Raw genomic sequence first — 59,490 nt, 5'->3', positions numbered from 1 at the left:
TTTATTTATTTATCGTTCTTTAAAATAATGTTTCTGGGCCTGGAAAGATGGCTCCGAGGTTGCAGAGTTAGTTTGCTAACACAGCATCCATGTCAGGGGGCTCACGAAAGCTCCAGGGTCTCTCGCGCTCACGTGTACGTGTGCATACACATAATTAAAAATAATTTTTAAAAACTTAATGGCATTTCCCTTTAGAAAATTTCCCTGATAGAAAAGACAGCACAGCTCTTTCATAGTTTGCACAGTCCTAGGCACACAGTATCACAACACAGACCTGAGCCAGGAAAGGTGCCTAGAGAGAAATGAATGCTTTGATTGAAAGCAACAGAAATTACTCAGCCAGACTCACAGCCTTGGGGAGATGGTAAAGATGTTCAGGACTTAGCGCCGAGAAGCGCGTGCTTACTATGAGGGAGGCGTTTGGACTGAGCCCCAGCACCGTCGGGAGAAAGGGGGCGTGACGTTTTGAACAAAGATGCCGTTTCAAAACTTCCAGTTACTATTCTCCACAGGCAACGGAAATTCCTAGAAGATAAGCAGGAGCAGCCGCGGAGGGCGCTATAGACACAGCCAGGAGCCGCGGGAATGTGGCCTGGCTTTGACTGACGTTTTGCACTAAAATGGCAAAGAATGCAGGAGGACACGCCAGCGGCGACGCTCTTCGGTGTCTGTGTGAAGTAACTGCGCTAATTTCAAACGATAGGACGGGGCGATGGACACCTGTGGATATCTATTATCATCTGCCTGTCTGTCTTTGTGTATTAATCACCTGTCTATCACTCGTTTATTAAGTATCTGTCAATCACTTACCATTTGTCTATTATTCACTGGCTAATCATCTATCAATAGATTTGGTCATTCATCTACCATCTATTTTCTGTTTGTCTATCACGTGTCTGTTAATAAGCTGTCTATCTACCACTATTCTATCGTCTGTTTATCATCAATACTCTTATTTTCAGAGACAAAAAGAATGTGACAAAATATTGACCAGCGTTGACTCTGAGTAAAGAGAATATCAGTGTTGGCAGAGCCGATTGAGTTATTTCTTTTTCTTTCTTCTTTCTTTCTTTCTTTCTTTCTTTCTTTCTTTCTTTCTTTCTTTCTTTCTTTCTTTCTTTCTTTCTTTCTTTCTTTCTTTCTTTCTTTCTTTCTAATGAGAAAGGCAGCGCTCCCTTCCTTCGAAGCTGCAGTGAGGCCCCCTGGACAGGTTCTGAGCAGGAGCCAGGGCACAGGGAGTGCTGCTTTGTTTGGGTGGTTCTGAAAATAGTGTACTTCAGCGTCACCGTCTGGCTGGCGGCGTTCACAACTGTTTCTCCGTTAAAACAGAAAGTACCGAATTCGATCTCACTTTTATTTTTTAAGTACTCAGTGTGATTTTCTTTAAATAATGGAACCGAAAAAAAAAAAAAAGTAAAATGTGTACTTCCCTGACCGGGAATCGAACCCGGGCCGCGGCGGTGAGAGCGCCGAATCCTAACCACTAGACCACCAGGGAAGAGATACGAAAAGTGCTTTCGAGACAGAAGACTAGATGACTATAACGGTAACAGGCAACTGTACTTTGGTTGTAAATTAGCGACTAAGCGATCTGGCGACCCACCGCCAGGGACAGCGCAACAAAGACGCCAGCTGTGAGGAATCTGGCGGGGGAGGATTAGGTTCCTGAGAGGAGGAAAGTAAAAAAAACAAAAAACAAAAAAAAAACCCACGCAAAATAGGATGTGTCAGAAGTGGGATTCGAACCCACGCCTCCATTCGGAGACCAGAACACCCATTGGGGAAGACTTAGCACCTTGAGTCTGGCGCCTTAGACCACTCGGCCATCCTGACACCCGGTGGCTCTCCTCTTCCTGCTGCTCCTGGAGGTTGTATGGCAGCCGCCTCACAAGGTCCCTCCCCTGCGTCGGAGAGGCTGCGGGCTCCACGCCCCACTGGGCGGAGATTCGAGGCCGGTGCCATTCAGTGAACTCAGAACGGCGCTGGCTGGGGTAGGCGGGCGACGCTGAAGCAGCGGAGGGTCGCACTGTCAACCTTGTTCCCTTGCGAAGAGCCGGGGAAAAGGCTGGGAGTTCTGCATTTCCCGCTTCCGAGCGACCTGGGTTGCTCCAGCAGCGGCGACAGGACTCCGAGTGCCTTTAGCCTCCAAAGGGAAAGCGCAAGAGCGACCTGCAGAACTGTCCTGGGCCAGCATGATGGTGGCCTAGCGCTTTGCTCCGAGACCACTCGTCTTTCCCTTTCTTCTCCCCCACGCCGCCTCCGCAACTTATTTCTTCCTCCCTTCTTCCTCCTTTTCTTCCCTTCTTCCTCCACGTAACCTCAACCTTCCCTTTGCCCTGGTGAGCCGAGGGAGATGATAAATGCGGCTATTCAACCTCCGAGAAAACAACAAACAAATCCAAACAACAAAAACCCCCCAAACTATGCCATCTAGAGGGGTCAGAACTGCTGAGGAGGGCGTCACCAAAGCAAATTTCTTTTGATAAAACGTTTCTCAAAAATTAATATACACAAGCCGGACGTAGTAGCCTACAATCCCATTACTTTAAGGTGGCAGTGCAATTGGCTCAGTGTTATCCTCAGCTGAACAGTAAGTTCTGGAAACTTGAGACCTTGTCTCAAAAATTAAGTAAAGAAGCAAAACACTAATACATTCAATTAATGAATGATGCTAAGCAAAAATATCCTGCCCTTGTTTAAGTGGCGAGGAAGGTTATTCTATTCAGACTATTGCAGAAGCAGAGAGAGACAGGCTGTTTAGAGCTAGCAAAGACAGCTGGAGGTTTGTAGCCAAGGAAACAAACGGTGGCCAGAGTGGGTGGAAAGTTCTCAGAGCAAATGTCGAGGGCACTAAACAGACCGTACAGAATTCTCCAAAAACCAAGCCAAAGACATAGACATCCCTCAAAGGGAAGGATGATGAAGTTGGGGTGCGTCAAAAGGCTACTTCTCAGAGCAGGGGTGAGGGAGTTCTCGGCGGACTCCCCAGGGGGATGGCTCAGGCCAGAGTCAGGTGGGGGCCAAAGTCCAGGCCTAGCTGAAAGAGGGCTCAGAGGAGCTTAACTAAAAGTTGGTTAATGATAGATCTATAGGATGGTAAAAACCACACCGAGATTTAAAGAGATTTAAAAAAAAAACTGTGTAAAAACAAGCAAACAAACAAGAAACCATGTAGCCAGAAGAAATGAATAAATAAATGGGTACTGTAAAGCGGGGTGAATTCATGTCCCCAGTGTAGTAAGCTGTAGTAAGCTGTGGTGCTTGACAGTATGGCTTCTTTGAAGCTCACCCTCTCCCCCACAGAGAATAAATTCTTTTTGAGACAGGGACTCTCTATATAGCCAGGGATGTCCTGGAACTCACTATATAGATGAGGCTGGCTTGAACTCACAGAGATCCTCCTGCCTCTGCCTCCTGAGTGCTGGGATTAAAGGTGCACACCACGGTATCTAAGTGACCATGCCTGGCTGCAGCAAATGAAATTCTTAAATATATATATATATTTAAGCTGGAGTAACAGGTGAGTGTGATGTCTGATTTGAGTGCTGGGAACCAACTCTACTCTATCATCCTCTGCAAGAGCAGTAAGCACTACTAACTTCAAATCCATTTTTTTCCCAGCCCCATAAAGACAACCTCTTTAAGTTTTTTTTGTTTTTTTTGGTTTTTGTTTTTGTTTATTTTTGGAAACAGGGTCTCACTCTATAGGCCCATCTAACCCAGAACTTGATATATATATAGACCATGCTATCCTAGAGTTCACAGAGATCCATTTACCTCTGCCTCCTAGGTCCTAAGATTAAGGTGTGTGCACCACCACATCTGGTGATCATCTTGAAAAATAAAATTCTTTTGTGTGCACATAACTTGTGTGAGCAGGCGTGCCGTGGCTCACGTTTCTGGAGGACCATTTTGTGGAGCCCATTCTCTTCATCGACCCTTCTGGAGGTTCTAGGCATTAACTTAGAAAGCACCTTTCTCTGGGGAGATGCCTCAAAGCCTATGATGATGGTCTTGTGTGCTGAGGCATAGTTGCCCACCCCACCCCCCTGTCCCCACCCTGCCCCAAATATCCATGTTCTAATTACTGGAATCTGTGACAGTTGCTTTCTATTAGCAAACACTCTGTAGATAGAATTGTTTGAGGTGCTGAAATGGGGAGACATCTGGAATATCTAAGTGGACTCTGTGTTTGAAAGAGACAGAGGAAGGCTTGCCCTAGACCGAGGCCATGTGACCCCAGAGCCAAAAGCTGGTGTGACCTGGCCAGAAGCTGTGGGATGCTAGCCACCCCTGGATGATAGAAAAGGCAAGGACAAGCTGGGCGTGGTGGCGCATGCCTTTAATCCCAGCACTCGGGAGGCGGAGGCAGGAGGATCACTGTGAGTACGAGGCCAGCCTGGTCTACAAAGCTGAGTCCAGGATGGCCAAGATAACATAGAGAAATCCTGTCTCTAAAATAAAAACAAGAAACAAAACAAAAAGGCAAGGAGAAAATTCCCTCTCCTGTCAGCATGTTGGTGCAGGTACCTTTTGGCCTCCAAAACTGTAAGGGAGTAAATTTCTCCTGGTTTTTAAATTTTTATTTATTTACTTTATGCATATGAGTACACTGTCTCCATGCACACCAGAAAAGAACATTGGATCCCATTATAGATTGTTGTAAGCCACCATGTGGTTGCTGGGAATTGATCTCAGGACCTCTGGCTGAGCAGTCAGTGCTCTTAATCTCTGAGCCATCTCTCCAGCCTGCACTTCTGCTGTTTGTAGTGATTCTCCGCAGAAAAGCTGTCAATAGTACAGCTGACTTGGAGTGAGGTTTGAGCCTTGTGGCTGCTCACTGTTAATATCCTTGGCCAGATACTATCCTAGAATTCTTTATATGATGGAAGTGTATTGACTGAGTTAACCACGGAGAGTCGACTGGGCCGTCAAAGGAGTCTGGAATCCAAAGAGGGTAGCCAGAAGCAGAAACCTGGGGGGCATCAATGGGTGACCTAATTAGATCACCCCCCAAATGGCATACCTAAAAGGGAGGCTTGCCAGGGGCTGAGCCTTATACACTCCATCTTTTAGAAACATAAAAAGGATCTGAGAGAGAGAGAAAAAAAAAGCTAGCAAGGAGGGCGGAAACCAGGAAGAGGTGAAGTCGGAGAGAGTGAAGCTGAAGAGAAAGTGAAATGAACGCTTGGCAGAAGAGGAGAGAGCTAAAGCCTCCTGCATTCTGGGGCAGGGAGGCAGCAGCAGAACTGGCCACTTCATTTGGCAACACAGAGAGATGCAGACCCATAATCCCAGCAAACCTAACGCGGAGGCAGGATTCAAGGTTACCTTCACTACACAGTGTGCTGGAGACCAGCCTGGACTACATGAGACCTTGTCTCAGGCAAAACAGAAAACAGAAAGGTGACGTTGGAAAGCGCCATTTGCAGTGGCTTGACGGAAATAACTCCATCAGAGTCACTGGTACAGAATGTTGAAATCAAAGAGTCTAAGGAACTTCTCGAAGGAAAGATGATGGTAGAGGGTTATGGGCTGCAGCTGCAGCCTAGCGGTTCAGAAAGGGCTCTAGTTGGCTTCAGGATGCGGATGCTGCAGCTCGCTTTTGCTTGGCGGCAACCGAGAGGCAAAGATGCTAAGTAGAATGAGCGATGTCAGAATCTCCTGACAGGCATACAAGACTACAATTTCCGGCAGGCTTCGCGCGGGGAGCCCAGTGCGCAGGCGTACGTCTCTGGCTCCCGGCAGCAAGTCCTGGCTCCAGCCTCCCGACGCCAAGGGGACGGTTTCTTCTTAAAGGAGAAACGGCGGCGGCGCGCGCGGTGGGCCCCGGTTCTCCCGTGGCTCTTGGAGCGAGCACGCGGGACCGGGAAGCGCAGGCGCAGTGTGGCTTAAGGCGGGTTGGGGCGCGCAGGTAAGACCCCGGCGTAGGCTGACCGGGTGCCCTGGCAGTGCTGGGTGGGCCTCCCCTGCATGGGAGGCACTGAGAAGGCCGAGGCGCGGCTACACGCACACCCCGCCGCCCCCTGGACAAAGAGGGCAAGTTTCCAGTTAAGGTCTTTAACCCCTACCTGTGGACCCCCCGGTACCCTAGTGCCCACCCTCCCTCTAAGAAGTAATGGCTAGATCCGAGAGCCGCGATTGCTGCAGAGGCAGTGTGGTCTGGTGCCCGTTCAGTGCTGACGGAGCGGGGGGCTCTGTGTGCCCGGAGCGCCCCGATGGCACCACATTCCCCAAGCAGGCCCGGGGCGCGCATGGCCTCTCCGGTGGCAGATGCATCCCGCCGGCGGAGGGAGAAGCGCAGACAGCTGGACGCGCGCCGCAGCAAGTGTCGCATCCGCCTGGGCGGCCACATGGAGCAGTGGTGCCTCCTCAAGGAGCGGCTGGGCTTCTCCCTGCACTCGCAGCTGGCCAAGTTCCTGCTGGACCGGTTAGGGGCCAGGAGGGACTGGGGCGGGCACCGAGGCAGATCCCCCAGCCCATCCCTACAGCTTCGGGTTTCTCCCTTGGGTGGGCTGGGTGAGCCCTGCCTTGCTCCTCCTCTCAGCGCTCCAGCGAATGGGAGGTCTGTGGGTTTGGCCCCTTTCAGTGGGGGCTGAGGGAGGTTGGCTTCCTAGTCGCTGAGCTGAGTTGACCCAAGCTCTTCTCTGGCAGGTACACCTCTTCAGGCTGTGTCCTCTGTGCAGGTAGGTAAAAGAAGGTAACAGGTAGCGGCGGCTCCCAGACACTTATGCCTACAAGAGAACTGGATCAGAAGCCGTTTATGTGTTTGGTTTGGGAAGAGGATAAACCCGAAATAGCCTGTCAGGGTGTTGGGGTGGGTGGGTGGGTGGGTGGTCTGGGCTAAAAACAAAAGCTTCTCTGGGGGCTGAAGCGGTGGCTGGGTGGTTAAGAGCTTGTTCTTTTACAAGAGCAGCCAAGTTTATTCCCAAGCACCCGTGGCAGGGGGCTCACAACTGCGTGTAACTCCAGCTGCAGGGAGATCCAACATCTCTGACTTCTTGGAGCACCTGCACTCATGTGCCCTCACCCAACCACCCCACAGATACATAAAGCAAACTAAACACAAGATATTTTTAAAAGAATGCTTAAAACAAAGCAGCAAGACAAAACCGGATAAGCCACATCTGGGCTGAGGTTGCCCATGGGTTTACAGGGACAGGATGGTCTGAGTGGCTTTCTAAGTGAAAGGGCTTTCCAGCCTTGCCTGACTGCCTCTTCTTACCTCCAGGTCCAGGGCCTGTGCCCCCAAAGGGTCTGCAGTACCTGGTGCTCCTGTCTCATACCCACAGCCGGGAGTGCAGCCTCGTGCCCGGGCTTCGGGGGCCTGGAGGTGGAGACCGGAAGCTTGTGTGGGAGTGCTCAGCAGGCCACACGTTTTCCTGGGAACCTTCTTTGATTCCTACACCTTCAGAGGTGCCTAAGCAGGCCCCCCTTACACACACTCCTGAGGGGACCTGGTGCTCAGAGGTCCGGAGGAAGCAGGAACCTGAAGGTAGGGTCTTCTTTAGCTCAGACTGGTTTATAAAACTCACCTTTTTATGGCTCAGTGGTTAAGAGCGCCACCAGCTCTTCCAGAGGTCCTGAGTTCAATTCCCAGCAACCACATGGTGGCTCACAACCATCTAATGTAATCTGATACCCTCTTCTGCAGATAAGCACTCATATGCAATAAATAAAATAAATAAATCTTTTAAAAAATCTTTTAAATTGTGATTTGCTTATTTGGCTGTGATTAGGGTCTCACGTGGCTAAGTAGCCTGGTTCTGCCTCCACCTCCCAAGTGCTGGAGTTACTAATCCTTTTATGCTCGCAAAGTAACATAGCTTCACATGCATTGCTAGGTATAGGAGGCGAAACTGCATCGTGATAGTTCTACCTTTGACAGAAGCTAGAAACCAGGTTTGAATCTGTAAAGTGTGCAGCCAAGCCAACCGGGTTGCCTCCTTCTCTTATGACCTGCTTGTGCCAACAGGATTGGGATGTGAACAGCAGGAGAGCGCTCAAGACACCAGGCTGTCCAGGTGAGGGGCAAGGCAGGTCTGCAGAGGTAGCGGGGGTGAGGTGGCAGTTTCTCAGGCTTGTCTCTCTTGAGCTTGCAGGGGAATAGAATCCTCGCTGGAGACCTTCCCGCCCCCAGGAGAGGACCAGGATGTGGAGGAGGAGGAGGAGGAAGAGGAAGAGGAGGAGCTGCTCAGTGATGCCAGCCCATGGACCTACAGCTCCTCCCCAGATGAGCCAGTTGGGATTGAGGGAGGATGCTGACCAGCTTGAGAGAGGGAGGAGGCAGCTGGCCTTATAGCTCAGAGATGTGCCAGCCAGAGGACTGGATGGTCTTGTTGCAGGGTGGGCAGGACAGATCCTGGGGAGAGCGGACTGTAGGCTTTGGGGGATGTGGCAAAGGGCTCTGGGAGGCTGATAGCAGAGAGCAGGAGAGCGCGCTGTGGGAGTTGGGGCTTTTCTATTGAGGGGTTAGGACTAGGTCACGGGTGACGGATTGCCCAGAGAGATAATGCCCCCTTCCTGCTTCTCTCTCCAGCAGTGAACCAGATGTCCCTAGGCCACCTCCATCCCCTGTTAGCCACACACCCGAGGAGGGAGAGATCCCGCCAGTGCCTGCAACGCTCCCCACTCCGTGTGCTGTTCATGCTGCTTCGAGCTCCATAGCTGCTGTGACATCAGATGCTGAGGTGCAGCTGGGACTCAGCAGGACCCCTCAGGCCTCTGCAGAGCTGCAAATGACTGAGTCTCTGGACAGGTAACCTGGTGGCTGAGACACAGAGGGCAGGGGTGTCCTGGGTGTGTCATTCTTGAGGCCTTTGGCTTCTCCTTTGCTACCCATAGCCCTGGGAGTCAGGCCCGGTCTGCACTGCACCCGACCTGGGATGAGGATACTGCCCAGATTGGGCTCAGGAGAATTAGGTAGGCCTAGGGTGGTGGGGCTCTGGGGAGGGTCAGGAGTGAGGCCGAGCAGGCAGGAGTCCTGCCCCCATTCTCCCCCACCAGGAAAGCTGCCAAAAGAGAGCTGATGCCCTGCGACTTCCCTGGCTGCGGAAGGATCTTCTCCAACCGGCAGTATTTGAATGTGAGGGAAACAGGTTGAGGCCCGTGTGGCCACTGGGGCTGGGGAGGAAGCTGAGGTGTAAATAGAGCCCAGCTGTGGCCCAATTGTCTAGCATGTGCAAGGCAGCACTGCTGTCTTTGGTGCAGAGGGAAAGGCCCGTGCTTCACAGTCAGTAAGGGCCTCTGGCCCCACGTGTAGGGAAGCCCAGAGGCATGGGGAAGTGTAGGTGGACAGGATGGGCCTGAGAAGGGCATCAGTGGGTCAGACATGAACCTTGTATGTGGGAGAGTGCAGCAGCTGCTGTAGTTAACTGTGGAAACACGGGATTAGAATGCAGGCGGCATCCTGTGCCACCCATGATCCAGGATGTGACCAGCTCACCTAAGAAGGCCTTGCTCGTTAGGGAGTTCAGATGGAAGCACGTCTGCCGTGTGTGGGTGTGGCTTAGTCGGGGAGCACTTGCCTGTCACATGCTGGGGCCTGGGTGGGAACTCCAAACTGAAAAAAGAAAATAGAAAAACAGAAACAAAAACCAAAATATCCGAAAGGACCCCTTCCCCTCAGCAGCGCTTTACTTTGAGAGCCTGTGGGCCTGTGTATTTCCAAAGCAGATTTTAGGAGAAAGCCACACGTTGGTGTGTATAAAAGCAGTAGCAAGAGACTGCAGCGCATTACTAATGTGGGCTGTTGTGCTCACCTCAGCCACACTCTGCCCCTGGCATACAAGGTGGCATTTTGCACAGGGACATTGTAGTGATGATGTGCAAGGAAGTGGGCATCCAGAGGGAACAGATGAAGGCAGTTAACGGTCAGGGTGGTAAGGTAGCTAGGCTCCATAGTGCATAGGTAAGGGTGAGGCCAGAATGGTGGCCCAGACACTGAGAGAACTGTGGTGGGGAAGCCAGGGTGGAAGAGGAGCCTGCCTGCTCACCCAGCTCCAGTCAGTCTCCTTGGGAAGGCAGCCATCTGTCCGACGCTTTTCTCTCACCCACCCGCCAGCACCACAAGAAATACCAGCACATCCACCAGAAGTCATTTTGCTGCCCTGAGCCGGCTTGTGGGAAGTCCTTCAACTTTAAAAAGCACTTGAAGGAACATGTGAAACTACACAGCGGTAAGTGGGGGGGAGGCGAAACCCCTTCAGCTGCCCTGGGCAGGACTCGAGCCCCCTAGTCCCTGTGTGCATTAGAAGGCCTTGCCTCCTTGAGGTTGTTAATAACCCTAGTCAAGTGTCTACTCCTGTCACTGAGGGTCATGAAGAGATGGGAAAGCAGGGGAGTGTGGAGAGCAGGAGAAGCACTACACGTTGCTTCTGTAGTGAAAGAAGCCTTGCAGCAAGACCTGAGTGAAGCGAGGAATGGGCGGCAGGTGGTGGGGATGGGGAGGAGGCCTCCAAGACCACAGTAAGGATGATGTGGCTTCTGCTTTGAGGTGGGACCATTGTGAGGTCTTCTATAGCGGAGAGATGGCTGACTTCCAGGGATGGCTGTGGCAGCTCTGAGGAGAGTCAGGGCCTGTGGATGAGTAGAGATGAATGCGCACTGATGGTGATGGCTTGGGCCTGCCAGCCATCGTTGGTGGGCAGCGGTTGGGACTCTTAGGTGAGTGCAAAAGGGCTGGGTGAGAGGGATGGATGAGCCACAGGTGGGACTGGCAGGGAGAGGGACTCAGAAGATTACAGTGTGGGCAGCTGGGTAAAAGCTGTTGCGTTCCTAAAAGCAAGGAAGAGGCCAGTGGGTAGGAATCTGGGTTAATATATGATAATTAGATGTCAAGATGTGAGTATGGGGTTTATAGAGTAAGCAGAAATCTGTCATTAGCATGTGGGTAGTGCTTGGAGCCATGAGGGAGGGGTGGAGATTTGATGTGGTCCATCTGCCCTCAGAGGGCAAGCCTCGGGGAGAGGAAGGCAAAGAAAGTAGCACTTGAGGAGACAAGTGCAGAAACTGCTCCAGGAAGGAGCGGGGACAAGTTGACAAGAGATGCAGGCCAAGGAAGGGGGACCAGAGGACGAGACAGTGTGACAAGAGCTCTGGTGTGGGAATGGCAGCCAGAGTGGAGTGGGTTCAAGGCGAGCAGAGCTGAGGGCGTGGGAGAGGCTGCAGTTCTGCTGGGCAGATAAGTAAGGTCTTAGAGGGAAGGTGCAGAAAAGCTTGTGGGGTGGAGTAGGAAAGGATGGCTTGCTGACAACAGGGTGGGAGGAGACTTTGATGAGAAGTGAGTTCTGAGAGGCAAGGGGGAGGCATCCACACATTCACATATATGGGCATGGGGTGCTAGTTAACTGGTGGATTTGGGGGACAAAAGGTGTGGCACTAGAGTGCTGGAGAGAGCAGATGATCTTCAGGATTCTGGACAGTGGGCACTGCAGAACCCGTCAATGAAAGGAAAGACCATGGTGGGGGCGTTGAGTACGCATGTCTGTCACCAAGCAGGCCAGGGGCTAGGTTTGGCAAGCAAGTACTGCTAAGGGACATGATAGGTTGGTAATGTGCGAGATGGCCATAGAGACAGCTGTGAAAATGGAGCCAAGAGGGGAAGGCTAGGAGAAGGTAGTAGGGATGGACAGTGGCCTGGAATCCTTAGATTGCCACACTAGGACAAGGCAGGAGGTCTTGGTTGGAGCCAGGATGCTTGAAGTGTTTGAGGTAGCACAGTACTTGGTAGTGATGTCTGAGCTGTGTTGGGGGATAAAGCGGGGAGGAGACGGATACGGGGCTGCTGGATGCAGCAGGGGCGGCTGGCAGGTGTAGAGGCCTTGAAGCCAGAGCTTGTGGTGTAAGTGGGAGGGATGGAGGTGAATTATATGATGGCCAGGGCTTCAGAGAGCTGTGACAGTCTGAAGGGCACCGCGGGAAGCGAGGACAATGTTTCTGCTGTAGGCCTGTACGTCTGGTGCCATAGGAGAGAAACCCCAGCATCCTGAGAGCTGCTGTGATGATGGGTCATAGCAAGTGCCATTGGAACTAGCAGGTTCAGTGAAAGGAGAGAAGATGTGGCCGCTTGCAGCCATGGCACTCGGGGTGGCAGGTGGACCGGGCACCTTGGGGCTGGACTGAAACCCCAATTTCTGACTCCAGGCTTATGTGTGACTGCCACTTGGAACTTCCTATTCACAGAAAGCTCCAGCTTTCCACTCATTACTCCTTTGACAAAGACCCAGCCTGAGGCCCCAGATAGGGGAGGTGTGCCTGTGGCCCAGGGCCTTGGCAGTTGGACCTAGGCACTAAGGGTGACAAGAATGCAGTTTTAGATGCCCCACTGTCTATCTCCTTCAGGTTCAGGACCAATCAGGTTCAGGAGGTCAAGATGCCTATTAGGGCTCAAGACTTCTGAGCCCCACTACTGACACCTTCTGTTGGGGGTGGTGGGCTAAAGCCTGAAGACAGATGACCGAGTGTCCCTTGTGTGCCTACAGACACCCGGGACTACATCTGTGAATTCTGTGCTCGTTCTTTCCGCACTAGCAGCAACCTTGTCATCCACAGACGAATCCACACAGGAGAGAAGCCCCTGCAGTGAGTGCCAGGGGCCATGGAGGGAGCTGGTATCTGGCAGCCAGGCAGTGGGCTGCAGAACCCCAGGGAGGTGAAGGTGGACCAAGGCTCCTTCCTGTCTCTGGCTCCAGGTGTGAGATATGTGGGTTTACTTGCCGTCAGAAGGCCTCCCTAAATTGGCACCGACGAAAGCATGCAGAGACTGCAGCTGCCCTACGCTTCCCCTGTGAATTCTGTGGCAAACGCTTTGAGAAGCCAGACAGCGTGGCAGCTCACCGCAGCAAAAGTCACCCAGCCTTGCTCTCAGCACAGGAGTCACCTGGCTCTTTGGGGTCTAGTCCCAATGTCTCTGCCCCTGAGCCCCTGCAGTCTCCTGAGGGTGCTAGCCTCTGCACCTCTTCTGACTCCAATCCTGAACCCTCAACAGCCATCTCTTCACCTGGGGTAGCAGACCTCAGGGACACAGAGAAAAGTCAGGTGATGATCCCCAGGAACTAGGGTATTGGAATGCAGTTGAGGGTAGGGCATGGCTGGGCTCCAGATACCTGGCTTTAGCCTTCAAGGAAACAATAAATGGTATTTTACACAAGTGTGAGCAGAGTATATGCTTTTGTGCTACAGATGTTAGGATCTGGGAGTCTTTTGAAAATAGACCCCACTCACATGCTCAACTTCTTTCTAGACTTACTTGCAGACTCCCTGCAGGGTATAACATCTGCCTCAGCCTAGGGGAAGGTGGCCTAGAGAAGGAGGCAGATGACACGGTCCTGTCTAGCATTTGCCTCTGTCTAGCATTTGCCAAACAGCTGAGCTAGGAAAGAGTTCACAGTGGGTGGGTTTTTGAGAGGTAAATGGACTGTGGATCCATTTGGACAAATGGACTTGTCAGTGGGTTAACCCTTCGATCAGTTCATAGCTGAAGGCTATCAGGCGGTGAGGCCGGTCACTGGGGAAGTGTCTTTGAAGGGTATCTTGTCCCTGTATCCTGCCCCAAAGTAGGTGGCCTGTTGTGCCTGTCTAATTTGGTTCAGGATCAAAGAAGTGGGGCCAGCTGACAATGGAATAACAATATGGAAACCATGAGCCAAAATAAATCCTTAAGTTGATTTTCTTAGGTATTTTGTCACAGCAGTGAAGAAACCACCACCAAAAGGGATGACATCTGGGGACTGGTTCTGACAAAGGGGCTTTTGGTGTCACAAACCCAAGCAAGTAACAATTTCACCAGCTATAAGCAGTCATTGACCAATTCCAGGCTTACATCCTGTCCTTGCCCAGGACTTCAGGGAACTCATTTTCACAGGCCTTGAAGCTTCATCTGGAAATAATTTTTTGTTCACACAGTGCCACTGGGCATTACGGACCCACAGTCTTGTGCTGTATCCCAAGGCAAACATTTCCTACCCGGCTAGAGAGCTGTCCTAAGAGCCACTTATTGAAAAAAAAAATTATACTTCTTTGTGTGTGCACATGTACCACAGTGCATATGTGTTCACGGGACCCAATTCAGGTTGTCCGCAGGTACCTTTACTTGCTGAACCATCTTGCTGGGCCCTAAGAGTCATCTTGTCAAAGGACACATGGATGGCCAGGCTGAGGACGCTGCCTATCTTTGTGCAGGCTGATTACCTCTGTAAGGGAGTAACTTGCTAGAGATCCTGGTCCTTTAATGAAGGGAGCCATTCCAGCCTCCCATGCTGCCTTTGTTACCTCTGCAACTACTTTTCTCAAACAAGACAAAGCAGTAGAGATTAACAGGCAGATAAGAAACAAGGGTCCTAACCAACAAATATATTGCCTGAAGAGGCAGCAAAGATAGTGCTAAGGCCCCATACCTGCAACAGAGAGCAGGTGGCAGCCCCAGAGTGCACACACCCTGGCCTGTCTTGCACAGGGGTGTGGTGGTGGTTCTGACTCCTAGTACTCAAGAGTTGGGGATACAAGGACGGATAACGGGAGAGCTGGAGAGGATTACCATTTAGAGACAAGGCAAGGTAGGTGAACGGCTAGCAACAATGCAACAGCAGCAGGCCTGGCTTCCCAAACCATTTGAGCTGCCCTTTTCGTAGGGGCTGAATGTGTTCACCCAGCCACCTCGTGGAACCCACTTAGCAAGTCTCCTGAAATGGAGACACTAAGAGTCCTGGCTTCTCCTGTTCCCTTGGCCCTGTGAGGGCGAGGGGGGCACCTATTGTCACCTCAGTGACCACAGTGGTAGTAGTGGCTGCAGCTGCAGCTGCAGCTGCCCGAGCACGTCTATGGGACCGCTGGTGCTGGGATAGTGACCGGCCGTGGCTAAAGAACTTGCCACACTCTGTGCACTCTGCTGTCCGCTCACCTAGGTGTGTCTTTCTGTGCAGTGCAAGCTTGGAGGCAACACTGAAGGATTTGCCACACTCTGGGCACTTGTGTGGTTTATGGCCTGCATGGTTGCGCAAATGCACATTTAGGTTGGAGATGCAGGTAAATCGCTTGCCACACAGCTCACAGTGGTAGGGCTTTTCCCCAGTGTGCGTGCGCAGGTGTTTGGTGAGGTCCGAGCGGTCTGTGAAGCCCCGGCCACACTCCGGGCATGGGAAAGGCCTCTCCCCTGTGTGGCTGCGCTGGTGCACTACGAGGTCATATCGCTGTCCAAAGCCCTTGCCGCAAGTAGCACATATGTGCGGCCGTTCACCCTGGTGGCTACGCTGATGGCGTAGCAGTGTGGAGCTCTCGCTGAAGCAGCGTCCACAGTCGCTACACGCATACGGCTTCTCCCCAGTGTGAGTACGCTGGTGCCGCACCAGTGTGGCACTCTCCAAGAAGCCCTTGCCACACTCAGGGCACTTGAAAGGTTTCTCCCCAGAGTGCCTCTGGAGATGTCGTGTAAGTGTGGAACTCTTGCTGAAGCTCTTACCACACACGGCACACTGGTGGGCCTCAGCGCCAGGGTCACTGAGGCTGGGGACCACGTGGATACGGGAATGGTTCCGCAGCCCAGCGCTGCTGTGGAAGGCCCGGGGGCACTGTGTACAGTGGTAGAGCGTGCTGGGGGAAGGAGCAGTGGCAGTGGCAGTCTCTGGCGGGTGCGCCCGTGCCAGGTGGAAAGGAAGGGCGCTCTGCCGAAAGGAGCGGGCACACAGTGGGCAGCGGTGGGGCTTCTCAGGTGGGTGCTGGCGAACCCGATGCAGCAGCAGCGCAGGGACATGAGGGAAGCGACGACCACAGAGGCGGCATGGGCAGTTGTGGCTGCGCCTTCGGTGCGTCCCCAGGTGCAGGTCCAGCAGACTGCTGTGACTGAAGCTCTGGCCACACTCACTGCAGATATAGAGGGTCTGGCCAGCATGGGTCCGCCTGTGCGCACGAAGGTCTGCGGCTCGAGCACAGCGTTCACCACACTCTAGACAGCGGAAACGCTTGTCACCACCATGGGCACGTTCGTGCCGCAGCAGCACTGCGCTGTACCGAAAGCTCTTGCTACACTCACTGCAGGAATAAGGTCTTTCCCTAATGGTGGCCACGCCTGGCGCTGTGAACATGATGTCACCTTTTCCAGTCAATAATTTGTGGTTTTAAGGCCTGGAAGTACCAAAGGAAACAGGCTAAACTGCTCTGCAGACTCCAGGGCTGCTTCTTTCAAAGGCACATGTCCCGGCGGTTCCAAAGGCAGGCTACAGCTGGGCTCATCATGGTGATCCCTGCAGAGAGGTCGCCCCGAGGTCAGCACTGGCTGCAACAAGTTTGGCTGGGGACACAGAAAAGGCACCTTGAACTCTCTAAGTCTGTAACATTAGCTAATCAAGAGAGGAAAGCCACGAGTCCCACAAATTCAGAGGGGTCTCTGTAGTGTCTAGAAAGGAAAGAGGGACAGATCACACCTGCCCATGAAACAGTAGGTATGGATTCCAAGGGGTGTGTGTGTGTGTGTGTGTGTGTGTGTGTGTGTGTGTGTGTGTGTGTGTATGTGTGTGTGTGTGTTTCTTTGCTAGAACTAGGAACCCTCATCATTGCTGGAGAAGCCAAGAAAGAAATGCCTGACTTGTTTTCTGGTGAGATTTGGGCCCCTAGGAACCTCTCATTACCTGGCATCCCTCCTTGGCCATTTTAATGCATCCTGGGTGGGAATCCCTTATTTACCAGAAAATAGGTCTGACACATTTGCTGACCCAATGGGTGACACAGCTGCACTGATCTAAGGACAATACCTCACACTGAGTGTCCTATGCTGGTGACAGATCCCAGGCCCTCAGGGAGCAGTCACTGGTAAAGTCAACCAGGATAAGATAAACCTTTGTTTTTATAGACATGAGACACCACACAGGGTACCCTTTAGTGAAGTGTGCTCTCAGATCAGCATTTTTTTCTTTCTTTCTTTTTGGTTTTTCGAGACAGGGTTTCTCTGTGTACCTTTGACTGTCCTGGACTCGCTTTATAGACCAGGCTGGCCTCAAACTCACACTGGTTGCCTGCCTCTTCCTTCTGAGCGCTGGGATTAAAAGCGTGCCCCACCACGCCCGGCAAATAGTTACTTTCTTGTGGGAAGTGAAAAATCTATCCTAAAAGCCCGCATGTTGGCTTGGCTGAAGAACACACTGACTTGGCCTCTACCTTCTGTATGTCAGTGGATGAAACCTGTGGCCAACAGCAGCAGGCCTGAGGTGTGAGTTCAGGGTCTGATGCCCTCCACGCTGGGTGGAAGGACCCCCAGTGCCTTTTTTCTGGAGGAAGAACGGACTTTCTTTCTTTCTTTCTTTTATTTTGAGGCAGGGTCTATCTATGTAGTTCTGGCTGTCCTGGAATTTGATACATAAAACAGGCTAGCCGTAAACTCAAGAGATGTAGCAGCCCCTGCCTCCAGAGAGCTGGGATTATACCACCATGTTGAGAGACCCACCTGCCTGAGTGCTGGGATTAAAGGGTGCATCATCACACCCAGAGAAAGGTCTTTATCTCACTCATGTGTGCGCGCGCGAGCGCTCTTTCTCCCTCCCCCTCCCACCTCCTGCCTCCTTTTTTTGTTTTTTAGACAGGGTTTCTCTGAGTAGTCTTGGCTGTCCTGGACTTGCTTTGTAGACCAGGGTGACCTCTGCCTCCCAGAGTGCTGGGATTATAGGCTACAGGTATGTACTGCCACGCCTGAATGAGGAAGGTATTTCTTAAATGGTTATTTTTAAATATTAAAACTAAGGGAGAATAGTGCCTCGAGTTATCATTTCCTACTTACCTGATATCACTCCACTTTCTGTATGTCATGTCCCTTAACCACCCCCCACCCCCGCCCGCAAATCTGGACTATTTAAAACCCCAGACATCTTATTTAAAGATGCTTTTTAAATCTTGCAAAGCCGGGTACCTTTGTAGCCATAGAACAGACTTTAAAGTAGTTAACTCTGAATCCTCCAGGAGGAGCTTTGTTTCTACTTTTAATTTAATTGTAGTATTTATCTTATGTGTATGAATGTGTGTCTATGTAAGGATACATGCATGAGAGTGCAGGTACCCAGAGAGACCAGAAGAGGGCATCAGATCCTCCGGAACTGTAGTTATAGGCAGTTCTGAGCCACCTGAAGTGGGCACTGGGAAGTGAACTTGGGTTTTATGCAAGAACAGTATATACGCTTAACTGCTGAGCCAACTTTCCAGCCCCTTATTTTTATTTTTGAGCCAGGGTCTCGTTATATTGCCTTGGCTGGCCTTGAACTCACAGAGAACTTCCTGCCTCTATCTCCCACATGCTGGTTATTTAAAGAAAACAAAAACCCAGTGGCTGGTTTCGAAGGTACAAGAGCAATGCTCTGACTCACCTGAGGTCTCTGGGAGGCTGGTACCTCAGCTTCTGGGAGCTCATCCTCTCCAGTGCGTCCTAGGGATCACGCCCAAGGAAAGTAACCCCCACACACAACACATATGTACACATGAAAGGCAAATAAAATAATATTCCATCTCTTCCTATAACAGATATGAATGTAGGGTGCAAGCTTGCTGTGTGGCTTTTTCACATCTCTTCCTTACTTCATCCCATTACATGAGCAAAGAGGTCCTTGCCTAGGGTAGAAAACATAGAAAAAAATGTTATAATGCTTAGAACAGTTAGAAGTTATCCTAAATATCACTAATCTGAGAGTGAGTCTTTTTAAAAATTTTTTATTTTATTAATTTATTCATATTATATCTCAATGGTTATCCCATCCCTTGTATCCTCCCATTCCTCCCTCCCTCCCATTTTCCCCTTACTCCCCTCCCCTATGACTGTGACTGAGGGAGACTTCCTCCCCCTGTATATGCTCATAGGGTATGCTCAGCTCTCCTTGGCTGAGAGAGAGTCTTCAAGTGTTATATAAGAAGTATACTTTAATTTGGAAAAAGGTAAGAGCAATTACATGGGATGAGCAACAAGTCCTAACTGTTGAATACTTTACTATTTTAGTGTCTTTCAAGCATAGTTTATCACAACTCCAAGTCACTATCAAAATTAATCACGCTTTGGTATAGTTATTAACAGTCTGCTGTGCGAATCCAGTCAGTTCTCTCTGGGTGTCTCTTCTGCCATACCAACATTTCTTGGATAGGAAGAGAGACCCAAGGCAGGAGTCATAGAGGCTGTCCAGCTTGAAGCCAGAGTTGTTCGGCCAAGTTGGCCAAGTAGGAATGAAGCTGAGGGACTTGCCCAGAGCTGTGCTAAGAGCTGCGTGTACCAACTAAACATTTCGAAGAGTTGTGATGCTCAAATGCATTTATTTACAAGTTTTAACATGAAAATGATAGATATGCAAAATAGCTCATCCACACTGTTTCGGGTGGAGATGTACCAAGTTTTTTCTAGTATGCACAAGGCCTTGCGTGCAATCCCTAGCATTACATACACACACAAAATATGGTTAACATTTTATTCCCACTGGAGCAATAATATAAATACCTTCTAAATCCTGAGACAACTTAGAGGAAGAACAGTGTCCCTCAGAGGCTGGTATTAGAACAACGTTGCTGCTGGGCGAGGTGGTACACGCCTTTAGTCCCAGCACTCGGGAGGCAGAGGCAGATAGATCCCTGTGAGTTCAAGGCCAGCCTGGTCTACAATGCGAGTCCAGGACAGCCAAGGCTACACAGAGAAACCCTGTCTGGAATGTGACCATTAGAGCCACACTAGACATGGAGGGCCATTTCCCTCGTACCCTGAGGCTCTAGTCCCTGGCCATCCCTTCCAAAGGATATCACTCACTTTTCTGGAAACCATCTAGGAGACCTTGTTGGAACTCGGGCTGCAGGTTGAGCACCACCACCTCTTCCCGCTGCTACTGAAGAGTAAAGCACTGCTATTGCCATGGGCACCAATGCCTCACTCCACATATCTGTGTGTATGCCCCTTTCATCTGCGCAGCACTACTCTGAGGTGGTGGCGATCCTTTACCTCCCCACTCCCCATGTAAGCTGAGGGCTTGTCTAGTGACAAGAAAGGTGGCTGAACTCTCACATTCCTCAGGTCCCCAAGAGTCAGCGTGTGTGTGCTACATTAATCTTAGGGCCCTGGCCAGGAAAGAGAACTCAAATGGGGGCAGGAGCGTAGGGTAGGAGTGTGGACTGTGCCTCTCCAGTGAAAGTGACTTTTCTGTTGGATTCTTCCTACCTCTAGGAAGCTGAGATACTGTTGTCCCTTAGGTTCTGTGACCCCTGAAGTCAGGCAGAGGCAATCACCCATTCCTTTCCAGATGGGATGTGAGTGGAAGGGTTTATGGCCATATTCAAGAAGCTGGCTGGAAGAGGAGTGTTAACAGCCTCCACGGCAAAAACCAAGTCTGATCATGACACAAATACAAATTCAAAGTTTTGGTTTCATGAAGACTGAAATCTCAGAAGGCTAGAGATTAGTAGGGAGGGAGGGAGAAAATACAGACTGCAAGAGCTTATCCTTTGTCTCTCTAACAAATGTGCAAAACTGAAGTACAGAGCGGCTACATAGCTTGAACAGGAAGAACGTGGGAGAATAGACTGTCCCCTCTCTGGGCCTACCAGTAAGATGGGCACACATAACACAGCCTATTCTGTTAGAAATGACATGCAGTCACATGTCCGTTAACAATGGGATGAGTCCTGAATTGTGGGCTTGTCCTTGTGAATATCACAGAATTTACTTATACAAATTCAGTTATAACATTACCAAGTGATTGAATCTTTTTTTTTTTTTTTTTTTTGGTTTTTTGAGACAAGGTCTCTCTGTGTAGCCTTGGCTGTCCTGGACTCACTTTGTAGACCAGGCTGGCCTCGAACTCACAGCGATCTGCCTGCCTTTGCCTCCTGAGTGCTGGGATTACAGGCGTGCGCCACCACGCCCAGCTTTCCAAGTGATTGAATCTTAAGGGATCACCAACACACAAACAGAATAAAATGTAGTTCAGGGTCAAGTGGCTATGTTAGTTTTATCCGGCTCTTCCAATCAGTTCTCTACGGTCCTATCTAACACATACATATATGTGTGTGTGTGTGTGTGTATGTACACACACACACACTTTGCTTTGGATAACTGGGTTGGGATCACAACCTGTGAAGCTCCCTGTAAAAGCCACACATATGAAGATTCGCAGAGCGATTAGAACTTGCATGGTGGTGAAGACTTGGATTGCTGCAGATGCAGAATCACCTTCTGTCATCTTTAGTCCTTGTAACAGCCATTTATCAACCACCTCTGCATAAAGCTAAGGTCCTTAAGAATGTGTCAGTTTAGGAGACTACTATCTTCTACTCACTCAGAAGCCAAGTCTGTCACCAGATAGTATCGAAAACCTATAGCATGGACTGACAAGACGGCCTAGTGATTTTAGGAGCAGTCGCTGTTCTTACAAAGGAATGAACCTTGGTCAGTTCTCAACACCCACCCACGTACGGTGGCTCACGAGTGCCTGTAGCGGTAGCTCCAGGGGAAGCGATACTTCTGCCCTGCATGAGTGCGCGGACTCCTGCACATTCGCAAACACGTACACACAAATAAACCCCGGGCTAGCCCGCCCGCCCTTTTGTTTGCAGGCTTTTCTCACCTGCTACCTTTACTTTATTTTGGAGACAAGGTCTCATGTAGCTCCAAGCTAGATGGATTATGGTGGCTAATAACACGATACAGGAACTTGTTCCTTATGTTTTTTGTTTTTAAAACAAAACAAAACCAAAAAAAAACCTGTTAACTCTCTCCCAAACACCACCTTCCTGGCCACCCAGGCTCATCTCACAGCACCCCCAGCCCACTAGGACCAGCACTCTGAGCTGAGGTGGGAAAGGTGGCAATAAAGTTATCTCCGCTATCTTTAACCAACTTAATAGTCATTTAGTATTCACCTCTGTATCTAACAGCGTTTGTGCACCAGAAAACATTAACTTATACCACTAGCCTCCAACTAACCTGAGAGCTAGGACAGCGTCTAAAACTTAACAGCAGGTACCTTCCCAAATGCTGTAGCCGGCCTACATCTCACGTTACCGTCTGCGGAGCTTTCGTTTTATGTTGTCAAACCTGCTTAGAGGAACCAGAAAGGCAAGCATCCAAATTCTGGTTCTTCCATGACTAACTGTGTGACCTTGAGGAGGGGACTTAGGCTGCCTGTGCCTGCAGCCTGGGATAACTCAGTACAGGAAACCATGACAGTTTTCTATGGAAAGAGAAAGGTCAAAGCCGCCAGAAACCCGAGAACTTAAGTCGCGCGGCACTTGGCGATTTGACTCCTCAGGAGCGTCCTTATTTAGGCAGACCCTGAATCGGGGGCTTAACTCACTGGCTGACTCCTATCACATTACAGCCTGCCAGGTCTTTCTGGCTCGGCCCCAAGAATCCTTTCCCACCGCGTTGGCGCACGCGGGCCTTCCTTAAGCCACCGGCGGGCGCCGGCCGCCCTGAGCGACGCGGGACTGCGGGGCGCACAGCACCCGCTTCCCCGGGTCTCCTGAAGCGGTCACTACAGGCCTGGGGACTGTCACCACCCCGTGATCCGCTCCAACAGGAAGGCGACTTCGCGGCCGCCAGGCCTTGTGGACAGCACCGCCGCCGCCGGCCTTGGAGCAACCTGCGCAGGCGCACTAGCCCGCCGCGCCTGCGCCGCTCGCCGCCCTCCCTTCTCGGCCACTTGACCCGGGGTTGAGGGGAGACGGCGGCCGCTGAGGGCCGCGGCCCCGCCCGCCATGCCAAGAGGCCCTGAACCCCCCTCACCAGTCGCCGAAGGTCCGCTCCGAGCCGCGTTCACCTCAACGCGCTGCCGACAGTGCTGGGTTCAGCGCGCGGAGGAAGAGGCGGGGGCGGGGCGGGGCCAAGAGACCGCATGCTGATTGGCCGGCTCTGCTTGTTGGTCACCGGTTGTCCTTCGATGTCTCTGGTTGCTGGGGCATCGAGCCCGCGCAAGCGCACTAGTAGCCTGCCCTGGCGGAGGGCGGGGTTAACTGGGCGAGCGGACCTGGCGATGGTGTCTGTCACCCGACAGGCCCTGCTAACCTGCTTTCGGGTGTCCACGCGTGGGCCCCTTTCTACCCCTCAGAGGGAAAGACGTCGAGCCCATTGCCACGTTGAGTTGAGTCTGGGCTGCAGCAGGTTACTTTAGGGAGACCAGTTGCTGTAATCCGTCACCAAGCAAATGTCTTCCTATAATCGGTGAGGTCAGACCGGATGCTCACTATCTTGATTAATCTTCCCCATAGATTAATGACCCGCACTGGTGCACTGTTAGGGACAACGGTAGTCCTGTTCTGCTGATCAACTGTCTTCCGGGTCGAGACCAGTGTAACTGGAGACGGCTTCCAACCAACCCTTCAGAGCCGGGATGTCCAACCAGCTGCCGCACGCAGCCTAGGACGCCTAGGAACGCAGCCCAACTCAAAACCGTAAACCTACCAGGGACATAGCTCAGCTGGCCGACTGTTGGATTAGTTGAGGCCCCGGAGTTTATTTGCCAGCAAGTACCACATAAGACAGGTTGGTGGGACGTGCAGACTTGAAAATGCAAGCACTTCAGAGGTGGACGCCGCCACAGGATCAGCAATTCAAAGTTAATCGTTGCCTCGGCAGTTCCTAGCCAGTATTGATCCTGACACCCTGTGGTGCTTAGTTTTGTCAATTTGATAGGATGTAAAAATCATCTGAGAAGACCGCCTCAACGAGGAATTATATGGGTTGAGGTGACCTGTAAGCAAACCGGGGAGACATTTTCATAATTAGGTTAAGTGACGTGGAAGGCCCATCCCGAACGTGGGAGGTACCATTTCACGGATTAGTTCTGCACCGTTCAAGTACTGAGACGCTACCGAGAGCAAGCGTCAAGCAGCCGTTTGCTCGCTGCTCGTGACTGGATGTGAGGCAGCCAGCTTCCCTAAGCTCCAGCTGCTGTGACTCTGTCACAGGAACAGACTATAACCTGGAGTTGAGCGCTAAAATAGTCTTTGCTCTTTGTCAGAGTATTTTCCACAGCAACAGACATGAAACCGTCTCTTTAGAAAGAGCCTGTGTTAAAATAATAACAAAATAACAAAATTGTAATTTAACAGGTTGTGTGTATGTCTTATTTTGTAACGACTTAACAATTGTTTACTTTTTAGATGACAACAGATTGAAATGTCACACAAGATAAAAATATGGCTTTGTTATTTGTATGTATGCATGGGCTCAGTTATGTGGTGTTTTCCAGGGTGTTATCTTCTAAGTGCAGACAGTGAAACCACTAGATGTTACATATGCTTGTAACGAGTTGAGTGAAAGGCAGCCACGGTGAGGTTTTAACTTGTCATCTGCAGAACAGGTTTCACACTCTGTAGCCCTGGTTGGCCTGGAACTCAGTATATAGACTAGAGTGGCTCCAAACTCACAAAGATCCACTTGCTTCTGCCTCCCCAGTGTTGGGACCACCGTGCCCTAAATGAAGGTATGTATTATTTGATGACTAAAGGCATCTTCACACCTCACCCAATCCACACATTGCCTGCTGGGCTTTAGCCCTCCATGCTGCTCTGGACCCAAACCTTGCTTTTAATTTTCCTGTCAATTTTCATAATAAAAGTAAATGGCTCCTTTTCTGTCATTATTTTAAGCCTACCATGGTTTCTAGCCTCAAAAGAAAACACAACCTCAGGGCTATAAAGATAGCTCAGTGGGTACAGGTTCTTGTGCACAGACCTCATGTGTTGCTGTTAATTTACCAGTATGACCTAATAATGTTTATTATTAGGCCTATAATTATTATTACAACAGTATTTTCTAACCTGCTAGCAATCAATCAAGACACAGACACCTGTTATATTTTAAAATGGCCTCAGTTAACCTGGGGCAGGGCAGATACTAATGCCTTAAACTACTCCCCATGGTGGGGCAGGTATGGGATCCCTGTCCCAATCCCATGCCATCTGCTTCTAATGATTTCTATCAAGCTACCTCTCATCCATAATCCCAAATATTTGCTAATTATCATTATTTGGGCCAAGTCTCCATCCATGCTGGCCATGTGCTTTTCCTCCACTTAACCCATGATAGCTTCCTTCCCAAGATTCTCTCTGTCTCCCCCCAGCCCAAGAACTTTAGCTACTTCTATCCCATTTCCCCAGCCCAGGGTGATGGCCTTTTGATTGGTCAAACAGGTTAAGCTCTTAGGCAAGCAGTAATTAGCATCGCAATACATCCGACCATCCTCCAACACTCACGGCCTGAATTTGATCCCCAGATCTCACAAAGCATCAGTGGAGAATCAACTCTCCTGAGAGAGTTGTCCAGTGCTCTCTACACATGCACCCCAGAGGTGACTTGCACATAAAGGACTATCGTTCAGCGGAAAGTGGACAGATGATGGCATTTTTGTTGTGGCACTCTGCTGAGTTTTCAGGGAATTCGTGCCAGCTCTCTAAGCCTGTGACTTGAAAGGCATTCCATGCAAAGACACGTTGCCAAGTTAGGGGTTGTTGAAGGACAGTGTCGTAAGGAAAAGCAGAAAACTTCGTTTTGGCACACGGTGTCTCTCTTCAGTTATTACATTACCCACCAATGGTCAAATGGAATGCAGAGCTGCTATCTGACATTCAAGTTAAAGAAAAATGTGACCATGTCTGACCTTTATAGGTCTGATCTGCCCAGAGACTCACATTCCTCACCTTATTTATGGCAGCAGCTATATCTGAGCAAGTATTTTTTTTTTTTTTTTTTTTTTTTTTTGGTTTTTTGAGACAGGGTTTCTCTGTATAGCCTTAGCTATCCTGGACTCACTCTGTAGACCAGGTTGGCCTTGAACTCACATCGATCCACCTGCCTCTGCCTCCCGAGTGCTGGGATAAAAGGTGTGGGCCACCACGCCCGGCCTGGAGCAACTATTTTCAAGAATGGGCAGTGGTGGCGCACGCCTTTCATCCCAGCATTTGGGAGGCAGAGGCAGGTGGATCGATGTGAGTGAAACAGGGCAATAGGTCTAGGAAGTGGAGTGGGAGAGTCAACAAATCATGCGATGGTCTTTTCCAGTAGGCTGAGAAGCGAAACCAGACCCGCACACATGCTAGGCAAACGCTCTATCACAAGCTCAACTTTCCACAAGCTCTTCCCGGTGCCACTGCGCCTGCACATGGCTAGGTAACAGACAATAACTAGACCGTCACACACCCTATCCCATACCCAGGAGTGTGAGCATCCCTCGGTGGGAATGGCAGGACTAGAGCCATCGTGTGAGCCCTGGGAATGTGGGAGGCCTGCTGTTACTACTGCATAAGGGTGAGATGCAGTTTCAGCCACCAGGTTACTAAATCACTGTTTTCCATTATGTGTTTCCATTTCAGCTCCACATAAAAACATGTCTGCCCTCTGCTTCTGCTTCTTTTCCAAATAACTTCATAGTGGTCAACAGACAGTTTTCCAATGGTAGAAAGAACAAAGTACAGCAAAATGAAAGGTAGTAACTTAGAACTGGAACCGAAAGACTGGGCTGAATTGCAGACCTCATTTGTTTGTTTGTTTGTTTTAACAGCATGGAGGTTTTAATTAACCTCAAGTTAATGGAAAAGCACATTAAAATGGGTTCCAGGAAATTAAAGAAGATAAGTAAGAAACGTCATTACCAATAACACCAACAATACAAGTGAGTCTAATAGCTCGGCAATTATCTTTTAAGTTAGATGGCGGTGTTTTTTTTTTTTTTTTTTTTTTTTTTTTTTTTTTAGAAAGACTTTTATCATGTCTGTGGGCATGTGGATTCGTATTGATGCTCAAATGCCGTAATTCCAGGCAATTCTGAGCTCCCCGACATGGGGTGCTAGGAAGGGAGCAGCATGCTAGTCTTAATTGCCGAGCCATCTCTCTAGATCTTTGATAGTAGTCTTAATAGCAAATGATTGGGGTTCCTGTTGCTTATAGGGTGTGGTCCACTTCCCAGAAGAAAGACTGATTATTTCTCTTTACCCTTTGGTAGGCAAGCTAACTGTGAAGGGCTATCAGTCAATTAGACATAGGTAAGCTACAAAGATAGACCACTGCTAAGGTATTTAAAGATCAACACCTTTGAAGACAAACTTTACTAGCTCATGATGTCTCAGTCTTTAAGGATTAAATTAAGAAAATAGTAATGTCAGGAAAAAATTATGCCAATGTTTAGAAAGCTGAGGCAGAGGATCATAGCAGTTTAGGCCAGTACAGTAAAATTGCCTCAAAAAGCCCCCAGGAACCTGCTAGTGGATCTGCTAGTCCTTCAAACTCCTCTCTGCCTGACATGGCTATGCTCTCCATCTTTAATCTTTTTAAAATTAACGTATTAATTTAAAATGTGCACATATGTATATACACTACATGCATGCAGTGCCCAGGGAGACCAGAAAAGGGCGCGGGGTCCCCTAGAATTGGAGTTACAGATAGATAGTTCTGAGCCACCGTGTGGGTGCTGGGAATTGAAGTCAGGTCCTCGTCTCTGTTTTTCTATTTTGAGACAGGGTTTCTCTGTGTAGCCTTGGCTGTCCTGGACTTGCTTTGTAGACCTGGCTGGCCTCGAACTCACAGCGATCTGCTTGCCTCTGCCTCCCGAGTGCTGGGCATTAAAGGCATGCGCCACCACGCCCGGCTGAAGTCAGGCCCTCTTAAAGAACAAGTCAAGTTGTTAGGCTTACACAGCAGTTCCTTTACCCATTAAGCCTCTCACCAGCCCAGACCTTTGCTTTCATTTTTTATTTTCTTTACAACATATTCTAAACTATCTTTATTAAAAACTGTTTTTCAGGGGTTGGAGAGATGGCTTGGAGGTTGGGAGCACTGACTGCTCTTCCAGAGGTCCTGGGTTCAGTTCCCAGCAACCACATAGTGGCTCCCAACCATCTGTAATGTGATTTGATGCCCTCTTCTGGCCTGTAGGTGTACATGCAGGCAGAACACTGTATACATAATAATAAATAAATGAATCTTTAAAAAAAACACACACACACACAAAAAGCCAAAGAACTGTTTTCCCTCCTCAGGCCTTTAATTGTAGCACTTGGAAGGTAGGTTTTCAGGACAGTCAGAGTTACATAGTGAGACCCTGCCTCGGAAACCAAACAACCCCCTCCCCAAACAAAGCCCAACAACAACAAATAAAATAATAACAAGTCGTTTTTCTGGGGATAGAGAAATTGCTCAATGGTTAAGAGTACTTGCCTCTGCGGAGGACATGGATTTGGTACCCAGTACCTACATGACGGTTCACAACATCCCTAACTCCAGTTCTAGGAGACCCAACATCTCCCTTTAACCTCTGAGGGTACCAGACATGCATGTGGTACAAACACACACATGCCGTCAAAACACTTACACACATGCCTTCTAAAAACAACAACTTTAAAACGAAAACTGCCAGCTTTTGCAGTGCTAGGCCCTGAACTCAGAACCCGGGGCCTTGCACGTGCAGGCTAGTGCTGTATTTCCACAGTCCATTTTTCCTTTTTCCTTTGGAGACAGTATCATACTGTTGTCCAGTATGGCAACCTTCTGCCTTAGTCCCCTTAAGCGATGGGATTACAGGTGTGCACCACTAACCCAGCGTTTCCCTTTTACATTTGTGTGTGTGTACTCATGTGTGCTGACTCACAATAGCCCTCTCCTTCCACCATTTGGGTCCCAGGGATCCAACTCAGGTTGTCTGACTTGGCAGAAGGTGCCTTGTAACTGCTGAGCTAACTACCAGTCCATATCTTATTTTTATTTTATTTCTGAAGGAGTGTGTGTTATCAAGGGCCTCAGGCACGCTAAGCAAACCTGTCAGTAGACTACACCCTCCAAGCCTTAAGTAGTTTTCCACAGGGTTAGAATGGAAGGAGAGAATTGGGAACCGAAGAACTCTCGGCACCTAACGTTTCCATCCAAACCTCTGTACTAAGAGAGGCACACATCCTACCAAGGTTTCTAGCACGCACTCGTCCTGTCCCTAAGATGACCCAGTCCCGTCCGCTCCATTGAAATACCTGTTTGAGAAAACTCAATGCTGCCAGGGGAATGTACTGTTTATTTAGGGCAACATCTGCTAATAACAGATTCCCAACTTCTTTTTCTTAGACTTACTATAAAGAGCCTACTTACTACAAAGAGCCTACAGTTTTTTGAATCCTTATTTTGTTGCTTTAAGGTCGTGTTTGTCTCTATTGCTCTTTAGGGGCGCTCTTCTTCTTCTTCTTTTTTTTAAAAGTATATTATTTATTATGTATACAGTGTTTTGCCTGCATATACAACTGCACTCCAGAAGAGGGCATCAGATCTTATTGTAGATAGTCGTGAGCCACCATGTGGTTGCTGGGAATTAAACTCAGGACCTTTGGAAGAGCAGTCAGTGCTCTTAACCTCTGAGCCATCTCTCCAGCCCTAGGGGCGCTCTTCTTAAGAAGCCACACATCTTTGCAATGTAGTCATTAGGAAAGACAGTGTCTTAGAGATGCATGAGAGAGGTTCTTTGGTCTAACTTTAGTCAGGCCTCTGAACCCTTTTCTAAGGCTGGCTATCTGTAAACTATCTTGTAAAATCTAGTTTTAATACAGAGGACTTTGTGACGTCAGCCACCAAGACCACCCCTCTACCAATCCTGCATGTCAGGCTCCCCAGGATTGTCTTAAGCAAGACCCAGCTAGGTTGGCTTAGCCCCCTTGGTTCTGCTTATCCTTCTCAGATTTTCATCCACTGACCCCAGCACTGATCTTTGGCTATAAATTTCCCCTTGTTCATGCTCTACTTAGAGTCCAAATCCCCCCTCCACTGTACTGGCCCCTATATCTATCTGTACAACCCTTTCTACCAGAGGTTCTCAGCCTGTAGGTTGCGACCCCTTTGGTGGGTCACACATCAGATAGCCTTCATTTCAGATATCTACAATAGATTGTTTTTGTTTGTTTGTTTGGGTTTTTGAGACAGGGTTTCTCTGTGTAGCCTTGGCTGTCCTGGACTGCCTTTGTAGACCAGGCTGACCTTGAACTCACAGCGATCCACTTGCCTCTGTCTCCTGAGTGCTGGGATTAGAAGCGACCGCCACCACACCGGGCTACAATAGATTCTTAAGTAGTAATATTACAGTTATGAAGTAGCAATGAAACAATTTTATGGGTGTGTGTGTGTGGGGGGGTCACCACAATATGAGCAACTGCATTAAAAAAGGTTGCAACATTAGGAAGGTTGAGAACCGCTATTTTGTACAGCCTTCCTAACCGTTCCTTTAACAAACCACGGAATACTTTGTTGTTTGTTTTTCGAGACAGGGTTTCTCCGTGGAGCCTTGGCTGTCGTGGCTCACTTTGTAGATCAGGCTGGCCTCAAACTCAGAGAGGCCTGCCTCTGCCTCCCCAAGTGCTGGGATTACAGGAGTGAGCCACCACAAAACACTTCTTGACACGGAACAGAATCCTAACATAACTGCCAACAAGAAACACGCTGGCCTCAGGGCATCACCAGTGACCAGCTCTGTAATTCCTTTCACTTCTGACTAGGGAACCCTGGCCTCCTTCCCCTTTCACATTGCCCGTAAAACACCTCAAGACCCCTACACAAATAGGAATGCAGTTCTCGACTATTAAAAAAAAATCTTTTATTCACCGCTTTACCAAACAGAAGTTCGACAGCACCTCAATGGGAGGAGAACTCGGCCCTGATGGGGGCCCATCATCATGGAAGAGCCTGATCCAAGGTCGTCAGGTCTTTGTACCCCAACCAAGCATCCCACTCAGCAGCTCTTCCCATGGCCTCGGTGCGTCTTGCACAGCCATCCGTAGCAGTGACGTCCAGACCACCCATGAACGGATCAGGGAGTGATAAACTGGGCGAAGTTCTTAGTCGTTGTCTTGGAAAGTGCCAACGGTGCGGTCCTTGGCGGGCGCAGCAGCGTAGCTGGCACCCAGTGAGGCTCTCTACTTAGCGGGAGAGACGGCGCCGGCTGCAGGGCCCGTGAGAGGTTCGCTCACGGGTCCTGACACAGAGTCCTCTTGCTTACTTGAAGCTGGGGTGTGTGTGGGGGGAATCACCTTCGGAAAACAACTTTTGTTTTTATTAGTAAACTCTAGACCCGAGAGCGAGGGGAAACCACCGAAAGCGGAAGTCGACAGCACCACCTCCGGTTCACGCCTGCCAGCGACTGTCCACAGCGGCAGCCCCCTTTGCCGTAAAGCAAGATGGTCGCTCTCCTCTACGACACTATTACTAGCATTTCTCTAGGCGGGAGGGACTATCGGTTTCCACCACGCGCTGAAGTTTTCCTCTGTAGCTCATATTCACCTACTCATTTCAGTTAGCACTGATTTGAGGGTGAAATGGAAGCTAAGAAGGGCAATGTTAGACATGAGTGAAGCCATCTTGTACGGACGCTGACAGCTAACACGCCGGGCGTTGACTTTACAACGGGAAAGGCTTGGCCGAGAGGAAGGGAGGGGAATAGCATCGCTACGTGATGGCGTATTTCCGTTTCCCCTCCTCCGGGGCGTTTTTTGGTTGGACCGTCTTGTTGCGGGGAGGGAGGGAGAAGATTGTTTGCTCCCTAGACGCTCCCCGCACTGCAAGGTAAACTGAGGTAAAGCCGGGAAGGCGATTTTGTATTGGTCTTGGTCTTATGGGATGGCTGGGCCTCAGACATGGGACCGCGGAAGAGTGTGGTGGTGTTTTCTGGAGGCTCGGATGATCATCAGGGCTGGAAAGGCGAGGTTGGGGGGCGATAGAAGGCGAATTGCAAAGCCGGAGAGGGTGGACGGGGACGTGCTGGAGAGAAAAAGGGTGCGGAGGAGGGGGGGGGGGCTCAGAGAGAAGTTTTAGAAGGTGCTGACTGGGGAGGAGCTGGAGTGAGAGGGACGGGGGCAGGAGCAGAGCCGGACCTAAAGTCCTTGAGGGCCTGAGAAAAGAAGTTGAGGGTGGGACTGGTCGGCCCGCCGGCGTGGATTTCAGGGATACAGTGGTGTCTCTCGGAGACCCAGGACTTGGAAGAGGCTGCTGGCCAAGGTTCTGATGTTGACATCCTATGTAACTTGGCCTTTGTTTCTCCCGCAGCTCCCCAGAGGCACATCTCCTAGCCTCTGCTCGGACCTCGCCTTCTCTCCATCTGCCACCACAGCCTGGAGGCGCTTGCCTCCACCCTCCCGAATGGTGCTCCTCTTCGCAGGCGTCGGCCCAGGATTCAGGCCCCCTTGGCTCCCTGATTTGGAGCTGTTGCTGTTGCTGGGGTCTCGTGGTGGACTCCCTGTGGTGGGGTGTGAGGACCTTTTGCACAGACGAGGTTTTAGTTATAGGGACCTCAGCGACAGTTTGAGTCTCAGCCTCTAACCGAGCGCCAGGCTCTCCCGCATCCCTTCTTTTCTGCCTTCGAGAAGAGAAATCCCTTCTCTTTGACATCCAAAGCCCAGGAAGCCTCAAGCTGGGGCCCTGGTCCCAGCATGTCAGCCCTCTCTTGTGCATAGGGCTCTGCCCTCTTCCAGCCAGCATGGCTGATTTCAAAAAGGCTCCAGGGGGCCGGGAGACTCCACAGGGGGAACTGCGGCCGGAGGTGGTGGAGGATGACGTCCCTAGGAGCCCTGTGGTGGAGGAGGCTGGAGGAGGCAGCAGTGAGACCAAACTGTCCCCTAGAGAGGAGGAAGAACTGGACCCTAGGATACAGGTGAGGCGGCCGAGAGGAAGAAGGGGAGGGAAACCCAGAGTCCAGGCTTGCTGAAGAGCTGGCGATGAACCTAGGCTCTCACAGGGGAAAGAAAACAAGCATGTCCACAAAACATTGACGTTTAGTGTGACAGGTGCCAAAAGAGCTTCCTGATGTGCTGATGGGAGGGCTGGGACCCTCCCTGCCTGGGTGCTTGGAGTATGTGTTGGATGAAAGTATACTTTAGGTTGGGCACAGAGCCATTGTTTTTCTGAATAGGCAGAGGGATTGCTAGCTCAGGCAAGAGGAGGTGGCAGACTGGGAGGCAGTTTTGAGGCGAAGTGAGGGGAATCTTTTCTCTTTTCCTACCTTCTCAGCAGCGTCTCTCAGAGTGGTTGAGTTGTGAGACCTTTCAGGTATTTGAAAGGCACTGCGAGGTTTGGGCCTGGTTAGCTGTAGTTTTTTTCAGAGTGCTGTCTAAGGAGGAGTGGATGGGAAAGCTTCTTGGCCGTTATGTGCCTGTGTGTTTGGAGCCCAAGCCTGCCATTTTGGTGGGTTGCCTCTCTGGGATTCTGTTATTGGGGAAGTGACTTAATCTGGGTAGCCAGAGCATCCCAGAGCTTGAGTTCTTGGTCTTCTCCGGAAGTCAACAAACCTTACTGGATGACGCTAGTGAACTGCAAAGAAAGCAAAGCTGGTCCTGGTGTGTGGGTTTGAGTGTGTGTGTGTGTTGTCTATAATGGAGCTTTGGTGAGCTACTCCTTGGCATGAGTCAGTAATTTATTTCTGCTGTGCTTCATGATGCTGCATTGAAAACAACTCAGCTTCTCTTGCCCATTCTAAACACTCATCTTCCACTGAGAGAATGCATTGATGCATGTGTGGTTTTTGAGAAAGATAACTTTGACCTCAGTTTGTCTGTAAAGTGAGTAACTTGGTTTGTCTGATTTGCACAGCTCCTGTTTCCTGTGCATACAGGTCTAGAATTCTTTTTTTTTTTTTTAAACAAATGCTTTTCCTTGTTTCTTTGGTAGAAGTTTCTAGATAGTGGGTTAGGAAGGAGCTCTCTCTGTTCCTTGAGGAGAAGGGCATGCACTCCTTACAACTCCCTGAAACATCCCCTGTTCTGCTCTGGAAAAGCCTTCTCCTGATTTCTTTCTTTCTTTTCTTTTTTGAGACAGGGTCTCGCTGTTAGACTTGGCTGTCTTGGAGTCGCTTTGTAGACCAGGCTGTTCTCAAACTCACAGGGAGGGAGTGATCCGCCTGCCTCTTCCTCCCCAGTGCAGGGATTAAAGGCGTGAGCCACCACGCCTGGCTCTCTCCTGGTTTCTTTCATCAACCTCTTGGTTCTGTGTATTTTTCCAGTAACTATGTAGGCGAAGGCAACACACTTGTGGCTATATAGGTGCAATCAATTCACCTAAAAGATGCAGTTCTGAACTGCAGTGACTATGCAGATGGGACGTTTCTGCCGTCACAGTTTCTCTCAGATGAGCTCTGGGAGCGTTGGAATGTCCTGAGGATGTGTCAGGTCTGCTCACCTGCAGTGAGCTTGCTGTGTGATGGGTACTAGAGGGCCAAACTGGAGCCTTGTATGTAGGCTGCGCAGGGAGGGAAGGTCTTGCGTCCAGCCCTATTGGATGGCACAGGTCGACCAGTTCCAGCCTCACCAGGTATTAAAGTCTGGAAAAAACAGCCTGATGTGAGGACTGCACAGTTTTGAGGTGGAGATCACACGTTTGCCCTTCTGTATTGTATTCTTCTGGGTGCCGGGAGGCGAGTTACTGTGCTGTTTGAGGCTCGTGTTGTGTTGACAGTGAATGTGCTTCACGTCTTTCAGGGAGTGTCTGTTTTTCCAGATTCTCAGCACATTTGATGTGTCTCCATTAACAGACCCATCAGAGTCCGCTAGAGAGCTTGAAAAGCATTTTCATTTACTTTGCTGAATAGGATAAGATTGACATTAAAGCGCTCCAGGGCCGAGTCCATTACACAGGGTTAGCCCAGGGTTCTGACCTGTTTTAGACTTTTTGTGTGTGTGTGTGCATTTTTCAGAAATGATTATTCTCAGGGTGAGGCTCCCTCATGCAGGGCTGGGTTCCCATGGCTGACAGGCAGAAAGTTCACGTCCATCATCTGGTGGGATCCCTCTGAAGAGGTGGGATACTAGGCCATACCTGCTTACAGTATGTGTTTGCCCTTTCAGAGAAGGCTGTCTCCATCAAGGTCTCATGGGCTCTCCTCCAGCTTTTGGAAAGAGGTCTTAGTGGATGGGAGTCGGGGTGTTGGTTAAAGGGTTGGCGATACGAGAATGGGCCTGGCTAATCTGGTTCTCTGCCTCTTTTTTTTCTTTTTTTTCTTTTTTGGTGAGACAGTGTTTCATGTAGTCCAGGGTGATCTTGAATTCCCCATATAGCTCATGTTGGCTTTGAACTCCTGATCCTTTGATCTCTGTATCCTGAGTTCCTGCATTTTAGGTGTGTGCCACCATGTGTGGTGTACTTCCTTTTTGATGGGTACATTTTTAAGATCTGTAGACACAACACTCTCTGCACTCCCGGTTCTTCAGGATGACTTTGCAACCTCAGTGTCCTCATCTTCAAGTGTCAGCTTAACTCTCCAAAACCAGCCATCGTCACCCTGGCCCTGTCCACTCATCAGCTGCTTGAGCTTTCTTTTTGGTAGTCTGTGGAAGAGGGACCAGGAGCGTCCAAGGGTGGAGCAGAAACATTTGTAGTCCAGCACTCATGCTTTGACTCAGCGGCCTGGCGTTCTGGGAATGCACCCAGAGCGCCCCAAGAAGGTCATGCTCCTACTGGCTGCTGGCGTTCTGACAGGTGATGCATGCTGACTCAGACCCTGTCTTCCCTGAGTTCCATTTTTGCTGAGTGCCAGGAGTTCCTGGTGGAACAGGCCAAATGGAGCGCGTTGCTGCCTGTCCACACAGCACTTTGGGAGCCCGGTGGCTTCCCACTGTGCCTTGCCTTGATGCTTCAGCTTGGCTGCTCTTCCTCCCTGTTGGTCATGGTTGTCAGTCAGTCTGCTGGGGGCTTCTCTCTGTCTTGTCTTGTTAGCTTTGTGAGCACTAGGTTTCTTTCTTTCTTTTTTTGTTCAGGCTGACCTTGAACTTATGATCTCTCTGCCTGAGCTTCCCAAGTGTTGGGGTTACATGTAGATGCCACTATAATTGGCAGCAGGTATTTTACTTTTTTTTTTTTCCCAAGAGGTGCCATTGAGGTGCTGGTTCCTATATTTACCTTAAAAGACAAAAGCAAGAGCCAGGCATGGTGGCGCATGCCTTTAATCCCAGCACTTGGGAGGCAGAGGCAGACAGATTGCTGTGAGTTTGAGGCCAGCCTGGTCTACAAAGGAAGTCCAGGACAGCCAAGGCTACACAGAGAAACTCTGTCTCAAAAAAAAAAAAAAAAAAGACAAAAGCAGAAAAACCACCACAGGCTTTTACTCTGTAGCCCTGGCTGGCCTTGAACTTGCTATGTAGACCAGGTTGTCCTTGAGCTCACGGAGACTTGTCTGTCTGTGCCTTCTAAGTGCTGGTATTAAAAGCATGAACCACCGTGCCCAATCCTGTTTTTACTTTTTATTTTATTTTATTTTTTTTGTGTGTGTGTTTTGTTTGTTTTGTTTTTTGAGACAGGGTTTCTTTGTGTATCCTTGGCTGTCCTGGAGTCGCTTTGTAGACCAGGCTAGCCTCGAACTCACAGCAATCTGCTTGCCTCTACCTCCCGAGTGCTGGGATTAAAGGCACGTGCCACCACCGCCTGGCCTGTTTTTACTTTTTAAAGGTGAGGTTAATAACTAGCTGAGTGTGGTGGTATACAGTTTTGTTTTTTGTTTCTGTTCTTTTGTTTTTTGAGACAGAGGTTCTCTGTGTAGCCCTGGCTGTCTTGGAACTCACTCTGCAGACCAAGTTGGCCTCGAACTCACAGAGATCTGCCTGCTTTTGCCTCTGAATGCTTGGATCAAAGACATGTGCCACCACTGCCAGGCAATTATGGTATATTTTTAATCTTAGCATTAAGGTCGCTGGGCCTTTTTTTTTTTTAATGGCTTTTGGAAAATGAACCATTCCATGTGAGTTCAGCACACTGTTCTGTGAACGGCTGTGTGAAGGAGGATCAGCCGGATCGCGGCTCTTTGAGGTAGAGCTAGGCTGTGCATAGGTTCCTGCCCTTGTTACGTGTTCCACTGTAGGTCTGCGTTTGCATTATCTTTGCGTTACTGAATGCATGGGTGCAATTTCCTATACTGTTAGTTTTTTAGTGTTTTTTCGAAGTGTGCACTCATGTGTCTATATTTTAGAAATAAGTGAGATCTTTCATTCCAGCCCAAGCCCCTCCCTCCCCAGGGCCAAGCGAGGCGAATGGGAGCCAACGTCACATCTATGCAGATGGGGCAAGATGGGGATGTTGCTGCCTGGTGCCGCTCGTGGATGAGCAGCAGGCAGACTGAATGGGCTGGTGGAGGCAGAGCCTGGAGTGAGCACCTGCCCTGTGGAGCCTGTAGCTAAGCACCTGGCATTTCCAGACAGAGAGCCCTTGACACTGCCCAGCACTCTATGGAGTTTCGTGGGTCACCAAGATCTGCCATTGGATGTGCTGTATTAGGCAAGGGAGACTAATTCGTGGCCAGCACCCTGTCCAGCTCTGGCCACATCACTGAAAGATCCAGGGTGATTGCATGATTTTCTTGCAGGCCCAGGGACCAGTGGGACATTAAACCAGCATATCTAGTGCCCTTTCCCCAAGGTCCCTCCTTGCCACTACAAGATCATTGCACTGGGGACTTCTGAGATGGTTAAGAGCATGTGCTGCTCTTTCAGGGACCTGAGTTAAGTTCCCAGCACCCATGTTGGACAGCCCATAATCACTTATAACTGCAGGTCCAGGGGGGTTTGATGTGTCTGGCCTCTGCAAACAGCTGCTTTCACATGCTCACTTCTTCCCCATACTCCTAATTTAAGAAATAAGTAGATAAGAAAAGTTGTACTGTACTGGATGGGATCTGGGATTCTGTCCTTGTTAAGAGGTCAAAACCCCTCTTGGAACCCTTGCCTGGTCTTGATAGTCCACCAAGCCCTTGTGTTTCTGTGCCCTGCATTTCTTTGGGGGCTCTTTCCTCACTTCTCCCCCCTGGAACACACACATAGCTTTTACTTTTGTTTCTGTGCTTCCTCCAACTCTTCCTTCCATTGCTCAGACTTGCCCTCTCGTGTCCCAGCCCGAGTGGCCCCAGGCTCTGCGGCCTCCCTCTGCCCTTGGGCCTCTGTTAGCCGGCCTTGCTCTGGTGCCGCCCTCTCACTGGTCTAGCTGTCTCCCCTGGGGCACTTGTTCTCCTTTGCCTTCTTGCTAAGAAGATGTACTCCATGCATCCTGCCCCTGCCTAGGTAGGTGGCCCTGCTGTCTATGGGCACCTGTGCCCATTTTCCCACAGATTTATTACTGCCAAGACCCTGTTGCTTAATGATGTGAGTCACCGCCTCTGTGTGTTCTGTGTTCCACACTCCTTTTTAAGGTTTATTTATTTTATGTATGTGTGTTGCCTTCACTATGTATGTGGACCATGTGCATGCCCTGGGAGGCCCGAGAGGACACTGGATGCCCTGGAACTGGAGTTACAGATGGCTGTGAATGTGGGTGCAGGGAACTGAGCCTGGCTCCTCTGCAAGGGCAACAAGTAGTCTTAACTTCTGAGCCATCTCTCCAGCCCGTGTTCCACATTTTTCTCAAAGCACTGAGCAGTAAGCATGCGCTGAGTGAGTGGTTCTCCTGGCACAGGGGGGAGACTTTTTCATATCCTAGGAACCTTCTTCCCTCACTGGGAGGAAATGATACATCCTGGTGGAGAGTGAGGCTCGCTGCCACCTGGCTCTGTGCACGGCAGTACTGCATTCCCTGACCTGGAGTTTCCTCCTTGCAACAGGGTCTGGACTACTCATTTAAGTGAACTATGAAGATTACCTGAAACTGTCCTCGGGTCTGGACAGGGTGCCACTGGGACACTTTTCCAAGTGACTCATTTGTTTCCCAGTCTTCTGGTACTTTCTGTTTTTCCTGCCTGCCCAGCGTAGTTCACTGGAGGCTGCTTCCCTGTGTTCTAACTCACCCTTTCTTTGGCAGGAGGAGCTGGAGCATCTGAACCAGGCTAGTGAGGAGATCAACCAGGTGGAACTCCAGCTAGATGTGAGTGCCTCTTCCCTCGCAGCCTTGGCTTGCTCTCTAGAGATGGCTCTGTGGTTTCCTAGATGGAGACAGTGGTGGAGGAAGGGGTGTGTCTGAGAAATGAGGTTCTGAGACTTGTGTGCCTGTTTTCCATATTCCTTTCCAGGAGGCCAGGACCACCTATCGGCGGATCCTGCAGGAGTCAGCGAGGAAGCTTAACACACAGGGCTCTCACTTGGGGAGCTGTATTGAGAAGGCGCGGCCCTACTATGAGGCCCGACGGCTGGCTAAAGAGGTATGCCTGTGCTCTAGTTTTATTTCTGCCGCTGTGACAAATACCAAGACCAAAAGCACTTTAGGGGAGGAAAGGGTTTATGTGACTTACACTTCCAGGTCAGTCCATCATTGATAGACGTCAGGGCAGGAACCCAAGCAAGAACTGAGGCAGAACCATGGAAGAACCCTGCTTGCTTGCTCAGCTTGCTTTCCTATATAGTCCAGGACCACCTGCTGAGGGAATGGTGCCACCCACAGTGGGCTGGGCCCTTTTCCATCAGTTAAACAGTCAAGACAGTCCCCCATAAACATGGCCACAGGCCAATCTGATCTGAGCATTCCCTTAGCTGAACTTCCCTTTTTAGGTGACTCTAGGCTGTCGAGTTGACAGAACTAAGTGGGGCAGTTTGACCTGTAATCAGGGAGGGCTTCATTGCAGCGTCTGTCTCTGAACGAATTGGGGAATAAAACACCACACTTAAGGGCTCCACCATGTTCTAATTAGCCTGTGAGTTGAGGGGGTTCTTAAGTTGTAGGAAATGGGCTCCCTGGGCCAGTGAGGTGGCTCAGTGGATAAAGGCCTGATGACCTGAGTCCATTCACTGCGATCCACGCAGTGAGAAGGGCGAGAACTGACTCCTGCGTATCGTCCTCAGATCTCCACGTGCATGGCGTGGACACACCATGTACTGAGACACGCAAATATATTGTTTTTAAATTATATGTATTATCAGTAGGCCCAGATAGCAACCAATTAAGACACAGACACGTGTTATATTTTAAAATAGTCTTAGTTAACCTAGGGCAGGACAGGTATCAATCTTCTAAACTGCCTCCCATAGTGGGAGAAGCATAGGATCCCTGCCTCATCCCATGCCCTCTGTTTCCAATAACCTCTATCAAGCTACCTCCCATCCATAATCCCAAATACTTGTTAATGTTCTTCATCTGGGCTGGATTCTCCATCCACGCCAGCCATGTGCTTCTCCTCCACCTAACCCATGGCGGCCTTCCTCTCTTCCCTTCAGGTCTCTCTTCTTCCCAGAATTCCTCTCTCCTAGTCCCACTTATCTCCTTTGCCCTGCCCAGGTGGGATGGCTTTTTATTAAAGAAAAGGTGGGTCACACAGACAGCAAGCAGTAATTAACATCAAAATACATCAGACCATCCCCCAACACAAATACATGCACATACACACAATAAGTACATAAAATGTAAGAAAGTGGATTCATGGCCAAGAAATGGCTGAGTCCTGTTGAGAAAATTTTGTTCAGTCCCACTAATGGCTTCATTTTTTCAATACTTCCTTCTCCCTTCTCTTCTTCACTCTCTGTTCCTGGGAAAACAAGAAGTCTACTGCTGAGTTCCACCCACAGGCCACACCTGTTGATGTTTACATGTCTTCTGTGTTTAAGTAGCTAGGATTTAGCGTGTATCTACTATGTCCACTGTGACATTCATATTCTCTCGGTCTCTCCTGCATCTCTGTCTCTCTCTTTCTCTCTGCTTGAGACAGGGCCTCTATATGTATCCCTGGCTGTTCCAGAACATTCTATGTAGACCAGACTGGCCTCAAACTCAAGAGAGATTTGCCTGCCTCGGCCTCCTGAATGATGGATTTAAAGGCGTGTGTCACCACGCACTGCCTTAATAAGTCTGTTTTTGTTATTTCTTTGTCATTTAATTGTATTAAATGTTTAAATGTATTAAAGTTTGTGACCAATATAGTTTCTACACCATATTATCAACTTAGGGATTTATTATCACCATATTATTACTTATAATTCAAGTTTTATTGTAAATTTTATCCAACCTAGCTGTTTTACAGTCACTTTGTATATGAGAACCACTTCTTAGTAAACATGCATTTTTTTCAGTTTCACATTTTCAACCAATTAAATTTGATGACAAAAGAGAGCTTCTAATTATATATGAATTTGACAAAATATAGAAATAGAGGGAAAAGCAGATGTCCTCCTGCCACCCTCGCTGCAGCTCATTCCTTAGCTCTCCAGATATTTTTACGATTTGCATATATGGTAGACTTAGTTTTAAATAATATAAGATGATAACTTGCATCCACTTGAAAGCAAACACATAGACATACTCTTTGCTCAGGAATTTTACAACTCTTTTTCTTGAATTTGTATATTTATTGATACTGCCAAATTTGTGAGAGTTGTCTCTTTACACTAATACTGTTTGTAATTCTCATTTATCCCTCAACCTATAACAAAACTTTGACTTCGTAATTTATGCTAGTTACTTTGTCAGATGTACAGACTATTCGTGTTTTCAGACACGTGCAGGGCACTGATGAGATTGTATGATTTTTAAGAAAATATTGTACACATGCAGAATTTGAAGATCTCAAAGTCCTTGAACTGATTCCTGTGGCTACTTAACCCTGTGTGTTCCAGTGTATGTTCTAACTGATTCCTGATTACTGTGCCCGCTTAATCCTGTGTGTGCCAGTGTATGTTTTTACTAGCTCTAAAAGCCAGTCTGTTAGTTGCCATGAATCTGTGTGTGTGCTATCAGCAGCTAAACATGCATGCTTCCCCTTACTACTATTTCTATATTTTGCCTTTTTTTTCTTTTCTTTCTTTTTTTTGTTTTTGTTTTTGTTTTTTGTTTTTCAAGACAGGGTTTCTCTGTGTAGCCTTGACTATCCTGGACTTGCTTTGTAGACCAGGCTGGCCTCGAACTCACAGCGAACTCACCCCAAGTGCTTTTTTTTTTCTTTTAATTTAAAAACCACTTTGTTATGTATTTTACAAAAATGAGGTCATATAATATGTGTTATCTTTGTTCCTTCATCTTACCTGTGTAACTGTTATGACGTCTCTGGCAATGAAGTGCTTTGTGGGGCTGAAGAGACAGATGGCTCAGTCTTTGAGAAGTGCTTTGCTGCTAAGCCACAACCCTCGCCCAATGACTCTTCTTTTCTTTTCTTTCCTTTCCTTTCCTTAGCTTTCCTTTCTTTCTCTTTCCTTCCTTCTTTTTTCTTTTTCTTTCTTTCTTTCTTTTTTTTTTTTGAGACAGGGTCTCTCCACGTAGTCCTGGCTGTCCTGGAGCTTGTTATGTAGATGAGTCTGACCCTGATCTTGAGCTCAGAGATTCACCTGCCTCTGTCTCCTGAATGCTGGGATTAAAGGTGTGTGGCTAAACTATTTCCATTAGTAAGACATACTCTTTTAGTCAGTTTCCTGTACCTGGAAGCTGGGTTTGTGTGCAGGTTTTTGCTTACCTGGCACTGATTGAGTATCCTTTATCCTAATTTTGGGTGGAGGATGGATCGGATGTTAAATGACAACAGATACTATACTTGATCTTAGCCAATGAGCAGAGAAGCTATCTTTATCTTAATTTTGGGCTAAGAAATATTTTAGATTTGTTTTCTTCAGATTTTGGAATGTGTACCTATACATAATAATTTATTTAATTTTATTCTATTTACATTGGTATGAAGATGTCAGAATCCCTGGAACTGGAGTTACAGAAAAGTCGTGAGCTGCCGTGTGGGTGCTGGGAATTGAACCTGGGGCCTTTGGAAGAGCAGACAGTGCTCTTAACCAGTGAGCCACCTCTCCAGCCCACCTATACATAATTGAATGAAAAAAAGAAAGAAAAAGGAAAGGAAAGGACATGACTGCCCCCAGGTGTGATGGAGGAGAAAGTTTATTATAGCTATGTGGGAGAGCATCGCCAGAGGCAGGGGCATCCAGAGTGGTCATGACGCTGAGCCATGTGTGGAGAGGGGGAGGGGAAGGGAGACAGGGGAGCCAAAGGTACAAAAGGAGCAAAAGAAGGCGGGTAACCAAAATGTCTGGACTGTATAGGGAAGAGCCTCTGGGGAAGGGCAGTCCAGCCCCTGGGTTGGAGAGTTCAGGGTAGAGGGTAGAATATGCTAGCCATTACCCTGTAACAGGTAGGGACTGAGGGATGCTGTGAGAACCTGGAGGCCAGATCCGCTTTGATATGTTAAGTAGGCACCTTAGCTGTTTGTCTTGGCTTTGAAACTTAACAATAATGACATACCTTGAGATAGCAACAAAACCTAAACAGGGAATTCATATAAATTTGATAAGCATCATATATACATATACATGCATACATATATATACGATATGTGCAAATATTATTTTATTTAAAAATGTTTGTTTTTATTTATGGTATGTATATGTGTGAGTCTGGCTAGATTTTATGTGGTCACCATGCACTGGCATTATCTTTCTTCTTAATATTTATTTCTACATTTCCTGTCTAATCTGTAGAATATTACTTGATGCATCTAGTGGTTTGGGAAATGAAGCTGACATTATAAGTGGGCCTTCCTCTTTTTCTAGTCCTCACCTCTTCCAGGGATCTCATGGGTGAGCGGGGTCCTCCAGGGCTCCCCATCCTGATGGCCTTCTCCTCACAGGCCCAGCAGGAGACACAGAAGGCAGCATTGCGGTATGAGCGGGCTGTGAGCATGCACAACGCTGCCCGGGAGATGGTCTTTGTGGCTGAGCAGGGTGTCATGGCTGACAAAAATCGACTGGACCCTACGTGGCAGGAGATGCTCAACCATGCTACCTGTAAGGTAAGGGTGCTGCCCGCAGCCCCTTTGCTGTTCCTTCGCCTTACCTCTTTACTCCTTTTCGCTCCCACTCCAGCCTTTCCTCAGCTTTGGTTTCCTTTAAGGTGGAACCTGCCCTTCCTCTGCCCTGCTTGGCTTCCAACGCTTCCGCAATTCCATTTCTGTCTTAGAATGCCTCCTCTAGGCCCTGCTTCCTCTGCGTGTTCAGACCCACGAGTCCTCCCAGGCAGTGGCTCTGGATTCAGTACTTGTATGTTAGGTTCAGCGGTGTGATTCTCTGTTCTTGTTCCAGAAAGTTCTCCCTTCACTGGTCTCACACTCTGCCAGTGTATGTGGTGCCATTCTCAAGCTCCTAAAAGTAGCCTGGGAATGCACCCTGGCACGGGCTCCTTCTGCCCTCTTCAGCACAGGGCATGTGTTAGCGCCTGGGTAATGACGGTCTCTTAGCTCTTGGGATGCACAGGGAAGACGCTTTGTCTTGCTGTGGTCCTCCTGGAATGAGTGTAGCGAGAGAAGGGTCGTTGAAGCTGTGGTGGTAACCACAGGGATGGGAGCACCCGTGAGCTTGCCTGCTTCCGGGAGACAAGGTAGCTGAAGCCTTCCCCTGTGCCCTGGTCACATGCTGGTCTGGGATACACTCAGAAGGGAGGGTGTGGAAGCTAGGAGAACCCAGCATGCCTCCGGCTCTCCATAGGCAGTGCCTCCTGTCCCCAGTGTGTAACCATTGTCACTGAGGGGTCCTTCAGGACTGTGCCTGCTGCACGGCTGCTGCGTGCTTGAGGGTGTTCAACCATGCTTAGTGACTGAGGTGGCTGTGGCACCCTTCCGTGGTATCAGCAAAGCTGAGGCGCAGGTAGGTCATACAGGTGACCATAGGCAAGGCAGTGGCGGAGGCGTGTGTGTGGGCTCTGTGTCCAGAAGAAATAGTAAGCTCTCACTGCCCCTGAACCCCCGTCTGTCTCACTCTGTAGACAGCAGGGGTGGGGGAGGGCTTTGCAGACGTTCCTCCTTAGATTCCCCAGGGCAGTGTGCATATCGGCAGCCTAGAGCTGATCCAGGGATGTGTGCCAGCTCAGTGATGTGTGTCCCCTCCCAACCTGGGCCAGGTTAACGAGGCAGAGGAAGAGCGTCTTCGAGGTGAAAGGGAACATCAGCGTGTGACGCGGCTGTGCCAGCAGGCTGAGGCTCGGGTCCAGGCCCTGCAGAAGACCCTCCGGCGGGCCATTGGCAAGAGCCGCCCTTACTTTGAGCTGAAGGCCCAGTTCAGCCAAATCCTGGAGGTAGCTGTGTGGGAGAATGGGCAGGTGGAGGGAGTGCTGGGAATGGAGGAGGGTGAAAGCTTGCCAGACGAGTCAGTGCTCCAGCATGTGCTCCACGTGACCCTGCAGGAGTGGGAGGCAGGGCGAGCGCTTTGTGCTGGGGCAGAACACTGATCAAGAAGCCAAGGTAAATGAGGACCGTGAGATGTGGTGGAAGCTGGGAATGGCGGGGTGGGTGGGTGGGGACCAGCCAGACAGGAAGAATGGAGAGGAGGAGCCAATGGGGTGAAGACCTGGGAAGAAGGCTGCGTGGGCTCAGGTCAGGAGGGACATTTGGAGGGTACAGTAGGGCTGCAGAGGGTATTGCAGTTCAAAGATGCTGAGGCCGTGTAGGGCCTCTAGGGTAGGAGGGCTGACCTCAGGGAAGACATCTCATGAGTTACCTGTCTCCCTCTGCAGGAGCACAAGGCCAAGGTGACAGAACTGGAGCAGCAGGTGGCACAGGCCAAGACCCGTTACTCAGTGGCTCTTCGTAACCTGGAGCAGATCAGCGAGCAGATTCATGCCCGGCGCCGGGGCTTGCCTCCTCATCCCCTGGGCCCACGGCGATCCTCCCCTGTCGGGGCTGAAGCTGGACCTGAGGCCATCGAGGATGGGGACAGTGGGATTGAAGGGGCAGAGGGCGGGGGCCTGGAAGAGGGCAGCAGCCTTGGGCCTGGCGCAGGCCCAGATACGGACACACTGAGCCTGTTGAGTCTGCGCACTGTGGCTTCTGATCTGCAGAAGTGTGACTCAGTGGAGCACCTGCGTGGTCTCTCGGACCACGCCAGTCTAGATGGCCAAGAGCTGGGACCACAGAGCCGGGGACGCCGGGGAAGTGATGGTGGAGTTCGAGGGGGCCGTCACCAGCGCAGTGTCAGTCTGTAGCTCTGTGGCCAGAGCTGGCTTGATTTCTACCATGGGCAATCAGGGCCCCCACAGGCTTTCCCTCTTCCTTGAGTCCTGTCAGTCCCAGGTCCTGGTCTGCAGCCTTCCTTGGGCAGGGTCAGCTGTGTCTCAGTCCCGTGTCCCTAGCTTTTTCACTGTTCCTTCTCTCAGGAGGCAGCTCTCTCTTTGCCTTATCCACTCAGAAGGCTTGCTCTCTGGCCCTGTCTCCTCTCCCCCTGCTGGCACTTGAGTCTCTCTGACCTCTATCTGTCTGGCTTTTCCCCTCAGGAAACTTGGTCTAGAAGACACAGGAGATCATGTGAGAACATGAGTATCCTAGCCCAAGTGGTTGGACAAGCCCTCACCCCTTGGTTCCTGGCCCTGTCTTCCCCGCAGGTGGCTCCCCAGGGTGCCCTAGATATGCTGCTGAGCCCCGGCAGCCTGTGCTCCTGTCCTGTCCCAACCTGCCTGCGAGCAATCTATGGAATGTCCATGTCACCACCTTCTGTCAGCACCCCCTGTGACCTTAGCTGCTGTGCTGTGTGTCCCTAACTCAGGGCCAGGTGGGGGAGTCAAGCCCTGTGGTCAACACAGGGATGAGGGCTAACTCCACATGGCCCGTCTGTGTGGTGTATCTCCAGTTGGGCTGAGCCCTTATCAAGGTGCTAGTGGGTCCCTGATGGGGTCTGTGCTGGAGGGTAGAGATGTGAGATTCTCCAGGCTGAGACCTTGCTGTCCCCCGCACCCCCCATGTGTGGCGCTGGGCTTGCTTTTTCTTGGTAGTGGTTGAACTGGAGCTTGGCACCCTCCTACAGGATGGTGTTAGGGAACTTGGTGCTCAATTGCTCTCCATCGCTCTTCCTCACACCAGACAGTACCTGCTCCGGGAACCTTTGGGGAGCACTTATGTGTGGCCGCAAAGCCTTGCTTCTTATATGGGAGGAGCTGACCTCAAGTGAGGGGTCCCAGCCTCAAGGAGTAGCTCTGGGTGCTGGTGCTCCTGGGTCGTGTGAAGGGAAGCCACAGCAGATTTGGGTGCCTTGGAAGAGCTGACCTCCTGGCCCACCAGGAGGATGGGGAGAGCGCTTGCCCAGGACTGGGAGAAGAGCGCCCGTGTCTCGCATGGGATCTCCCGATGTTCAGGTTTGAGGATGGTCACAATGAGAACCTGCAGGGTTTGAGGTGGCTGTTGAGGAAGAGCGGAGATGAGGAAGACATGACTGTGCGAGTGCATGTGCTGGTGTGTGCGCGCGAAAGGCTCAGTCCTGGTTTTATTTAAATAAAATAGTTTACGTAACAGTGATGTTCCTGTCTGTTGAAAGAGGAGAAGAAAGGGTGAGATGGGGGCTCTTCAGACAACCATGCAGTCAAGACAGTAGACACCAACCGAGAAGAGGGGACAGAGGTGACAGCTGTGGGGTGGTCACACATGCTTAGTGAACAAGGCTGAGCAGACAGTGCCCAGGAGGGTGTGTTGGCTGCAGTGTGTGCTCAGGGTGGGCTTGCTGCAAGAGGGCTTGCAGGGAGGAGTGGCCACTGTTGGGGTGCTGAGGTGACACATAGTGTCCTGGGTGTGCCTGCACATAAGCACTAAGAAAGGGGAGGGAAGGCTGGAGAGATGGCTCAGTGATTAAGAGCACTGACTGCTCTTCTGGAGGTCCTGAGTTCAATTCCCAGCAACCACATGGTGGCTCACAACCATCTGTAATGTGATCTGATGCCCCATTCTGGTCTGCAGGTGTACATACAGGCAGAGCACTGTATACATAATAATAAATAAATCTTTTTTTTAAAAGGAGAGGGGAGGGATCAAAGTGAGGAGTATTAAATATGGTGTGGCACTGAACCTTGAATTTCCAGTAGACTGGTTTCTGTCCACTGCAGTATCAGGATGTATTCACACAGATAGTGACCTCTAAGTTGGAGCGTGTCTGGTTATAGGTGGGAGAGGCCTGAATATATTTAGACACGGATGGGAGATGCCTGTGAAACATCCAGCAAATTGGGTCCATGAGGAGCCCTAGAGGTGAGGATCGGGCTAGAGCTGAGGCTTGCTGCTCCCCAGTGCTGTGTAAACAGATGTGGCCCACGTCTGTAATCCCAGCATCCAGGAGGTGAGGAAAGGACTGGTTCAAAGTCATCTTCAGCTACATAGTGAGTTTGAGCCAGCCTATGCTACCTGAGACCGTATCTAAAGACAGCCATGATCCAAAGGTTTTGGTCTCCGTTGTGGCTGGGGTATGCTAAAGCTGGAGTGAGGTGGTGGGGCAGCCCAGGAGAGAAAGAATCCCCAGTGCGGTAGGGCTTTAAGTGCAAGGGAAAGGCAGAGAAGAGGAACAAGCAAAGCACCAACCCTGGGGACATGATACATGGGCCATCAGGACCCAGTACAACTGAGCAGTCACTGTACCTTTGAGGTCACCTTCCCTGATCTCTCAAGGTATGCCTTGAGTACGTGGCTTTGTGTGGGTAGACAAACCAAAAAAATCTACATTAAAGGTGCAGAGCCCTGATTATTCTGGATGCAGTGATAGTTACTATGGTCAAGCTTAGTGGAGTATCTGTATGGTTATTCTCTCTTTCATATTAAAAAAACGCCCCAAATCACTCTTAGCAAACTTTGTATTATGTAATCATAGTGCTCAGGAGTGAGCTTTTGAGACGACCCTAGCCAGTCCCAAATATTTTCTTTGATACAGATGCAGAGCTCACCTTGACTTGGCTCATATCATGGTGTTTTGTAACCTGCAACTACACCTTATGAGTCTTTGGCATTTGCACTTGTTGGCGGGAGGGCATCCATCATTAGACGCCCCTTTAAGGCTGACTGGGATCTCAGCACTGGAGCCGAAGCTGGAAGATTGGAACTCAAGATCAGCTTGGGCTGCATAGTGAGTTAGGTCTACCCGAGCTACAGCAGCACTTGTCTTAAGAATTAAAACCAGCTGGGCGCAGTGGCACATGCCTGTAACCCCAGCACTCAGGGAAGCAGAGGCAGGGGGATCTCTGTGAGCTCAAGGCCAGCTTGGTCTACAAAAGTGAGTCCAGGACAGAGAGAGAGAGAGAGAGAGAGGGGGAGGGAGGGAGGGAGGGAGGGAGGGAAGGAACATGAACATGCCACATTTGGGGGGTAGGTCAGAGGGCAACCTGTGGGAGTGGGCCAACTCATTCTACCATGTAGATGTGGTGTATTGACTGTATTCGCAGGCAGTGCACTCCTGCAGTCCTGAAGTCAAGCAGGTTTTCAGGCTTGGCAGCAAGGGTCTTCAACTGCTGAGCCATCTCACTGGCCTCTTGACAGGATTTTATTTTCTTATTTATGTGTTTATTTTCTTGGTGTTTTTTTTTCTCCCCTCTAAGACAGGATTTCTCTGCGGAGCCCTGGCTGTCCTGGTACTCACTTTGTAGACCAGGCTGACTCTGAACTCACAGAGATCTGCCTGCTTCTGCCTCCTGATTTAAAGGTGTGTGCCGCCACCACCCAGCTATGATAGTTAATATATCTATATGCATCTACAGTCTCAATCATCCTGATAATTTTAAAGGTGGCACTCTTTTGGCTTCTAGGAATAAGTCATTTATCAGCCTGTGTCATGTGGGTGGAGGTGGAGAGATGGTGTCTTTTTTTTTTTTTAATCTTCCCAGGTGAACAGTCCATCCTAAAATGGAGTCAAAGCTGCTTACTCAAATGGAGTCTCTCAGGGCAAGGCACACCTCTAAGAAAGTTTTACATTATGGAGTGGCTTATAGCAGGACGCAGCCTGAGCTCAAAACACACAGTATTTTTGTGAGATTGCCAGAAAAATGTCTGGGAGTGGTGAGACCTGCCAGACAGGTCATATATATTCTGGCCTTACGCCAAGGCTATTGTTACTTTAGCATTCTTACTTAGAAGTATATCCATATAAAAAAATGTGTTAATGCCATGGTTGCAACTTCACACAGCACATGGCAATTGTGCCGCAGTCTTAGGGGTTTCCAAGCAGACTCTAGAATGAAGGGCTCCTTTTCTTTCCCGTACCCCTATACATTTCCCATCTTCCCATCCTGTCTCAGTGTCTTAGGTAGGGTTGACATTGCTGCGATGAAACAGCACCATCAAAGCAAGTTGGGGAGGGAAAGGCTTATGTAGCCTAAGCTTCCGCATCCCAGTTCATCATCAAAGCAAGTCAGGATAGGACCTCAAGCAGAGGAGGGACCTGGAGGCAGGAGCTGATGCAGAAACCGTGGAGGGATGCTGCTTGTTGGCTTGGTCCTCATGGCTTGCTCAGCCTCCTTTCTTATAGAACCTGAACTACTAGCCCAGGGATGGCCCCACCCACAGTGGGCTGGGCCCTCCCCCATCATCAATCACTAAATAAGAAAATGTTCTACAGCCCTATGTTATGGATGCATTTTCCCTCCCTCCCTCCCTTCTTTCTGTTTTGTTTTGTTTTTGAGATAGGATTTCTCCATGTAGCCTTGGCTGTCCTGGAACTCACTCTAAACCAGGCCGACCCAAACTCACAGAGATCTGCCTGCATTTGCCTCCTGAGTACTGGGATTAAAGGCATGTGCCACCACCACCCAGCAAAGATTTAATTGCTTTTATATGCATTGGTGTTTTGATTACATGTATGTATGTGTGAGGGTGCCAGATCTCCTGGAACTGGAGTTACAGACAGTTGAATTGCCATGTGGATGCTGGGGATTGAACCCAGGTCTTCTGGGAGAGCAGTCAGTGCTCTTAAATGCTGAGCCATCTCTCCAGCCCCAGAGGCATTTTCTGAATTGAGGTTTCCACCTCTCAGATGACTTTAGCTTGTGCCAAATTGATATAAAATCATCCCGTACACTAAGCTTTTCTTTCTTTTCCTTTTTTTTTTCAAGACAGGGTCTCTCTGTGTAGCCTTGGCTGTCCTGGACTTGCTTTGTAGACCAGGCTGGCCTTGAACTCACAGCAATCCCCTTGCCTTTGCCTCCCAAGTGCTGGGATTAAAGGCGTGTGCCACCATGCCTGGCCTAACACTAAGCTTTTCTAAATGTTATTTTTATTTTATTTACATGTATGTGTATGTTTCTGTATGTGCCCAAGGAGGCCAGAAGAGGGCGCCAAATCCCCTGGAACTGGAGTTAGAGGTGATTATGAACTGCTCTGTGTGGGTTCTGGGAACTGGACTCAGGTCCTCTGGAGGAACAGCACACACTCTTGACTGCTGAGCCATCTCTATCACCCTATGCCTGTTTTTTTCAGTTGACATTTGAGCTTGGGCAGTAGAGCCTAGGTAGTTGAGGCTGTCAGGCTCATGCTTGATTGAATTCTCTTGTTCTCTCTCCCTCCCCGCCCCCTCTACCCCTCTCTCTCTCTCTCCCTCCCTCCCTTCCTTTCTTCTTTGTTTTTCGAGGCAGGATTTCTCTGTGTAGCCCTGGCTGTCCTGGAACTTGCTCCGAAGACCAGGTTGGCCTTGGCCTCACAGCAATCTGCCTGCCTCTACTTCCCCAGTGCTGGGATTAAAGGCATACACCACCATCATGGCTTGATTAACTTCTAGAAACAAACGAAAAGCTCTGGTAATAATCTAAGAATGTGTAAAGTACAGCTGGGTAGCAGCAGAGAGGAAGCAAGCCCCAAGATGTGTGTGACTGTCTGGAAGAAGTTTCCTTAGAGAAAGACTGGGTAACCACCTAGTGACTAGTAGCATAAAGGTGCTCAGAGGTGCCAGTGCCCTACACAACCGCAGTAGCTTTATTACCCTCGCTATCTTGCCCTCCCTGACGTTCCTAGGTGTGGGGCTGTTCCTGGGCTCACTGAATTCTTTGCTGTTGACAGACAAGAGGTTTATGGAGCTGGTGCCAGGTAAATCATGATAAGTGGCAGTTTAGACGGGCCCCACCCTCCGTTGGCTCCAGCAGTGTTTGCTACCCAACACTGTAACAGGAAACTAGACTCCACGAGGGAAAGAGAGTGTGCAGGATCCACAGAAGGCACGCAAGAAAGGAGTCACATTCCTGGAACTTCTTTAAAGCTTCTGCTGGAAAGAACAGATTTGTCTGTGAATCCCATCAGTCACACTCCTGGAACTCAGCCAGCTCAAAACGAGCCATTTGCCAGTCAAAATGCAGTTGCTTAGTATGGAACGTTCATACTTTGTGGGATTTTTATTTACTATTTTATTTCACTTTAGTATATGTGTAGGGGTATTTTGCCCGCATGCATGTCTGTGCATCATGTGTGAGCAGTGCCCATGAGGCCAGAAGAGGGTGTTGGATACCCTGGAACTGCAGTTACAAATGGTTGTTTCCATGTAGGCGAGCCTTTGGAAAAGCAGCCAGTGCTCTTAACTGATGAACTATCTATCCAGCCCCCTACATTTCTTCCTTCCTTCCTTCCTTCCTTCCTTTTCTTTCTCTTTCTTTCTTTCTTTCTTTCTTTCTTTCTTTCTTTCTTTCTTTCTTTCTTTCTTTCTTTCTTTCTTTCTTTCTTTCTTTCTTTCCAGGTTTTTCGAGACAAGGTTTCTCTGTGTAACAGCCCTGGCTGTCCTGGACTCCCTTTGTAGACCAGGCTGGTCTCCGCCTGCCTCTGCCTTCCAAGTGCTGGGATTAAAGGGGTGCGCCATCATGCCTGGCTCTACATTCTTTTCTCTTAATTAAGAAAAGGTATGTAGGGGGCTGGAGAGATGGGCATTGGTTGCTCTTTCAGAGGTCTTGAGTTCAATCTCAGCAACCGCATGGTGGCTCATAATCATCTATAGTGAGATCTGGTGCCCTCTTCTGGTAAGTAGGCACACATGCAGGCAGAACATTGTATACATAATAAATAAATCTGAAAGAAAGAAAGAAAGAAAGGTATGTATCCGGATGAGGTGGCATATGCCTTCAATCCCAGCACTCAGGAAGGCAGATGCAGGCCGATCTTTGTGAGTTTGAGGCCAGTCCTGTGTGCTAAGTGAGTGCAAGACAGTTAAGGCTACACAGAGAAACCCTGTCTTGAAAGCCCAAGAAAAAACCAAAACCAGAACAAGAAAAGAAAGATTTGTATTGGCAGGTGGTGGTGGTGCATGCCTTTGATCCTAACACTTGGGAGGCAGAGGCTTGCGGATCTCTGAGTTTGAGGCCAGCCTGGTCTACAGAGTGTGTCAGGACAGTAAGGGCTACCCTATCTTGGGGGGAAGGTGAGGGGGGAAGAGAAAAGAAAGATGTGTGTGTGTGTGTGTGTGTGTGTGTGTGTGTGTGTGTGTGTGTGTGTGTGTGTGTTGGAGATATGTGCATGAGTGTGGCTGCTTTTGGAGGCCAGAAGGCATCAGCTGTATAGGAGCTGGAGTTAGAGGCTTTTGTGAGGTGCCTGAACCATGCCTCTAGGCCCTGCTGTTTCTTTCAGTGGAACTTATTGGATGTCTCCACAATTATGTTCAGGTGCCTGCAGGGCCTGCAAACTGCTGCCGCAATTGATGCAGAACATACTAATAGTATTGGTATTTTAACAGCAACACATATGTGTGCACATATGCACACATGCACACACATGCATACAATTTGGAATTTTGGCAGTTTAGCTGTGTTGTCAAACTTGGTAAAACGAGTCTCCCATCTTACTGTGTTGAGTTGCATTACAGAGACGTTAACAGCTCTGTGGGTCTAGACCGTCCAACTTGTTTCCCCCTCACTCGTGCAGGGCTAGCTCAAGGCACTAAATGTTTAAGCTCTTCTCTATGTGGATTTGGCCCAGAAGCTAATATCCCATTCCCTGCATAACGAGGGAAATGCTGCTGCTTTCTGGAAGACTCTTGGGCTGTGAAAGGTCTGTGCTGTGTGGGATGCACTTTTCCAGGTTTGAACACCAAACGCCCACAGTGCAGAGAAAACAGGAGAAGGCCTGCTCACCACCCAAATGTAAAATGTGATTCAGAGGCGGCAGCCTAGAGAAGGAATTGAAATCTCCCCAGGAAGCTCATGTTGGGAGAAGGAAAAGGCTGAAGCCTGGTGAGGCCGCAGGGGGAGCCTGGCTCCGGGAGTATGAGGGCTTGCCTGGCCACCTGGCAGGAGACTGGAGCTGAGACAGTGCGGTCAGAACCAGACCATGATCAGGACTGGTTAGCAATGCAGACCCTGGGCCTCTAAACCTAAATCTCGTGTTAGGACCTCAAAGATTGACTTGGGTGGGGGGTAGGTCACTAGATTTCCTTACATGTGTCCTCTTCCTGATGTGACCACACTAAATATCTTTTCTCCGCTTTTCAGTATGAGGACAGGTAGCCGCGTCTGCCTTGTTGGAGCTGCCAGGCTCTGTCCTAAAAGCTCTGGCCACACCACAGCCTGCGGTTTGGAGCTGACAGAAACAGAGGCCCACAGGCTTGTCTGCATCCACCTGGCATCTGCTTTCATTCCTCCTGGGCTCGGAAAACAAGTGGGTTTTACTTAAAGGTGCAGATGCTCGCACTCCTTGCAATGTTCTGGAAGATTTTCTTGAATAAGTACCTCTTTATTTTGCCCACTGTCCAGAGACAGCTGTTTGCTTGTTTGTCAAAACAGTTTTCCTGACCCTGCTGACCTCCCTTGGGAAGTGTGTGCACAGACTCTTGACTGTGTGGTTGCACACACGGAGCCTGCCTTTGCAAATGGGCTTTACTGGCCGTGAGTAGTTGTCCCAGGTGCTTTGAATTCCTTTCACCTTATGAACATTTTTGAAGACATTTGAACCCCAAGATAATTTTGGAACGGCTTTATGTGACAGTCCACTCATGTTCTATAAGGCCAGAAATGACAGATCTGAAATAAGAAAAGAAAAAAAAAAAGACTTGAATTGGGTGGGGTCATGCACCTGAAGCCAGCTGAACTCTGGACATGTCAATGGATTTACTGGTTCGTGACTAAAGTGACAGCCTAGAAGAACCAGATGTGAATGCCCTCTACTTCCTATGCCGCCAACATCACACGTTGGTGGTTCACACGCAGTTCCTAAAATAGCACCACAGTCCAGGACAATGCTAGGCCAGAGCTTCAGAAGGTGCTGGGGAGCTGGGGGTGGGGGTGGTGAGGGTGGGGGTGGGGTGGGGGTGGGGTGGGCAGAGGCAGGGAGAGGCTCTTTGTGATTTTTGCCTTCCTTGGTTTTTCTGTTTCCTTTTTTCCCCTTTAGAGCTACTAGTCCTCCACAATTTTCCGTTCTAGTTGCCTTGTTTTGAGACAGGGTTTCTCTGTGTTAGTCTTGGCTGTCCTGGACTCGCTTTGTAGACCAGGCTGGCCTCGAACTCACAGCGAATCACCTGCCTCTGCCTCCCGAGTGCTGGGATTAAAGGCGTGCGCCACCACGCCTGGCTTTCTAATTGTTGTCTTTACAACCAAACCAAACAACAAAATGCATATATTTGTATCCTCCATAAATGTTGGATTGTTGTAAAGTTTCTCAGTTTATTTTCAGCCCTCCTTTCCCTTCCTTCCTTTTTCTTTTCTTTTTTTTTTAAATTAAAAATGATTTATTTATCTCTTCTATCCCCCCCCCCCCCCCCTGGTGTGTGTGTGTGTGTGTGTGTGTGTGTGTGTGTGTTTTGCTCATGCCACACCACATGTACATCAATCGGAAGACAGTTTTCAGGACCTTTCTGAGGTAGACTCTGTCATCAATGTGGGGTCCACATTGTAGTGTACTCCAGGCTAGCTGACCTACAAGCCCCTGGGAGATTCTCCTGCCTCTGCCTCCCATCTTGCCACAGGAATGCTGGGCACACATCCGGCTTTGTCTGTGGGTTCTCAGAAGTGGCCTCAGGTTGTCAGGCCTGCAGGACCAGCACTTTTACCCCCAAAACCATTTCTCAGGCTCTTTTTCTTGTTTTTCTTATGTAGACCAGGCTGCTTCAGATTCACTATGTGGGAGAGGTTAGCCTTGAACTCCTGACCCTCTTACATCTGCCTCCCAGTGCTGAGATCCCCAGCATTGCAGCTCCCTTCCTTTCCTTCTCCTTCCCCTCCTCTTCTTCCTCCTCCTCCTCCTCCCTCTCCTTCCTCCCTTTCCTTTCCTCCTTGCAGAATTTCTATGGTGCTCAGGGATAGCCTCACATTTTTAATCTTCCTGCCTCTGCCACTAAGTGATGGAACACAGGTATGGGCCACCATTTTCTCACCTGAATTTCTTTCTTTTTTCTCAATAAGTTGTTTATTTTAGTGTGTGTGTGTGTGTGTGTGTGTGTGTGTGTGTGTGTGTGTGTGTGTGTGTATTGAGTGCTGGAGAACATGTATGGTGGTTAAAGGACACTTATAAGAGTTGATTCGCTCCTTCTGCCATGTGGGAGCTAGGCATGAACTCAGGGCATCAGAGTTGGCAGTGAGTGCCTTCACCTGCCAAGCCATCTTGAGGCCCAATTTGAAATGTCTTATTTTTTAATTAAAAAATTTATTTATCATATATGCACAGTGTTTTGCCTGCATGTACACCAGAAGAGGGCACCAGATCTCATTATAGATGGTTGTGAGCCACCATGTGCTTGACTGGGAATTGAACTTGGGACCTTTGGAAGAGCAGCCTCTTAAGTGCTGCGCCATCTCTCCAGCCCCCAGTTTGAAATTTCTTTAAAGAAGTGTTGTTAAAGACAGCACAAGTAAAAACAGCCACGCCATCAGCCATCACCGCTGGAGCACTAGTGTCTCGCTCTGAGGCAGATCAGGCTCGTCCACTTGCCTTTCATGTGGTACCTGGGCAGCTCCCACCCAGGGTAACACAGAGGTGACCGAGGAGGAGGAGGAGAGCTCAGAGCCACCCTCCTTCCTTCTCGCCCCTTCTCTGCAGCTCCTTGCTCCTCCCGAGCTCCACGCCCCGTCCATGTCTCCCTCCATGAAGTCTTCTCTTTTTCTATTCCTTCTTTCCACACCCCAGGGAACCTCTGTGGCACCCCAATGGACCCAAAGCCTCACCCTCTACTTTCTTCTGGAGTTTCTGATGCCTTGACCCTAGGATGTGGCTCGGGGCAAATGCAGAGTGTTACCCGTCCGTGCCTTCTGGGTTTGGAGGGTGGATCGAGACAAGGCTCCTCAGCAGAGGAATACACACTTCCTGCGAAGGAGGGCTGAGCATTTTTGTGTTCTTCTTAGCACGTTGTTCAGCTTCCTGTGAGGGAAGCAAGCTCTTCCCGCTCTCTGACTTGGATGGCTCCACAGAGAAGATCGCCCTTAACAGAACCGCGAGAGGATATCGGACTTCTTCCTGGCTTGGCTCACAAGTCTCATTTGTTAGGTATGCGGGGCCAGCAGCTAATTGTTTCCTGGACTATTTCATAAAAGGATGGGTGAGGCACATCTCATTTCCCGCCCAGGTTAGTATATTGAAACTCATCATTTTTACAGAATATGAAGGCGTGACTCACAGAGAAGTGAGCGCACAGCTTATAAACGCCCACACTGGGTTCCAGACAAGCCCGGGGCTCTCTGTACACCTTCTTGACCACTTGTGAAAAGAAGAAGATGGAGGAGGAGGAGGAGGAGGAGGAGGAGGAGGAGGAGGAGGAGGAGGAGAAGAAGAAGAAGAAGAAGAAGAAGAAGAAGAAGAAGAAGAAGAAGAAGAAGAAGAAGCACAGAGTATTAAACGGGGCTCAGAAGGAATAAATACTGACCCCGTGACATTGCTGCTGTCCCCTTGTCAGTTCTCCTGAGCGGGAGCCCTCTTCACCAGGGGGGCTTTTTAACATTTTATTTTATGTGTGTCCCTGAGTGTGTGCATGCATAGCACATGTGTGTAGGTGCCCATAGAAGCCAGAGGATGGCATCCGATCTTCTAGAACTAGAGTATACACTGACCAGATCCACTCAGAACTCACCTTTCCTTCCCCATAGACACCCACCTGGCTCCCTAGGTCCTCTCCTGATTTACTTATACACCCCTCTCACTTACTTATTTATTTAACCCGTAGTCCAGTTAGAGCTGTCATGGCAACAGTGACTGCTCTGGTTGGCTTCATCTGGTGCAGCTCTCCTCTAGTGGGTTCGTGAGTGTGACAGTGATGTCGTGTCCAGAAGACAGCACTTCACAGCCCTTTTATCCATCTTTACTTTATTTATTTATTTATTTATTTATTTTTGAGACAGGCTTTCTTTGTGTAGTCTCGGCTGTCCTGGAACTTGCTTTGCAGACCAGGCTGGCCTCAAATTCGGACATCCACCTGCCTCTGCCTCCCAAGTGCTGGGATTAAAAGCAACAAGGCCCGACCTCCCTACTTTTATTTTTAAAAGGTTCACTTCCTTTTATTTTGTTTGTATGAGTGTTTTGTCTGCATGTCTGTGTGTCCACTGTGTGCACAAATCATGCCCTCTGAGGCCAGAAGAGGGCATTGGATTCTCTGGAACTGGAGCTATGGTTGTGAGCATATGGCTGTGGCTGGGAATTGAATCCATGTCCTCTGCAAAAGCAGCAAGTGCTGTTGACTGCTGAACCATCTCTCCAGCTCTGTTTCCCATTATTTTTATTTTTAACTGACACAAAGCGTTAGTTAGCATTTGTATCATGTGGCTATTACCCAGCACGTCCACGCAATGTGTAATGGTCCACTTAAGGTAGCTGCAACCTACCATTTTAGACATTTCTCATCTCTTCATGTTGGAACATTCAAGATCCTGACTAAGCCAGCCCTGGGTGCTGCTTATAATTCCAGTACTCAGGAGGCGGAGGCAGGAGAATTGTGAATTCTGAGCTAACCCGGGATACATAGAGATTTATAGTGTCAAAAGAACTAAAATAAGAAGAAATCCTCTCTACTTGTTACTGCTCACTTAGTTGCTGGTAACCATAGTTACACTCTGCACTATATACTGTTGGAAGTTGTTCCTCTTAGTTTTTTCCTTTCTTCGTGCCCAAAGATGTAATTGATAATAAAATCATAAAACCTCCCCTGAGAAGCTCCATGGCGTCCAAGGTCATTCTGACTTTATAGGAAATGTTCACCGAGAGGCATGAAGTTTGGGACTTGGCAGGAATCTGTTTGAAAAGCTGCCGTAGTCCAGATGCTTTCATTAAAATAAAGAGATTTATTCCGAGAGGAGTTAGACCGAACCCATAGATGGGTGTAGTGGTCTTCCCTGTACCCGTAAGCCTCCCTGGAGACACCTTCATAGCCACAGCCAAAGGGGAGGGTCTCCTAGGAGATTCTAGACCCTGTCAAGTTTGCGATGAAGACTGACCTCAACGACAGGGTGGCAAACAAGAGGTTTCTTTCTCACAGGGGGAGAGCAGGACGCCAGCAGGCACAGCCTATGGTTGTGAACTAGCCACACCCAGTTCCTGTTGCGTGTCTAGCTGGGGGCGCGTACTCTTCCTGGGTGCTCTTGTGTTGGTTCCACCCTCATGACCTCATTGCCTTCTGCCTCCAAACACTGTCACACTGGGGCTTCGGAATACAGACCTTTGAGGCGATCACCTGCTAGCCTGCCCTGTCCTGCACCTGCCTACCTTCAGCATTGCGTTCTCTCAGCTCTGTGTGTGTGAGGGAAGCCGGTACTGTAGAAGAACATCCACCTTTTGTTCTGAGGGGTCTGACCCTGTTCCTGATGGCCGGATTCTGTCTCACACTGTTGCCTGCCTCTAGGACACATGAATGGAATCCCAGCGTTTGGTAGAGAGGCCCAGGGGTCAGGAAGGCCCCTCTTTATGGGAAGGAGTCTTTTTTACACTATTATTTATTTATTTATTTATTGTGAGATGTGTGAGCATTTGAATG

The 59,490-nt window shown here is 49.5% G+C and overlaps 3 protein-coding genes across 14 annotated transcripts; 2 read left to right on the top strand and 1 right to left on the bottom strand.

The window, feature by feature from the left end:
- Positions 1-5,477: 5,477 nt before the first annotated feature.
- On the top strand, positions 5,478-13,156 carry ZNF692 (zinc finger protein 692). Of its 5 annotated transcripts, none has more exons than XM_084761891.1 (12): positions 5,492-5,914; positions 6,239-6,430; positions 6,655-6,686; positions 7,232-7,495; positions 7,976-8,024; positions 8,103-8,237; positions 8,543-8,758; positions 8,845-8,922; positions 9,007-9,085; positions 10,064-10,178; positions 12,483-12,582; positions 12,693-13,156. In XM_084761891.1, the coding sequence occupies exons 1-12, from the start codon at positions 5,652-5,654 to the stop codon at positions 13,057-13,059; spliced, it is 1,890 nt and encodes a 629-aa protein (XP_084618017.1). In that variant the 5' UTR covers positions 5,492-5,651; the 3' UTR covers positions 13,060-13,156. The 5 variants fall into 5 exon arrangements, with proteins under 5 accessions (XP_084618019.1, XP_084618018.1, XP_084618017.1 ...); XM_084761889.1 differs by having other exon boundaries at positions 5,494-5,914; positions 8,540-8,758; XM_084761890.1 differs by having other exon boundaries at positions 5,496-5,914; positions 6,242-6,430; positions 8,540-8,758.
- A 488-nt stretch (positions 13,157-13,644) lies between these two features.
- ZNF672 (zinc finger protein 672) lies at positions 13,645-22,865 on the bottom strand. Of its 7 annotated transcripts, none has more exons than XM_084761899.1 (3): positions 22,730-22,865; positions 18,345-18,585; positions 13,645-16,390 (listed from the first exon to the last, which is right to left on the bottom strand). In XM_084761899.1, exon 3 carries the CDS (start codon positions 16,077-16,079, stop codon positions 14,670-14,672), a length of 1,410 nt encoding a protein of 469 aa, XP_084618025.1. In that variant the 5' UTR covers positions 16,080-16,390; positions 18,345-18,585; positions 22,730-22,865; the 3' UTR covers positions 13,645-14,669. The 7 variants fall into 7 exon arrangements, with proteins under 7 accessions (XP_084618025.1, XP_084618020.1, XP_084618026.1 ...); XM_084761894.1 differs by having other exon boundaries at positions 13,645-16,285; XM_084761900.1 differs by having other exon boundaries at positions 13,645-16,238.
- An 8,554-nt stretch (positions 22,866-31,419) lies between these two features.
- SH3BP5L (SH3 binding domain protein 5 like) lies at positions 31,420-47,114 on the top strand. 2 transcript variants are annotated; one of them, XM_084760944.1, is made up of 7 exons: positions 31,420-31,528; positions 32,009-32,612; positions 38,729-38,791; positions 38,937-39,065; positions 43,473-43,634; positions 44,738-44,911; positions 45,350-47,114. In XM_084760944.1, the coding sequence occupies exons 2-7, from the start codon at positions 32,439-32,441 to the stop codon at positions 45,815-45,817; spliced, it is 1,170 nt and encodes a 389-aa protein (XP_084617070.1). In that variant the 5' UTR covers positions 31,420-31,528; positions 32,009-32,438; the 3' UTR covers positions 45,818-47,114. The 2 variants fall into 2 exon arrangements, with proteins under 2 accessions (XP_084617070.1, XP_084617071.1); XM_084760945.1 differs by having other exon boundaries at positions 31,421-31,538.
- Positions 47,115-59,490: the final 12,376 nt, after the last annotated feature.

The sequence above is a fragment of the Acomys minous genome (assembly GCF_964271855.1).
Source record: "Acomys minous genome assembly, chromosome: 16".
NCBI lineage: Eukaryota > Metazoa > Chordata > Mammalia > Rodentia > Muridae > Acomys > Acomys minous.
Note: the sequence above shows the minus strand (reverse complement) of the source record. Positions and strands in the feature narration are given on the sequence as shown.

What these genes read in the sequence shown, in the direction of transcription:
- SH3BP5L (XM_084760944.1), top strand. Translation starts at nt 32,439, where the DNA reads ATGGCTGATTTCAAAAAGGCTCCAGGGGGCCGGGAGACTCCACAGGGG. An exon ending in CCCGACGGCTGGCTAAAGAG is followed by an intron (nt 39,066 to 43,472) that starts GTATGCCTGTGC and finishes TTCTCCTCACAG; the next exon opens with GCCCAGCAGGAGACACAGAA. An exon ending in AGTTCAGCCAAATCCTGGAG is followed by an intron (nt 44,912 to 45,349) that starts GTAGCTGTGTGG and finishes CTCCCTCTGCAG; the next exon opens with GAGCACAAGGCCAAGGTGAC.
- ZNF672 (XM_084761899.1), bottom strand. Translation starts at nt 16,079, where the DNA reads ATGTTCACAGCGCCAGGCGTGGCCACCATTAGGGAAAGACCTTATTCC.
- ZNF692 (XM_084761889.1), top strand. Translation starts at nt 5,652, where the DNA reads ATGTCAGAATCTCCTGACAGGCATACAAGACTACAATTTCCGGCAGGC. An exon ending in AGGCGGGTTGGGGCGCGCAG is followed by an intron (nt 5,915 to 6,238) that starts GTAAGACCCCGG and finishes ACATTCCCCAAG; the next exon opens with CAGGCCCGGGGCGCGCATGG. An exon ending in CAAGACACCAGGCTGTCCAG is followed by an intron (nt 8,025 to 8,102) that starts GTGAGGGGCAAG and finishes TTGAGCTTGCAG; the next exon opens with GGGAATAGAATCCTCGCTGG.